General features: G+C 46.6%; 3 protein-coding genes and 1 non-coding gene across 5 annotated transcripts in view; 1 reads left to right on the top strand and 3 right to left on the bottom strand.

The window, feature by feature from the left end:
- Positions 1-943, bottom strand: part of GLYCTK (glycerate kinase) — a 6,239-nt gene extending 5,296 nt beyond the window's left edge. Inside the window, exons 1-2 of the mRNA XM_049777710.1 lie at positions 318-943; positions 1-144 (exon numbers count right to left, since the gene is read on the bottom strand). The exon at positions 1-144 is cut by the window's left edge and continues 8 nt beyond it. Of these exons, the coding sequence (XP_049633667.1) occupies positions 1-144; positions 318-694 (521 nt within the window). The 5' untranslated portion in view covers positions 695-943. The remainder of the gene's footprint in view (positions 145-317) is intronic.
- Positions 944-30,531: 29,588 nt separating this feature from the next.
- On the top strand, positions 30,532-57,682 carry WDR82 (WD repeat domain 82). Its single transcript, XM_049776702.1, has 9 exons — positions 30,532-30,705; positions 36,442-36,539; positions 43,004-43,070; positions 46,555-46,654; positions 47,470-47,586; positions 47,970-48,125; positions 49,561-49,630; positions 51,868-52,010; positions 56,189-57,682. Exons 1-9 carry the CDS (start codon positions 30,545-30,547, stop codon positions 56,216-56,218), a joined length of 942 nt encoding a protein of 313 aa, XP_049632659.1. The 5' UTR covers positions 30,532-30,544; the 3' UTR covers positions 56,219-57,682.
- Positions 39,551-39,687, bottom strand: LOC126014613 (small nucleolar RNA SNORA67). Its single transcript, XR_007497627.1, has one exon. It is a non-coding gene; the product is annotated as a small nucleolar RNA SNORA67 (small nucleolar RNA).
- A 4,251-nt stretch (positions 57,683-61,933) lies between the features above and the next one.
- PPM1M (protein phosphatase, Mg2+/Mn2+ dependent 1M) lies at positions 61,934-67,334 on the bottom strand. Of its 2 annotated transcripts, none has more exons than XM_049776691.1 (10): positions 67,081-67,160; positions 65,852-65,975; positions 65,476-65,730; positions 64,715-64,827; positions 64,096-64,180; positions 63,880-63,998; positions 63,646-63,709; positions 63,307-63,414; positions 63,069-63,217; positions 61,934-62,738 (listed from the first exon to the last, which is right to left on the bottom strand). In XM_049776691.1, exons 1-10 carry the CDS (start codon positions 67,089-67,091, stop codon positions 62,594-62,596), a joined length of 1,173 nt encoding a protein of 390 aa, XP_049632648.1. In that variant the 5' UTR covers positions 67,092-67,160; the 3' UTR covers positions 61,934-62,593. The 2 variants fall into 2 exon arrangements, with proteins under 2 accessions (XP_049632648.1, XP_049632646.1); XM_049776689.1 differs by having other exon boundaries at positions 61,939-62,738; positions 67,085-67,334.
- Positions 67,335-70,242: the final 2,908 nt, after the last annotated feature.

The raw sequence follows: 70,242 nt of genomic DNA, 5'->3' as shown, positions 1-70,242 counted from the left end.
AGCACGAGCAGCAGGTCATCGGCTGTGAGGCCTTCAGCTAGCTGCTGGATGGCCAGCGCGGCCCGCAGAGCATCACGGTCAGGCAGGTTGTCCTCCGCACCCTCAAATACCTGGATATGGCTGTTTGGCTTCAGCAACATGTCCCTGAGGGAGAGGATGGAGAGCAAGAAGTGGGGTGGGCCTCCTCCTAAAAGCCCCCTACATAGGTGAGGGCACATACCGAGAAGGAAAGGGATGCCAGTGAGAGAGACCCCCAATCTAGCAGCTTCCCCTCCATGCCGACCTCTATAGGGGGTACAGCCCCTGTGGCTCCTTACCACTTGCCAGCACTCTCCATGGCAGCTCGGATTCCCCTGGGCACACTGATCACACCCTGGACGAGATGCTGGCCCAGGAGGTCTTCGGCTGCGGCTGCCATACCCAGCACTGCCTTGCCAAAGCCCACCAGGTAGAGGTTTTGGCGCAGCTGGAAGCTCCGATCCCGCACTTTCAGCTGCCCGCTGGCAGGATCAAAGGACAGTGCCCGGTGCAGCATGGGACCTGGTAGCACGGCACCCACAGAACTAGCAAACAGTAGTCGTGCCTGCTCCGCCAGAGACATGCCACTGGCTAAGCGGACTGCTGGGGCCCTCCAGAACTGCCGGCGCAAGGGAGCTCGGGCCAAGCAGGGCAGGACCTGCAAGGCTGTAGCCATAATCTGCCACTTGCAGCACCTTCAGGCACCCATGGCTGTAAGGGGAGAAAGCACGAATAAGGCTAGGGCCAGGTTTCACACACGAGCCCCAACCTGCAGTCAATCCTTAAGGGTTCAGGACTGAGGGACCCCCCCAGCTGCTGTTGCAAGAACTGGCCATCTGCCGATCCCAACAGGCTTCTTGGGGCCTATAGCTGCCAGATGTGGCTCCCATCTTATCCTGCCCCCTGGCCATGTCCTCCTCTTCTGAAGACTCTACACGGGCTGCCTGACACTGGTCTCCAAAGTCCAAAGGTTCTGTTGGCTGAGCCCCTCCTCTTGGTCACCCTCTCTGGCTGAAAGCTAATCATTCACAGAAGGAACAATTCCTAGCAGACAGCCTCCAGCCCGCCCCCTTACACCACTGCACTTCTGAGCCCTTACCCAAGAGGAACTTTCTGGCACTCCTGCTTGGCCTTTCTTGGTAGGAAACCCCCCAAGGCTGCTGACTTCCAGTCCACTTAATGTCATTAGCTCCTGGCTCTGAACTGGGAGACCAAGAGGATTAGGTGCCTGTGGGACTGCAAGAGGCTCTCTGTAGGGCACACAGGGTAAGAGCACTCTGGACATAGCCTGAAGCGTTTCAGTGGGTCTAATCTACTCAGGTCTTGTCCTCAGGCAGTCAAGACTAAAAGCAGGGTCCAGGGTAATAGCACAGCAGGTAGGGCATTTGCCTTGCATTAGGCTGACCCGGGTTCGATCCCTGACATCCTGTATGGTCCCCTAAACCTACCAGGAGTAGGCTACCCTACCTGAGCACAGCCAGGATGGCCCCAAAACAAAAACAAACAAAACGGAAAGGCATTTGCCTCACATGCAGCCAACCCAGGATGGGCACAGGTTCGATCCCTGGCATCCCATATGGTCCCCTAAGCCTGCCAGAAGCCATTTCTGAGCACAGAGCCAGGAGTAAACTCTGAGCACTGCCAAGTATGGCCCAAAATAAAAAAAAATAAAAATAAAATTTAAAAAAGGAAAAACTAAAATCAGAGAATAATGATAAAAGATTTTCTAGTCAGTCGAAATTTTGAGGAAGGGAAGAAGGGCAGAAAAGCTAGGGCATAAGGGGTTTCTTAAATGCCTGAGAAAGGTGAAAAACCTTTTATATCTTCAGGTCTAGGGGGAAATGAGTGAGTACTTTGTATTGGCTTTCAAGCACGCGAAGTAGCAAAACAAAGGGTTGGGGGGAAGAACAGGATGTTTGGGGGGTTCAACTGCATATTCTCTAGATTTATGTGACACGGTAAGCCTGCTATTTTTCCCGAGGGCCATTCATATTTTACACTTTCCTTCCCTTCCCTTTATCACCCATAAACATGCAGCAAGAGGCTAGCCCCGTCAAGAACATGAGTTGGGAGGCCAAAGCAATAGCACAGCGGTAGGGCATTTGCCTTACATGTGGTCGACCCAAGACTGAACTGAGTTCAATCTCTAGGATCCCAAATGGGCCCCCAAGTTTGCCAGGAGCAATTTCTGAGCACAGAGCCAGGAGTAACCCAAGTACTGCCGGGTGTGGCCCACACACACACACACACACACACACACACACACACACACACACACACACGAATATGAGTTGGGCCACAGTGATAGCACAGCAAGAAGGGCATTTGCCCTGCATGTAGCCAACCCAGGTTCAATCCATAGCATCCCATATATTCGCCCGAGTCTGCCAGGAATAATTTCTGAGCGCAGAGCCAGAAATAACCCGAGTACTTCTGGGTGGGACCCAAAAACAAAAACAATAACAACAACAACAAACTAAAAGAACACGAGATTTGGCCATACAATCACCTCTGGGAGAGCCATGTGGCTGGTGGAGGAAAAGTCATGCTCCCACAGTTGAGCCCAAGTAACCATTTCTCCTAATGGGCAGAGGAAAAGCTAAAGAAACTGTGGATGAAGGTCAGCAGGCTATCGAGAAGATTAAGGACTATGGAGCCCCCAAAAAGTTCACCTTTCATGTGATGTTAGTCAAAAGGCCAAGAAGCAAAAGAGCTCATATCTCAGAAGCATCTTGCTTAACGATACCCACCACCTGCCTACAGCTGGCTGGCGACATCAGCAAGGCAAAGTTGTGAAAACCAGCTATGTCCCTCTATCTCATGTGCAAAGGAGAGGTGGTGGAGATGGCCTAGTAATCTTCCCTTGACCCTGGTGCTCCACATAAAAAAATGACTTGTTTATCTTGCACTCAGAAAACTGGCAGCCTCCAGCCTCAGTCCACTAGCCTGCATGTTTTTCCCAGAGACCAACCCTGCCCCACTCTGGTTGTGAAACGGTGAGAGAGCTTTTGAAATGCTGAAAATGGTCTTGCTTTTTGCCAGGGGGATCCTGGGACTGCTCTCAAGTCCCTCAGCATCTAGCAATAGCTTATTTGACAACCGGGGCGAACTTTATATCTGTTTATCTCCCAGGTGGACAAAACCCAAGAGGTGATTGTTACTCAAAATCTTGGGTTATAGCTGCTCAAATTTAAGGCTGCCGAGTATGATACAGGGCAGGACTTTCTGTAAAATCTCATTTAATAAATTTCCCAATTTTGATAGACGTACCAATATGCAGGTAAAAATTTGGAGGGTAGGGGTTGAGTGATAGAACACTCAAAGTGTTTGCCTTGCATGTGGCCGACTTGGAACGGACCTGGGTTTGATCCCAGGCATCCCATAAGGTCCCCCAAGCCTGCCAGGAGCATAATCAGAAGTAACCCCTGAGTGCTGCCAGGTGTGACCCAAAATCCAAGATAAAAAAACAACTGGAGGGTAGAGCTATAGAGATAGCACAGTGAGGAGGCCACTGGCTTTCTATGAGGCCAACCCAGGTTCTATCCTCGGCAGGCATTCCATATGGTTCCCCAAGCAGCACCAGGAGTGATTCCTGAGTGCAGAGCCAGAAGTAACCCCTGAGCACGGTCAGATGTGGAGAAGAAAATTCAGAATACTATACAAACTAATCTCACATAATATAATTTTATAACTCCTGAACTAAAAGAAACATTCTTTCAGGCCAAAATAATTTGGTAAATAACTCAGTAAAAGTTGAGAGGGCATATTCAAAATAATTCAAACGAGGGGACAGAGACATAGCACAGCAGGAGGGCGTTTGTTTGCCTTGCAAGTGGCTAACCTGGGACAGACCCATAGGGTTCCCCGAGCCTGCCAGGAGTGATTTCTAAGCGCAAAGCCAGGAGGAACCCCTGAACACGGCCAGGTGTGGGCCCAAAATCAAAAATCAAAAAACAAAAATAGGGGCCGGGAAGGTGGCGCTAGAGGTAAGGTGTCTGCCTTACAAGCGCTAGCCAAGGAATGGACCGCGGTTCGATCCCCCGGCGTCCCATATGGTCCCCCCAAGCCAGGGGCGATTTCTGAGCACATAGCCAGGAGTAACCCCTGAGCGTCAAACGGGTGTGGCCCAAAAACCAAAAAAAAAAAAAATAAATAAATAAATAAATAAATAAAAATAAAAAATTCAAAATATACAAAATAATTCAGTAAAACGTGGAAAGGAGCATGCTTCCAAACTGCTTAAGAGGCAAATCTACACTTAAAAAAAACTCCATTTATCATGCAAATTGAATTCTCTTTCTCTCTCTGTCTGCTTGCTAAATCCCGACCACAGGGCAAGGGAAGCGCCTCTCACTTTCCCGCGCGCTCCAGCGACCTCCCGCGGCCGCCGATCGAGGGGGACTGACGCCAACTTCCGGTCTCCGCCGGACCTCACCGGGCGGAAGTGACGTCACTTCAGAGGCGGGTTATCGGCCTCCGTATAACCAATGGGTGCCGCGCAACAGATGGTGGCCGCTGGAGACATATAAAAGCCCTCGGTGTCGCCCGGCCCAAGCAGCGTTTCCGGTTGACCCTCGCGGCACCGAGCACGGACCCACGTCGCAGACTTCCCCCGACGACGGTCGCCAGAAGCCCGGAAGTGCATTCTTCCGGGGCGGGACTTCCGGTGGGTGTGCCCCGGATGTGTCTGACCTCCGGAGCGGGACCCGGAAATGCGGGGAAGCAGGAGCGGAATCCGGAAGTTTGAGGGGCGTGGCCTTAAACCCGGAAGTAGTCCCTTTCTGGCCTTCATCTCTTTCTTTTTTGCTTTTGTTTGTTTGTTTTATCACACCCGACGGCGCTCAGGGGTTACTCCCGACTCTGTGCTCAGAAATCGCTCCTGGCAGGCTCGGGGGACCCCTATGGGGATACCAGGGATAGAACCCTAGTTTGTCCTCTTTCTCCCAAGTCCCTATTTCGAATGATTTTTGCGTAGGCCTTCCCAAGTTTTACTGAATTTTTTTAAAATAACTTTAAGTTTTAAACAGTTTTTAAGTTTTCCTGCATTATTTTGGCTTAAATGAATGTTTCTCTTTTAGTTTAATAAGATTTGTTTGTAGAGTGTTCTGATTTTTTTTTTTTTACCCCCACACCTGACCTTGCTCAAGGGTTACTTCTGGCTCTGCACTCAGGAATCCCTCCTGGTGGTACTCAGGAACCATATGGGATGCTCAGGATCGAACTTGGGTCAGATTCATACAAAGCCAGTGGCTTACCCATTCTATTATGTCTACAGCTCAATTCTTCGAATTTTGTTATTTATTTATGGGTTTGGGGCCACACCTGGCAGCATTCCTGGGTTAGTTCTGACTTTGTTCTCAGAAATCGCTCCTGGCAGGCTTGGGGGATCATATGGGATGATGGGAATCCAACTGGGGTAGATCCCAGGTTGGCTGCGAGCAAGGCAAATGCCCAACCCACTGTGCTATCCCTCCGGCCCCTCCATCTCTGTGTTGAACTGCCTAGTTGGATAGAGAGCTTACCTTGCACCCAGCCATCCTGCAAGTGTGAGGGGCTGCAGAGACTGTACAGCAGGTAAAGAAGAGCTTACCTTGACTGTGTAGGTCCAATGAACATAGTATCCAGACCAAGACCATGGTCATAATTGGCATTTCTTACAAGGATGCCTGCTAGTAATATCCAGAATTTTCTGGTGACATATAAAATTAATGCCTGTGGGCTGATTTAAATTCCAGGAAGTGTTTTTCTTTTTAAATACACTACCAAGGTCCCCTGCCTTTCCTTTGGGAGGAAGGGAAGGGAGTAAAAGAGAAAAGGAAGAAAAGAAGGAAGAGAGGAAGAAGTGTTACAGGCAGGTAAGTAGGCCAGACCAGGTAAATAAAACTTCTGGGAAATATTAAGCCTTAAGAAAAGAGTCAGCGGTCTGAGAGATAGCACAGCAGTAGGGTATTTGCTTTACATGCAGAAGGACGGTGGTTCAAATCCCAGATCCCATATGGTCCCCTGAGCCTCCCGGAGGCGATTTCTGAAGCGTAGAGCTGGGAGTAGCCCCCGAGTGCTGCCGGGTGTGACCCAAAGTCCAAAAAAAAAAAAAAAAAAAAAAAAGATAAAAAAGAAAGAAAGAAAAGAAAAGAAAGAAAAGAGGCAGCAAGTAAAAATACAGGTTGGGCACTGGCTTTGCACACCACTGACCTGGATTTGAGCCCTAGCACCCTATAATAGTCAGTCCCCTGAGCACCACCAGAAAGGAGTCCTGAGCAAGAAGCCTGGGTGTGTCCCACTGGGTGTGGCAAAAAGAAAAAAAATACTTAAGAAGAAATTGCAATTCTGAAGTAACCCAAAGTCAAGAAGACCACATCTATTTGAGATGCAAAATTTGAGCTCTCAACAAAAGAGAAGTTAAAAAGAATCTAAAGGTCATAAAAAAAAAAAAAAGAATCTAAAGGTCATGCTGAAATTGTGAAAAGACAATCACTAGTAGTGGACTTTCCCTGTGACAATGCTCAGTTTTACTTTTATGGATAGCAAAAACTCCAGACCAAGATAATTTGGAGAAATTGTATATAACCTTCTCCCAAAAGTCATTGGAAGCTTGCTCTTTCAAACCTTCGTTTACTCTTGAACACGTATTGTGGGGTCCTGGATTCCAAAACAAGGAGGGACACCATTTTGTAAAGGCCACATGGCAGGCTTCTTTTAGGTTCTGAACAAGGAGAGACGCCACTTTGTAAGGACTGTATTGTGTAAGCCACATGCTAGGTTTCCTCAAGCCTATTTCCATTAACACCACCCCAAGTTACCTGGCCATACCTGGTATCTTATGAGGGAAGGGCAAGAGAGAAGTAGGAAGGTACCCCCAGACAACAGCCAGTCATTTTGAAAATCATCAAAAGCTTGAATCTTCCTATATCCCTTCTCTATATAATCCTTTTCATGATCTAAAGATGATCCAGGGGCCGGGCGGTGGCACTAGAGGTAAGGTGCCTGCCTTGCTTGCGCTAGCCTTGGATGGACTGCGGTTCGATCCCCCGGTTTCCCATATGGTCCCCCAAGCCAGGAGCGACTTCTGAGCGCATAGCCAGGAGTAACCCCTGAGCGTAACCGGGTGTGGCCCAAAAACCAAAAAAATAAATAAATAAATAAATAAATAAATAAATAAAAATAAAAAAATAAAGATGATCCTAGCTGGTAGTTTGGGGGATGTTGGCAGATGGATTAAAGTATTTAGCTTGACTCCAGTTGTGTGGTCTCGTCCTTCGACTCTGGACTCTTAACAGTATCTCTATTTCTCTCAAAGGTTTTTTTTGTAGGGGGTAGGAGGAACCATTTGGTGTGCCAGGGATAGAAACTGAATTTGCCAAGTGCAAAGTAAGCATCACTTACTGTTTTACTACAAGAAGGTTTACTCAATGGTGGGCTAAGTCCAGACAGCAAGGTATCTATAAGCATCAGTGAGAGTAATATTCTCACTAGCTAGTTTATAGGACATTTCTCCAAGGTCATCCTTCTGATTCATGCTCAGAATTACATTTTAGCATTTGTGAGCACTCACACCATGGCATCAAGTACAGCAAGGACTTTGGGGCTCTAAATACAAAAGGGACATCTAAGATAAGGAGTAAGTACACCATGGTTACATCCAGGGCAGTTGGATACAACAAGGACATTGCTGGATACATGCACAAGATATCAGTATGGCTGTGGGGAATTTCCTAAAATCAGCACTTTCTGGGCCTGAGAGATAGTACTTACTTGACCTTGCACCCTGAGTTCTGTGAACCACAGTGGTGCCATTGTATGTCTTTGGGAGGGCAGGGCCCCAGATGCCAAAAAGCAAGCAGGGCTCAAGAACAAGATACATGGCATAATCTAACATCTACTTTGCTTAGGTAAGGATTAGAAATGTAGATATGTGCCTTAGATACACGGGCTGAAAATGTATACATTTTTTGCCTACCCCATGCTCTAGGCTCCAAAGCCCTTTGACTTGCAGGCACTAAATGTTGATTCTTACATCTATCTCTGTCCTCTTGACTCTCCTCTGTTTTGCTCAGCATCAACCTAACAGGTTTGATTCTTGGCTTCCCTGTACCCACCAGGAGTAATTCCTGAGCCAACCAGGAGGAGTAACCTCTGAGCATCAGTGGACATGGTTCCAAATCAAAACTTTTCATCTACAAGCAAAATCATCTCTTTAGAGCACATTATAAATCAATTATAAAATCAAAGATACTTATCAAATTTCCATCATAAGAATCCACTTCACGGGCCCGGAGAGATAGCACAGCGGTGTTTGCCTTGCAAGCAGCCGATCCAGGACCAAAGGTGGTTGGTTCGAATCCCGGTGTCCCATATGGTCCCCCGTGCCTGCCAGGAACTATTTCTGAGCAGACAGCCAGAAGTAACCCCTGAGCACCGCCGGGTGTGACCCAAAAACCAAAAACCAAAAAAAAAAAAAAAAAAAAAGAATCCACTTCACTATCTCTCTGACCCAATGTGTTTTCTCTTGAACATATTCAATCTCATTTAAGTATGAATTATCTCCCTTTCTTTCCCCACACCTTTTTTCTTTAATTAAAAAAAGGTTTTTGGATTTCTGGGCCAGACCCAGTAGTATTTAGGGATTACTCCTGGCTCTACACTCTACATTTTTTTTTTTATTTCCTTCTTTACACTCTAAATTTTTTTTTTTTTTTTTGGTTTTTGGGCCACACCCGGCGGTGCTCAGGGGTTACTCCTGGCTAACTGCTCAGAAATAGCTCCTGGCAGGCACGGGGGACCATATGGGACACCGGGATTCGAACCAACCACCTTTGGTCCTGGATCGGCTGCTTGCAAGGCAAACACCGCTGTGCTATCTCTCCGGGCCCTACACTCTAAATTTTTAACCCTTATCTAAGCAAAGCAGATGTGAGATTAAGCCATGCTTCTTGCTTATGAGCCATTTGCTTGTTGTCATCTGGGTCCCTGCCCTCCCAAAGACCCAGGGAATCATCCTACTCTCACTCTGGGCACTGTGAGGGTCTGGTCTCCATTTTGTTTTCCTAGGTTTGGGCCTGGTGTAGTGGCACTGCTCAGGTTCACACTTCCTATGTGAACCAGTCCTCCTTTATATTGTCTTTGGGTATTATTACCATACTATTTTATTTTAATATCTCAGAAATGAATGATATTGATGATGGAGAGATGACAGCATGTCTCTGTGGTCGTCCACAGTCCCCAGAGTCTTCAATATTCTCAAAAATAAAAATATTGGGGCTGGAGCAATAACAGCAGTAGGCATTTGCCTTGCATGCAGGCGATTCGGGACAGGCCCATGTTTGATCCCTGGCATCACACATGGTCTCCTAAGCCTGCCAGGAGCGATTTCTGAGCTCAGAGCCAGAAGTAACCCCCAAGAGCTGCCAGGTGTGGCCCAAAATCAAAAAATAAAAATAGTGAGTAGTAATGATGCTCAAATTCAGAGTTAAAATGTAGAAAACTTTATTGGAAAGTTTTGTGTGGGGAAGAACTTAGTATAGAACTAAGTTAAAGATGGATCGTTTTGTCTGGATTTTTATAGAAAACTGAAACTTTGTGCAGGCCTTAAAAGGTTCTTTGCAATGCTTATCAATTGATAAGAATGTTCCAAAGAATGCAGAGATCCTACAGAGTGGTCTGGCTGGTTTGAGTCCTTTGAATTTGGCCAATTGCTTTAGGCATTACCTCAGTCTTGAATTGAGTCTAAAATCTGAGGCCAAATTCTACGGTGCAGTTAGGAATGTGTAGTGTGAGTCAGCCCTTGGGGTGAAGTGTGTGTTAAATCAATGGGAAGAGATTAAACTGCTTGAAAAAATAAAGAAAAATAAAAACTGCTGGCAAGAAGAATTAGACTTTCTCTATCTTTTTTTATTTTTAAATAAACACAATTTATTCATTTATTTATTGATTTGGGGGGCCACATTAGTGGTTACTCCTGGCTCTATTGCTCCTGGCTTGGGGACTATATGGGATGCTGGGTACTGAACTTGGGTCTGTCCAGGGTTGGCTGCATGCAAGACAAATACCCTACCACTGGGCTATCTCTCAGGCCCTAAGCTTTCTCTTTCAAGATCATTTCAAGATTATTCTGTCTCACATCTCTAACTCATTTCACGTAGCATAATATTCTCCATGTCCATCCATGTATAAGCAAATTTCATGACTTAATTTTTTCCCCAATGGCTACACAGTATTCCATTGTGTAGATGTGCCACAGTATTTTTGTTTTATTTTTTTCTTTTTGGATTTTGGGTCACACCCGGCAGCACTCCTGACTACGCTCAGAAATTGCCCCCGGCAGGCTTGGGGGAACCATATGCAATGCTGGGATTTGAACCACCATCCTTTTGTATGCAAGGCAAATGCCCTACCTCCATGCTATCTCTCAGCCCCGGTGCCATGGTTTCTTTAGCCATTCGTGTGTTCTTGGACACTTGGGTTGTTTCCAGATTCTGTCTACTGTAAATAGTGCTGCATGAACATAGAAGTGCAGATGTCTTTTGTGCATTGTGTCTTTGGGTCACTGATGCTGGACCATGACAGAGAGTCTCTATGTTTGTCCATAATTCCAAGGTTTCTCAATATTAAAAGGAAGGAAAGAAGGAAGGAAGGAAGGAAGGGAGGGAGGGAGGGAGGGAGGGAGGGAGGGAGGCCCTAAACTTTCTGTTAAGATGTTAATCCCTCCTGGATGGTCAGACCGGTTCACACCTGGGATGGGGGAAAAGTTTGAATAAAGAATAATAGGGACCTGAGTGGTGGCACAGTGGTAGAGCATTTGCCTTGCACGTGGCTAGATGGACCAAGGTTCAATCCCACCACATGTGGCCCAAAAACCAAAAAAAAAAAAAAAAAAAAAAAAAGAAAAGAAAAGAAAAAGAATAATAGAATCTGGCTGAGGGTAAGTGGGGGGGGGGGGGGAGAAAAAGAGCCAGAGAGCCAGAGGAGAAAGAGCAAGAAGCTGCTTGACAAAAGCTTAGCATAGAAGCCATGTGAGGAAAAGCATATGGCAGACAGGGCCTTGGAATAAAAGCAAGCTGACTCCAATGAAACTTTAACTAACTGCTTGTGAATTATTCCTCCACCATTTTTTTGGGGGGGTGGGGGCACATCCAGCAATACTCAAGGGTTTCTCCTGGCTCTGCACTCAGAAATCACTCTTGGCAGGCTCGGGGGACCATACTTGATGCCTGGAATCTAACTCGTTCTGTTCTGAGTCAGCTGTGTGCAAGGCAAATGCCCTGCTGCTGTGCTATCTCTCTGGCCCCTATTCCTCCATCATTATCCTGTGTCTTTAGACCTACTAGCTGAAAGACCTAGAGGTGCCATGCCGTGCTAAGGGAGACCTCATCGAACACATCAACTTTATATTATATATTTAATACTTTTTATATATACTTAATAATTTAATCAACAGAAAAGTAGAGGAGACAAGTTAAAGAATGCCCCATGTGGGGAAGAAGTTAGTAGTATCCAACTAAGTTAAAAGAGGTCTTTTGTAGGCCCTTTCAAAGGGCCTCTCTATTTCATATCTATTGGCAAAAATGTTTAGAGTATATGGCTGTTTTGAGCTTTTTGGATCATCCTCTGATCATGTGCCTTAGGTATATATTGTCTATAATCTTAGTCACTGTGAGCCTAAGCTCTGAGGCAGAATTTTATGACCCTGGGGAATTATAAGAATATATCAAGTGAAAAAATAAAAAGAATATATCAAATGTAAGACAGGATCTTAGGGATAAGGTGGGTATTAGGTTGATGGGGCGAAATAGAAATGCTGACAAGGGGGATTGAGGTTTTCTCTTCACCCATAGGGTATATTTCAGGAGTAGTATTGCTGGGCTGAATGGAAGCTCAATTTCTGTTTTTTGAGAAATGTCCATATTATTTTCCAAAGCTGCTGTCTCAGTCTACATTCCCATCAACAGTGAGAGTTTATTCCTTTTGTTGTTGTTGTTGTTGTTGTTGTTTTTGGGTCACACCCAGCGGTGCTTAGGGGCTACTCCTGGCACTGCGCTCAGAAGTTGCTCCTGGCAGGTTTGGGGGACCATATGGGATACTGGGATTCAAACCACCATTTATCCCGGATCAGCTGTGTGCAAGACAAACGCCCTACTGTTGTGCTATCTCTATGGCCCGAATGAAAATATATTTCTTGGGCCCGGAGAGATAGCACAGCGGCGTTTGCCTTGCAAGCAGCCGATCCAGGACCAAAGGTGGTTGGTTCGAATCCCGGTGTCCCATATGGTCCCCCGTGCCTGCCAGGAGCTATTTCTGAGCAGACAGCCAGGAGTAACCCCTAAGCACCGCCGGGTGTGGCCCAAAACCAAAAAAAGAAAAAAAAAAAAAAAAAAAAAAAAAGAAAATATATTTCTTTTTGGGAGGGAGTGCTGAAACCCAGGACCCCCCCAAAAAAAGAAAGTATATTTCTCACCACATCTGTGCCAGCATTGACTGTTCTTGTTCTTTGTAGCTTGTGCCAGTTTCTGTGATGTGAAATGAAATCTGATTGTCTTATTTATTTATTTATTTTGGTTATTTATTTGGCAGAGTTCAGGGGTTACTCCTGGCTATAAGCTCAGAAATCATTCCTGGCAGGTTGGGGGACCATATGGGATGCTGGGATTCAAGCCACTGTCCTTATGCATGCAAGGCAAATGCCTTACCTCCATGCTATCTCTCCGGCCCCATTATTTATTTATTTATTTATTGTTTTTTTTGGGTCACACCCGGAGACACTCAGGGTTTACTCTTGGCTCTGCCCTCAGAAATCTCTCCTGGCAGGTACAAGGGGCCATATGGGATGCCGGGAATCGAACCAGGGTCCATCCTGGGTTGGCCGCGTATAAGGCAAACACCCTACCACTGTGCTATCGCTCTGGCCCTTGTCCTTTTTATTTTATTTATTTTTTTGGCCACACCCGGCGGTGCTCAGGGGTTACACCTGGCTATCTTCTCAGAAATAGCTCCTGGCAGGCACGGGGGACCATATGGGATGCCAGGATTCGAACCAACCACCTTAGGTCCTGGATCGGCTGCTTGCAAGGCAAGCACCACTGTGCTATCTATCCAGCCCCATCCTTTTTATTTTTAATCTCCCTGATGATTAGTGATGTGGAGCATTTTACATGTGGCTTTGGCCATTACTGTTTCTTTTTTGTGGAAGTTTCTGTTCATCTGTTCTGGAGGCATTTGAAGGCAGAGTGTCAAACATTAAATAGAAATTTTTCTTAGAAAGGAGAAGAATGCCGCGGATGTGTTGCATTCACAGGCAAAACCTTAGTGGGTCAGATAAAACTCTCACTGGGAATAAGCGGAAACACGAAGCGGACGAATATGAAATATGAAATAATGATACCACACACAGTATGTGTGGGGTCAACACATCTCTGGCAAGAGTGCGACAAATTTTAATCTTAGGCAAGGGAGTATATAAAGGGAGAAAGAGGCAGTCATAACAGAAAAGAATGCAATGTACATTGTTTGATTTCAGAACAAATACACATAGCTTAGGGTGTTTAGTAGCCTTTGAATAGAATAGGTTTCAGTTAGGAGTTAGACGATAAAAGGAAGACTGAATTCTTTTTTTTTTTTGTTTTTTTTGTTTTGTTTTTGGGCCACACCCGTTTGATGCTCAGGGGTTACTCCTGGCTATGTGCTCAGAAATCGCCCCTGGCTTGGGGGGACCATATGGGACGCCGGGGGATCGAACCTCGGTCCTTCCTTGGCTAGCACTTGCAAGGCAGACACCTTACCTCCAGCGCCACCTACCCGGCCCCGGAAGACTGAATTCTTACATATCAAAGAAGTTTTCTGGTCCTAGGTGTCATTACTGATGTAAATTAAGGGATAGCAGGAATCCTGGTTTACTCCTGATAACAAATATTCTTTTTTTTTTTTTTCTTTTCCCCCCCCCAATAACAAATATTCTTTTTTTTTTTTTTTTTTTTTTTTTTTTTTTTTTTTTTTTTTTTTTTTTGTTTTTGGGCCACACCCAGTAACGCTCAGGGGTTACTCCTGGCTATGTGCTCAGAAGTTGCTCCTGGCTTGGGGGACCATATGGGACACCGGGGGATCGAACCGCGGTCCGTCCAAGGCTAGCGCAGGCAAGGCAGGCACCTTACCTTTAGCGCCACCGCCCGGCCCCTAATAACAAATATTCTTAACCTGAGGGAAATAGTATTCTAGCTAGGGGCTAAGACCCACTTCCTATTATCTGGTAATAGAAAGAGAATAACACTAGAGAAAAGGATACAATAATTATACCTAGTGAAATAATCTAATTCTACACTGACCAAACCTGTTTGCAAGCAGGTATTCAAAGTGACAGGGAGAGTTCCCAAGACAGAAATCGTTCTGCTTTGAAGCTCAAAAGCAGGGAGAGAAGACCATTGTCTTGAAGATGTTATGTTTTGACTTGGCCTTTGGAAGTGAGAAGGCTGACAGAAAGAGGGAGCTGGCTGGACTTGAAGTTGCAAATATGCTAAGCCAGCAGGAAACTTTTAACAGCTTGTTTTGGTACTGAAATTCCTTTAATGACTAATGACTAATAGCTAAGGCCGAATTTCTGTAGTGGTAAAAGAGACAAAATTCAAATAAATAATAGTAAAGAAAAAATGTAATGTCACAGCCGTGTTAGAATTATAGCCAATAATCCACGCAAAGGGTCAATAATTGACTTCTCTAAACGGACCTTTTGGCAGATAATTCTTGAGAGGAAAATTAGACACTGCACCAGGAAGGCAAAAGCCACATTTGGTGCGTGTTTCCTTATGTGGGGTGTAACAGAAGAATATAAACAACTCGGATGTAACTAGCTCAGCTCTGCTTAGTGAATACAGAGGATGAGAGTCTGCAAACAGGTTGATCAAAGGGTCTTTGAGTCCTTTGAGATAGCTCCACAGTTTTAGAACCAAGTAGGGTCTATTAAATTCTTCCTGATTCAGGGCAATGCAGGTGCCTCTGAGGAGACAATCCCTGGTCCCTGAAGCAGAAGGCATTGTTGACCAACAATGGACTTTGTAAAGTGTAAATGTTACCTGCCCTTTGCACTGGAAACAGAGCTGGAGCTTTCCAGGCCAGAAACCTGGTGGAGGCAGGGACTGACTGATTTTTAACTCCTGCAAGTCTTACAATACTAAAAAAAAAAAAAAATGACACCTCAAATTCCCCAATAACTAATACTGAAAGTTGGCCAAAGAGGAAAAAAAGTGGGGGAGTTGCTTGGTTTGCCGAAGCTAAAGGCATTTTTATAAAGTCTTCATAAAATCATAGCTTAAAAAAGTTGGATTGAAGGGCCGGAACAGTGGCACAAGCAAGCAGTAGGGTGTTTGCCTTACATGTGGCAAACCTAGGACGAACTGCAGCTTGACCCCCCAAGCCAGGAGTGATTTCTGAGCACAGAGCCAGGAGTAACCCCTGAGCATCACCGGGTGTGGCCCAAAAACAAAACAAAACAAAAGCTGGGGTGAGGGCCGTTGGGTGTTTGCCCTGCATGCAGTGGATCCTGGATAGACCAGGTTCAATCCTCAGCATCCCATATGGTCCCCTAAGCCTGCCAGGAGCAATTTCTAGCACAGAGCTAGAAGTAACCCCTGAGCACCCTCAGGTGTGGCCTCCCAAAAATAAATAAAAGCTGGGGTGAGCAGAGACATCATCTCCCAATATCCTGGAGAAGGGAGGTCTGGCTAAGTGGGGGATGCTCCAGATCAGCTCAGCTTGGCTCCCTGGGGACCAAAATGTTGGCCAAATCCTACTCCAGGTAGACCAGGGAGCCCTGCAGGAGGTCGGGGGCTTCTTCTCCTGCACACTGATATCTTCTGGCATGCACTGCCAATGCAGCAGCTTTGTAAAGTGCTTCTGGACTAGGGCATCCTTCCACTGCAGCTCAAGCTCACTCCTCAGTTCTGACACGTCCTCTTGAATGACTTGCTCGAGTTTCTGCATAGAGAGCTGCATCTCTTCTGTAGGAAAAAGGATTCTGCCTGTCCAGCAATATCCAAAAACTTCTGTGTTTTTTGTTTTCGTCACACCTAGTGGCGTTCAGGGGTTACTCCTGGCTCTACACTCAGAAATCGCTCCTGGCAGGCTCAGGAGGCTATATGAGATGCCAGGAATCAAACCAGGGGCTGTCCTGTGTTGGCCGCATGCAAGGCAAATGCCCTACCACTGTGCTATTGCCCGGGCCCCATCCAAAAACTCCTGGATATACTGATCAACATGTGTGTGAATTTCTTTGTGATCAGTGACAGTGTGAAAAAGAGACGCCTGGCTAGGGAGCCTGGTGGTGGATGCAAGGCACCAGACGGCTACCCTGAGAACATACTGCCTAGCACAGCAATCATTGCTGAAAGTTCATTCGTGTAAATCTTTTTTTTTTTTTTTTTTTTTTTGATTTTTGGTTTTTGGACCACACCCGGGGATGTTCAGGGGTTTCTCCTGGCTCGGTGTTCAGAAATTGTCCCAAGCAGGTTGGGGACCCTATGGGATGCAAGGAATCAACCGGGTCTCTCCTGGGTCAGCCGCATGCAAGGCATATGCCCTACTGCTGTGCTATCTCTCTGGCTCCAAGGCAATTGTTTTGACTGCAATCCTGTTTCAAAATCTGGTACCACATCTGGTCCCCTGAGCACCACCAGGAAGGATTCCTGAGTACTACTGAATGTAGCCAAATAAGAAAGAGAAGTGGAGGCTGGAGCAATAGCACAGCGGTAGGGCATTTGCCTTGAATGCAGACAACCCAGGATGGATGATAGTTCAATTCCCGTCATCCCATATAGCAGGGGTCTCAAACTCAATTTACCTGGGGGCCACAGGAGGCAAAGTCAAGGTGAGGCAGGGCCGCATAAGGGATTTCACAAAAAAAGTCCTCAAACGTCATTATTAACAGTTTTAATTATTTCTTCTGAACATGAATAGAACATTAAGTGAAGATCATGAACAGTTCTTCTGAACTTGGCATCTTTTGCCTATTTCTTGCTGCCAGAGACTTGACAGCGCTTCTCACAAATCTGAACCACATTTGGCTTTAGAGAGGAAGCAGTTGAGACCCTCAGTATGGCTTGAAGATGATCATCATTAAGTCAAGACCCGTACTTTGACTTATTTGACTTATGTGGAGAATAACTTTTCACACAAATATGTGCTCCCAAAAAGGCACATGGTGCGCTTGAACATTCGGGAAAGCTCAGGGAAGCTGGGGGGCAATTCTCTCAAAAATTGCCCATGCATGTCTGCTTTTCCACTAATCTCCCTGAACTTGGCTTTGAGATCAGAATTGCATTGCAGGTCAATGAGCTCCATTTGAAGCACAGGAGGGGCATTTTGCACATCAAAGGAAAAGGAGTCCACAAAAATTTGGAAAGTGGCTCTGTGCTTTTTGAAGTCTGCAAATCTGTGATCAAATTCCTTCTCTAGCTTAAAAATAGCATCAACATATTTCTCACCACTGAATGGTATGCCTGCATCCACAAGTTCCTTGCATGCTGGGAAATGGCAAAGGTTTGTCTGAGAGTGCTGGGATTTCCATAACACAAGTTTTGTGGAGAATGCTCTCACGTTGTCATAGGCAGCACTGATAAGCTGCCCCAGGCCTTGTAACATCTTGTTTAGTACATTCAGCTTATGTGTGATGTCAACAAGAAAAGCTAAGTCCATGAGCCATTTGTGATCACTCAACTCAAAAACAGCTTTCCCATCCTTCTCCATGAAGGCTTTCACTTCTTCTCTCAACTCAAAAAATCTTTTCAGGACATTTCCCCTGCTGAGCCAACGTACCTCGGTGAAATAGAGCACATCTCCATATTCTGACTCCATTTCCTCTAAAAAGCACGGAACCTCCTGTGCTTTAAGCCCCTGGATCTGATTTGGTTGATGCATTTCACAACAACAGACATCACGTTGTCACATGGCAGGCATTTACTGCCAAGGGCCTGCTGATGGATAAGGCAGTGAAGAAAAATGGCCTTCTCTACACCCTCCTCTTCAAGTTTTTTTTGAACAAGTGCCACCAGTCCATTTTTCTTCCCTGTCATCGATGGTGCTCTATCGGTTATTATTCCAACAAACCTCTTCCATGGCAAACCTACATTCTCAATGGCAACACACAGATGCCGAAATATCTCATTAGCGGTGGTCTGGCCATGCATTGGAATTATTGTGAGCAGCTCCTCTGTCAATTCAAAATTGCAATCAACACCATGGACATAAATTGTGAGCTGCACAGTGTCTGTTATATCTGTGCCCTCGTCAAGAGCAACTGAGTATGCATCAAAATATTTGGCTTTCTCACACAGTTGCTGATAAATGTCACTTGACATGTCAGAAATGCACTCTGCCACAGTGTTGGCAGAATGGCTGATTTTGCTAAACTGACCTTTCTTTTCTGGACAGATAATACTTGCAGCCTATAACATGCATTTTTTTTTTAACAAACTCTCCTTCTGTGAATGGTTTCCCTGCCTTAGCAATCATCTCACTAACCATGTAACTAGCTTCGACTGATGCAACATTCTCTCTAGTTGCTTTCTTGAAGAAATCTTGTTGCCTCATTAGACATGCTTTAAGACTGGCAACCCACTGACTCTCTCATTTCCTTGATATTTTGCACATTCCTCAGCATGTTTAGTTGAATAATGGCGTTTCAAGTTGTGCACAGCAACTTTCTCTGAGCAAATAAAACATGTGGGGATGCGCCTGTGCTCAACAAAGAAATACTGCATCTCCCACTTTTCCTGAAATTGTCTGTGCTTGTCATCAATCTTTCTCTTCACTGCAGGCTTTGATGAAGTCATGATAAAGGTATGACAAAATCTAATTCTGTAATAAACTTCTCTCCCTTCTCTCCTTTAGGCCTCTGATAATGCAAGGGACAGCAGGCAGGAGCAGCAGAAATGACGTCTGCGCTAGGCACAAAGTATTCACAATTATTCGCTTACTGAATATTCGCAATAAAAATTGCATTAGTAAGAAAAAAATTGCATTAAACATTTGCATACCCTGAACAGAACTGCTCGGGGTATGCAAATGTTTAATGTGTTTTTTTTCTTACTAATGCGATTTTTATTGCAATTATTCGGTAAGCAAATAATCGCGAATACTGCAATATTTGAAGGCCGGCTGCGGGCCACAAAATGTTGTACAGAGGGCCGCAAGTTTGAGACTCCTGCCATATGGTCCCCTGAGCCTTCCAGGAGCGATTTCTGAGTGCAGAGCCAGGAGTAACCCCTGAGTGTCGCTGGGTGTGACCCAAAACCTACAACAAAAAAGAAATAGTTATATGTGAATTATTTGACAGTTGAATCATCCTTTTTTTGTTTTGTTTTGTTTTTGTTTTGGGGCCATACCAAGCCACACTCAGGGGTTACTCCAGGCTCTGCTCTCAGAAGTTGCTCCTGGAAGGCTCAGGGGACCATGTGGGATGCCCAGGATCAAACCCAGGTTGGCCACGTGCAAGGCAAATGCCCTACCACTGTGCTATCACTCTGCCCCCCGACACATCCTTTGTGAGAATTTAATTCGCATTGTTAAGGGTCTGTGAAAGCCCACCGCCTCAAATAAAGACCACGAATCTTCAGAGAATGCAAAAGCAAACAGGTTTATTGATTCCACCTAGCTCTGCTATGCAGACTGAAACCAGACTGATCATTTGAGTTATTATAATCATCTAACATCTATTTTCATAAATTTTTCCCTAACAACACATGAAAACATACACAGAGATCATACTTCCCAAAATAGTTATCCAATTAGTTATTATAAAATCCTATGTAATTAATCAAAGTCTAGGGAGATCCCACTAGTTTCTCTAGCTCAGATATTTTTGTTTTTGTTTTTGTTTTTTGTTTTTGGGTCACACCCGGCAGTTCTCAGGGGTTACACGTGGCTGTCTGCTCAGAAATAGCTCCTGGCAGGCATGGGGGACCATATGGGACACCGGGATTCGAACCAACCACCTTTGGTCCTGGATTGGCTGCTTGCAAGCCAAACGTCGCTGTGCTATCTCTCCAGGCCCTAGCTCAAATATTTTAAAAATAAAATTAGGGGCTAGAGAGATTGCACAGCTGGTAAGATGTTTGCCTTGCACATGGCCAACCTGGGTTTGATCCTCCACATCCCATATGGTCCCCTAATCTGTCAAGAGTATAATTCCTGAGTGTAAAGCCAGGAGTAACCCCTGAGCACTGCCAGGTGTGGTTTAAACACAATCCCCCTCAATATATTTTTGATCCTCAGCACCCATGGTCCTTGGGGCACTGCCTCGAAGAACTTCCAGGTGTGACCCTTCAAAACTGGACTTACATAAGATATTCTGTGTTTTGGAAAAAAGATATATTGCTTAGAACAGATTACACTTTGGGCTGGAGAGGTAACACAGTGGTAGGGTGCTTGCCTTGCACACAGCTGATCCAAAACAGATGGTGGTTCGAATCTGGCATCTCATAGGGCCCCTCCACCCATGCCTGCCAAGAGTGATTTTTTTTCCTTTTCTTTTCTTGGTTTTGGGTCATACTCAGGGGTTACTCCTGGCTCCACACTCAGAAATCGCTGCTGGCAGGCTCGGGGGACCACATGGGAGGCCGGGATTCGAACGAATGACCTTCTACATGAAAGGCAAATGCCCTACCTCCATGCTATCTCTTCAGCTCCCCAGGAGTGATTTCTGAGCTCAGATCCAGGAGTAATTTCTGAAGCCACTGGGTGTGGCACAAAAACCTTATATATATATATATATGACTAGATTCCACTTTAAACTGTGTAGCGTGGAGCTAGATAGATAGTACATTGGGTAGGGTGATTGACTTGCATTGGTAGATCCAGGTATCCTGCCTTCCGTCCTTCTTTCCACTTACTTTCTTCCACTTCCTTCCTTTCACTTCCTTCCTTCCTCCCTCTCTGCCTCTCCTTCCTTCCCTTCCTCCCCTTCCTTCAGTCCTTCCTCCCTTCCTCTTTCCCTCCGTCCCTCCCTCCCTCCTTCCATGGTTTAGTAGGAGAGCAAGGCTGGTAGACTCTAGAAAAGAGTGCTTCCACCTATCTGCTTGACTAACCTCAGCCAGTAGCACTCAGGGAAATGTGTGGCATGGGCAGGACTAGCAGTGTGTTCTTTTTTTTTTTTTTTTTTTTGGTTTTTGGGTCACACCCAGCGACGCTCAGGAGTTACTCCTGGTTCTGTGCTCCAGAAATCACTCCTGTCAGACTCAGGGGACCATATGGGATGCCGGGATTTAAACCTGGGTCTGACCTGTATTGGCCGCCTGCAAGGCAAACGCCTTACCTCTGTGCTATCACTCCAGCCCCTAGCAGTGTGTTCTAACCTTAGCACCGGCAGTCTGGCACTTTTGCCTTTTCTTCACAGAAAATAATTTTCCAGGAGGAGGAGGAATAATAAAGCAAGATTTTTTATTTTTGAGGGTTACATCCTGTGATGCTCAGGGATTACTCCTAGCTCTGCACTCAGAAATCGCTCTTGGCTCAGGGTGTTAGGTCCATTTCTGGCAGCCAGGAGATAAGACAATGAGTTAATAGGACAAAGTAAAACAAGTGAGGTTTACAAAGCCAGCATGCTGGGAACCACCTTCTTCTGACCAGCAGGATAGCAGGATGTAGGTTAGGCCCCAGCTTGGGGTCCATAGAGTTCTTGTGGTCCCTGACACCATGCACTTTGTTCAGTTAGCTTCAGGACACAGATAGCAAAGGATATACATTTTGCATCTCACAAGTAACATAATTCAAATGGATCAAGGCCGCCCTAGACAAGGCACATCCACCAGGCCCGGATGTGGGAGAGCAGACATAGATAAGTGTTTATGGGGGCACCATAGGCATCCATCAGTATCAGTTTCTCTGCCTCCCTGGTGCCTCTTTTCTTCTGGGAAGATTGGTAGACTCTATTTCCCCACATCAACCGACCTCCGGACCTCTGGCAATGTATATAAGCATTAAGACATAGGACATAAAGCATAGCGTAGGTATTGGTCAGTGTCTGTGACTATGAGGTTGGCATGTGCGCACCTTTCCTTACAGGGGGACCATATGGGATGCTAGGGATTGGACCAAGGTCTGTCCTGGATTGGCCGCATGCGAGGCAAATGCCCTACCACTAAGCTATGGTTCTGCAGCAAGAGAGTTTTGTTTTTGTTTTGTTTGTTTATTTGGGCAGGGTATTCTTGGCTCTACACTCAAGAATCACACCTTTGGTGCTTGGGGGACCATAAGTGACCATAAGGGACCACAAGGGTGTTTGGGGGACCTGGGTTGACAAAGGGCAAGTGTCCTATCTCTGTGCTATCACTCTGGCCCCAACATGGTTTTATTGAAAGATATGAGAAGAAAGAGGCTTCTCCAGAGAGGAAATAAGCGAGACAAGTTTTTAAGAAAGTTCAATGGCTTGCAGAACAAGGCCCAAATGGCTTTCAGGGGGAGCTTTTATACAGTTCTTTCAAATGGATATTTTTCTGAAGTTTGCATACATAAAAATTAATCTGGGTGTTGTTATAGATATGTCTTGCTCATTTAAAAATCTCTACATAATCTCTGATTCTTCTGTGGCTTCTCTTTTTCTGGGGTGGGGGGGAGTCCACCCTTTTTTGCCTGGGGCTTTGGTTTTCTACTTCTGAGTGGTGTCTGTTTCTTCTCTTCAAAAAAGCTCAGGATTTGTATTTCAAAGGGATGTGGCCTTCATGCCCTCCAGTTACATCAAGGCTTGGAAATCTGGGGCCAAATCCTCAATACTCAGGGGTTACTTCTGGCTGTGTGCTGACAAAGTACTCCAGGCAGTGCAAGAGGATCAAATGGGATGCCAAGGATTGAACCTGGGCCAGCTGTTTGCAAGGCAAAAGCCTTACAGATATATCTCACATCCCTTCAAAAATCACATCTGGTAGTGCTCTAGTCCAAAGTGGTGCTGGAATGCAAAGCAAACGTCTTACCAATTTATATTAATCTATTCAGCCCTCCTGTTATATTTTTTATTTTTGTGGGCTTCTTTTGCGGGGGAGAGCTGGGTATACACAGCCATGTTCAGTGGATTTTTTTTCTGCTCTGCACTCAGGAATTACTCATGGCAGTGCTCAGGGAACTATATGTGATGTGCAGAATTGAACCAAGGTTGACCTCCTGCGAGGCAAAAACCCTACCCTTGCTGTACTATTTCTTTAGGCCCTTTGTATCTCTTTTAGAAAACAAGACCTTCCCAAGACTTCCTTCCCACAGGGGAACTTTCTCTCCTTTTTCACTGACCAAAATTTCCTCAGGATTACAGCTAGCACTGACAGTGGAGAGAGATCCAGACCTCAAGCCCAAAGTGTGTGTATGCCCATTCCTCAGGACATCTGGAAAGTGCACATAAGACCTATCCTCCTATTGTTCTGGCCCCCAAAGTCTGATAATTTTATTAACTTTTTGTTTGTTTGTTTTTTGGGTCACACCCGGTAGTGCTCAGGGGTTACTCCTGACTCTGCTCAGAAATCACTCCTGGCAGGCTCGGGGACCATATAGGATGCCAGGAATCGAACCACCATCCTTCTGCATGCAAGGCAAATGCCCTACCACCGTGCTATCTCTCCGGCCCTAATTTAATTAACTCTTTTTTGGGTCCAAAAAATAAATCCAGGGCCTTATTTTACAAAATACATACTTGTCCAAAATAAAGCAAAATCTGAATAGAAAAGAGGGAGGTGTGTGTGTGTGTGTGTGTGTGTGTGTGTGTGTGTGTGTGTGTGTTATTGGAGGCATAACTAATGGTACTTAGAGACTATTCCCAGTTGGGTAGGAAAGAGAAATCTTTGGGTTTCCCCCTGCCAGTTACCAGCTTCATGTCTTCCCAGTTAGTCAGGAGAGGTTCACATCTTAGTTGCTGTCCTTGTTTGTTTGTTTGTTTGTTTTGGGGCCATACTAGGTGGTGCTCAGGGGCCCAAGTGGGATGCCAGGGATCAAACCTGGGTTCGTTGCTGATTGGCCACATGCAAGGCAAATGCCCTACCCATTTTAAGCACATTCTTTTTTTTTTTTTTTTTTTTTTTTTTTTTTTTTTTTTTTTTTTGGTTTTTGGGCCACACCCGGTGGTGCTCAGGGGTTACTCCTGGCTATCTGCTCAGAAATAGCTCCTGGCAGGCACGGGGGACCATATGGGACACCGGGATTCGAACCAACCACCTTTGGTCCTGGATCGGCTGCTTGCAAGGCAAACACCGCTGTGCTATCTCTCCGGGCCCTTAAGCACATTCTTAAACCTTATCCAAAGATGCCAGCGTGCTCTTATATAATGAGACATCAACGTAGAAACAGATAATGCTATGGTAAAAAGCAGCAGACCTCTTTACCTAGGAACTTCTAGAACAAAAGCCTCATTCGAATATTTTCTCTTTCAAATGCCACTCTCAATTTGGGAGCTTTTCTTTCTCTTAGTAAACCTTGGCTACTTGCTAAAATTTGCATCCAGTCCTCATTCCTCAGTGATTTGGATGACCCAGGACAACCTGTCCCTGCAGACACGCACCTGTAACATTCCTGCATCAGTGGTGATGCTCAGGGTACCAAGGGGCCAGAAATCAAAGCTGGATCTCTCCACATGTGTTCTAACCACTAAGCCATTCCTTTAACCCAAGGAATCCAATTACCTCAGAGAGAACCTGGCTAACCAGGAAGCATAACTAAATAGGAAGCCTGGCGAACAGCAAAGGTCACAGAGTAAGCTTCAAAGAGAGGAATGGAGGGGGGGGCGGGATGGGGGTGGAGTATAAAAATAAATAAAAGAAAGAGAAATGGCAGGACATTTTATGTCGGGCAGAGTTAGGGTGATGTCACAGTCTGCACATATTTAGTAATTTTCCAGAAAACGTATACATATTTATGAGGCGGAAGTGGGCACACACAGCAGATATGCATCACATGCAGAGAAAATATAGCACAGACATTTCAGGAAGTTTTTAGTACAGGAACGAAGACAAAAATACCTGCAGGTCAAGGACAATTGCACTGAGCAATCTCTACAGCCCAGAACTATCCAACCCAGGGCCAGGGACCTTATCAATGCATAAGTAGAAGGTTCTGTCTTCAAAGCTAGAGCAACAAGGTGACAAAGAGAGGACTTGTCACTCTCTCCAAACAGTAGGTCTGGGCCAGACTATTGTTTTCTTAAACCTAGACAATTCTTTTAAAGTGTTCTATTGTTGGGGGAAGGTACAAAATTGTAAGACATTTTGCTTAATTATATACTGGGCTACATATGTATCCCTGAACACTGAGAATTCGATTTATTTGTTTGTTTGTTTGTTTTTGGGCCCACTCCCATCGGTGCTCAGGGGTTACTCCTGGCTCTGCTCTCAGAAATCTCTCCTGGCAGACTCAGGACTATATGGGATGCCAGGGATCAAACCCAGGTCGTCCAGGATCGGCCGCGTGCAAGGCAAAAGCCCTACTGCTGTGTATCACTCTGAACCCCCTGAGAACTTTATTTTTCAGTGGAGTAAAATCGGTTTATTTTCAGGGAGGGAAGATGGAAATGCTAATTCTTCTTTGTTGTTTTCATGCCACACCCAGCAATGCTTAGGGGTTACTCCTGGCTCAACTATACTAAGGAATTACATCTAGCCATACTTGGTACTTGGGGGACCATCTGGGATGTTGGGGATTGAACCCACCCACATCAGTTGCATACAAGGCAACTGCCCTACCCATTATACTATTGTTCTGGGCACCACTGATTCATTTTTGATGCAGTTTTCAGGTCTGTCCATGCCAACCCCAATGGAGTCCACGTATTTCTGGGCACCATTGAATTGGAAGCCAGGAGAGATCCACTATAACAATCAAGGTGCCAATTTAGAAATGTGAATCTGGGGCCAGAGCGAATCTACAGCAGGTAGCAGGTTTGCTTGTACTCTGCTGACCCAGGTTTGATTGCTGGCATCCCATATGGTCCCCTGAGCCTTCCAGGAGTAATTTCTTTGTTTTGTTTGGGGACCACACCTAGCAACACTTGGAAGTTACTCCTGGATCTATGCTCAGAAATCGCTTCTGGCAGGCTCAGGAGACCAGAGGGAATGCCGGGAATTCAACCCAGGTCCATCCAGGGTCAGCCATGCACAAGGCAAACACCCTACTCCTATGCTATCTCTCCTGTCCCCTACCTGCTGTGTTATCACTCTGGCCCTGTGCTACTTTAGGACATTATTAAAATATGAAAAACAAAACAAACCTACTTTTTGTCTGTTTGTTTGTTTGTTTGTTTTTGGGTCACACCCGGCAGCACTCAGGGTTTCTCCTGGTTACTCAGAAATCGCTCCTGGCAGGCTCGGTGGGGACTATCGGGGATACAAATCAACGGCCTTCTGTATGCAAGGCAAATGCCCTACCTCCATGCTATGTCTCCGGCCCCAACAAACCTACTTTTTCCAATCCAAAAATAATTTGGGGGCCCGGAGAGATAGCACAGCGGCGTTTGCCTTGCAAGCAGCCAATCCAGGACCAAAGGTGGTTGGTTCGAATCCCGGTGTCCCATATGGTCCCCCGTGCCTGCCAGGAGCTATTTCTGAGCAGACAGCCAGGAGTAACCCCTGAGCACTGCCGGGTGTGGCCCCAAAACCAAAAAAACAAAAATAATTTGGGAAGTCTTATGAGAAGATTCAGTTATAACTGAAGTGAAATTTGGAAAAGGTACGGGAAATCCAAAATGTGAAAGTATCACGCAAAACATTTCTTTTGACTGACAACCTCAGTAAATTATGGCTTTCTCTGGTTGCTTTTGCAGGTTTATCTGCCCTCAAATGGTCTCTTTCTGGGTGGATCCCCTTCTCGACTATCCAGGACATGTCTTCAGCACTCTCCTTCTTGTCTTTTAGTTATATTCAAAGAGGAACCCACATTAGCCTGTCTAGCCTGTGCAAGAAGCAAAAATAGCAGGGGAATGAGTGCTCTGGGGCACGGGGGCTTTTCTTCTCCTGCTTTGCAGTTTGGAAAGCTGCCATCCATGCGGATTGCCCTCAGCCTTTTTCCAGACCCCACAACAAATCCCAGCCAACAGCTCTGTTTTTGTCAGAAGCAACTGCAGCCAAGTCTTAGCTAGTGTCTTGCTCTGGCAGTGCCTTTCTGAGTCTTTGCTTTTATTTTGTTTTTTCTTTTTCTTTTTGTTTCTTTTTTTTGAGTCACACCTGGCAGTGCTCAGGGATTATCCCTGGCTCCTCACTCAAAAATCACTTCTGGCAGGCACGGGGGACCATACGGGATGCCGGGATTTGAACCACCAGCCGTCCTGGATCAGCTGCTTGCAAGGCAAATGCCCTACCACTGTGCTCTCTCTCCAGCCCCTGCTCTTCTTGTTTTGATTTAGTTTTGTGGGGAGGGCACACCTGGTGGTGTTCAGGACTTACTCTAGGTTCTATGCTCAGGGGTCACTCCTGGGGGTACTCAGGAGAGGAGCTGGAGTGCCAGGGAATGAATCTGGGTCAACCTGGTTCAAGGCAAGCCCCTTACCTGCTGCACTACCTCTCTGCTCTCCGAGATGGACTTCTGAGAGGTTTTGAGTTGAATCATACTATTTCTCTGACCCTGGCCATTCCTGCCTCTTTTACTTAGGGAATAGGACAGAACCCCTATCTTTTCTAGAAAAACTAAAATTCTATTTTTAAAGTTATTTTGGGGGGGGCACACCTGGCAATAAGAGTGGACAATTTTGTACCTGTGCTGGACTTAGGAGCCTGAAGCTCCAGCACACAAAGCATGTGACCAGCTCATTGTGAAATTTTTTTTGCCCCTCCCATTTTTCTTTTTCTCTCTTTTTTTTTTGTGGGGGCCACACCCAACAGCACTCAGGGTTACTCCTGGCTCTGTGCTCAGAAATTGCTTCTGGCAAGCGTGGTGACTATATGGGGTGCCAGAGATCTAACCCAAGTCGGTCCTGGTCCTGGGTCAGACCTGGGTTGGTCATAACCCAAGGAAAATGCCCTAGCTGCTTTGCTATCACTCTGGTACCCCAATTCTTTGTTAAACAATGTTCTGTTATCTCTGGATCTCTACTCAGGGGTTACTCTTGGCTCTGCACTAAGGAATTATACCTAGTGGTGCCTGGGGGACCATCCTGGGTATTGGGGGTTCAACCTAGTTTGCCTGGCAAGGCCAAGCACCCTACCTGCTGTACTATTGCTCCAACCCTTCTTGGTTTTGTTTTTGCAGAGCTGAACATTGAATTTAGTCTCATGCAAGCAAAGCATGACTTTTTTTTTGGGGTGGGGGCGGGTAAGTGGCTGCACACTATTGGTTGTCAGAGCTTACTCCTGGCACTATGCTCAGGAATGACTTTTGGTGGGACTTGAACAACCCATATAGGTCGGTCAAATCTTGGTCAGCGATATGTTAATGCAAGCACCCTACCCACTGTACTCTGGTCCCAAGACATGAATTAAAAAAAAAACTGTATCTTGGGAGAGATGCTCAGTGGGCTGAGCACATGCTTTGCAAGTAGGAGGTTTGAGATCCCAGTAACACATAATGGTTCACTGAGCACTACCAGGACTTCTCAAACACAAAGTAGTCTCGGATTAGGGTATGGCCCAACCATCCGAAATGAAGGGAAAAAAACACGCAAAAAATCCCACATTTGAGTCACTAGATTTGATTCTAAATACGAAATCATTTTATTTATTTTTGTTTTTTGGGTCACAACCGGCAGCGCTCAGGGGTTCCTCCTGGTTCTACACTCAGAAATTGCTCCTGGGGCCGGAGAGATAGCACAGCAGTAAGGCGTTTGCCTTAGACGCAGAAGGACGGTGGTTTGAATCCTGGCATCCCATATGGTCCCCTGAGCCTGCTGGGAGCGATTTCTAAGCATAGAGCCAGGAGTAACCCCTGAGCACCAAACCAAAAAACAAAACAAAACAGAAATCGGTCCTGGCAGGCTCAGGGGACCGAATGGGATGCTGAGATTCGAACCACTGTCCTTCTGCATGCAAGGCAAATGCCTTACCTCCCTGATATCTCTCCGGCTCCATTTTATTATTTTTAAAATTATTTTTGAGTGGATGGGGGTCCATACATCAGCAGTGTTCTGAACTTATTCCTGGCTCAGTGCTCAAGGGGACTATATAGGGTGTTGAGGATAGATTAGTTCAGCAAGATGAAAGGCAAGTGCTTTACCCTGCTTGTACTATCTCTCTGACTGTCTATTCATTTTTGATGGGGAAGGCCCCACCCCAAAATACTCAGGGCTATCCTTCTGGCTCTGAACTCAGGGATCACTGCTGGTAGGACATGTAGGACCACATAGAATACTGGGGACAAAACATGGGTCTGCAAGTAGTGCCAGACTAGCATCCTGCCTGCTGTACTCTCTTATCAGGGCCCAGTAGGTTGCAAAAAACAACTTCAAGGGCTGGAGAGATAAGCATGGAGGTAAGGCTCTTGCCTTTCATGCAGAAGGACGGTGGTTCGAATCCTGGCATCCCACATGGTCCCCCGAGCCTTCCAGGAGTGATTTCTGGGCATGGAGCCAGGAGTAACCCCTGAGCACTGCTGGGTGTGACCCAAAAACCAAAAACCAAAATAAAAACCGAATTTAAGCCACAAATAACTTTGCCTTGCCCCAAACTTTCAAGGCCTGGATGGAACTCCCCAACCAGGTTCAGTGCACCACAATGGGCGTTTAGAAAGTCCCTAAAATTAGTGAAATCTATGGTGGTCATGTCAAGAGGGTTTGTGAAATCCAATCATCCTGCATGCTTGGGCTTCCCCAGACAATGGGGCTGATATTAGAAGTGGGAAAAAAAATGTGCAAAACATTGCAGAGTGCAGCAGCTCTTGGCAAAGTGCTCTGATGGGTGGATGGACGATTAGCCAGAAGTAAATAAGAATTCCTTGACTCAACCCCACCTTGGGACCATCAGTCAGTTTTGGGAGGGGGGACACAGAGACTATATATCTCCTATCTCCACACCTCCGTGGCCTGCAGAGGATGGTGAAATAAGGGGGGGGGGGATTGCTATGACTATTTTCCACAGAAGCCCTCCGCTTCCCGCCCACCTTAGGCCGAACCCCAATGAATAACGGGGGGGGGCCTATAAGGCGGATGGATGGGGATAATTTAATAATGCCTCCCTGAAGCAGACGTTTCCCACCCAGCCAAAGCCACGGGGCGGGCAGGCGGGCGGAAAGGCGGGAAGAGCGACGCGATGACGTCACCACGCACGCACGCGCACACGCACGCAGACGCAGTCCCGCCGCGCGCGCGCCCCGCCACGCCCCCTGTCCCGGCGTGCCCCGCGCGCCGAGGCTCCGCCCCCGCCGCCCGCTCCGGCTTTTCCTCAGTCGCCCCAAGATGGCGGACACAATGAGCCGTCGGCGCGCCCGTTGGCCCTGAGGGCGGGTTGTGAGGAGGAAAGCCAGTCCACCGGGGCCTGGACGCCGTCGGGGGAGAATCAGAGGAAGCGGGAAGGCGCGTTGGGCTGCGACGCCTCAGCTGCTCCTCAGCGTCGCCTCAGCGTCGCCTCAGCTTCTCCTCAGCGTCTCCCCAGCCGCCGCCATGAAGCTGACGGACAGCGTGCTGCGGAGCTTCCGCGTGGCCAAGGTGTTCCGCGAGAACTCGGACAAGATCAACTGCTTCGACTTCAGCCCCAACGGCGAGACGGTCATCTCGAGCAGCGACGACGACTCCATCGTGCTCTACGACTGCCAGGAGGGCAAGTGAGTGGAGGCGGCCAGTGCGACCTGGAGAGGCAGACATGGAGAGGCGACAGCAAGAGGCCCCGCTGCGGGGCCCCCAGATCCTGATGGTGCTGCTACGGCGAAGGAGGAGGAGGAGGAGGAGGAGGAGAACAAGGAAGATGAGGCGCCCTCGTCTGGTCTTGACCTTGACCTTTACACTCCCCATCCCACCTCCCCCCTGCCTGCCTTCCTGCCTGCCTGGCATGGGCGCCCCAGGGGGGCTTAGGCACACCCCGCAGGCCTTGACCCGCTTCCTCATTCAATTCAGGGGGTCCCTGGTCATGCTGTGTTTGTCCCCCCTCACTCACTCACTCATCATCACCACCACCCCCCTGGAATGAATGCAAGGCCGCCCCCTTTTGAGTTGCAAAAGGGGGTGATGCATGCAGGATCCCTTGGTTGTTGGGCCTCCCCCCCCCCCCAACAACAACCCCTGTTCTGGCCCCTGCTGGGGTCCTTCTCTTCCTCCTCCTCCTCCTCCTCTTCCTTCGCCGGGCTCCATGACTTTATAACGTTCCCAAGTCAACTTTTCCTTCACCACGGTTGGATTGGAAACTTCTTGGTCAAAAGCTAGACAGGACCCCTACCCCACCCCTTCCTCCTGATGGACAGTGAATACTCCTATTCTTCCATAGGACAGGGACACCATCACCACCCCACTTTAACGTCCTAGCCCGCAGGCACCCTGTAGGACAGTGTGATGCCCCTCTCGCACCTCTTCGCAGAATTAAGTCCACTTGATGATGGTCCACTTGGGGTGGTCGAGTTTTTGGACTCTGGTGTGGAGTTTGTCAGGCCCTGCTGACCGCCACACCTGACTCTGAAATCTCTTGAACCCATTTTCCCTCTCCCCACTTTCTTTCCCCCTGTAGTCACCCTCCCAAGGCAGCCCCAGGGGCCTCGTGGCCCTCCTGAATTCCTTCAGAGCAGAGTTTGGTCTCCAAGTTGCTTCCCAAGCAACTTAAATTTTTTTCCCCCTCAAGCCCTTGGGTTTTTCTTGAGCTGTTCACTTTGCAAAACTAATAATGTCTTCTGCGATCCTTTTGGAGATCCTGAAGTTGATGTCTGGTTGTCTGTAAAGTGATGGCATTTTTTGTTCTGAGCTCTAATAATGCTTCCCAGTTTTTCCAGTGGGAATGTGAAAGTGGGTTATGTAACTGACTGGGTTGCACACAGTAAGTGGAAGAGTCTACTCTAATGATGGTCTGAAAGGGAAATAATTGCTAGCTGGGTGAAACTGAGTTAATTTAAGTCATTGTTATTCGTTTAGTAAAATGCAGTCCAGATCTGTCCACTTGAATAAGTTGGAAGAAAAAGTAACTGAAACTGCCTGTGTTGGTGGTCCCAAGGCTTGGTCCTAGGTTGTAGGGTCCCAGTTGAAACTGGCCTTGAAATACTTGGTGCTTGTACACAGATCAGACCCTCTCTGGAACCCAAGAATGGAGATGTGTAAATATTACCTGTTCAAAGCAAATGAATGTTGTGATAGAGTATACAAGTCTGTTGAAAGGGGACATGATTTTGACTGTTGGAAGAGGGATGTCAAAATGTCTTCCCCCTAGCCCTCAACTCAGCATGCTAGGTACAGGTTGAATGTGGCCTGTGCAAGACAAGTGCCCTACAACAGCACCCCCAAATGTGAATGACAGTGATTTAAAATTAAGTGCTGAGACTGGCATGATAGTGCAGTAGGGCACTTGGCTTTGCACATGGCTGACCACTGGGTATCCAGTCCTTTGTGGCTTTTTTGTTTGTTTTTGGGCCACAGCCAGCAGTGCTCTGTACACTGGGATGACTTCTGGTGGTGCTCAGGCATCTGACCAGGTTTGGCCACATGCAAGACAAACTTAGAAAAACTTCCAAAACCATCTTTCAAAACTCACGTAGGATCTAAGAACTGGTTATATTTGCTAGCTTGCATTTTCATTCAGCTTGTTTTAGTTCTGAGTTTGGAGTTGTCAAGAATTTTTCTCGGGCCGGGCGGTGGCGCTAGAGGTAAGGTGTCTGCCTTGCCAGCGCTAGCCTAGGACGGACCGTGGTTCGATCCCCTGGTGTCCCATATGGTCCCCCAAGCCAGGAGCGACTTCTGAGCGCATAGCCAGGAGTAACCCCTGAGCATCACTGGGTGTGGCCCAAAAACCAAAAAAAAAAAAAAAAAATTTTTTTTTCTTTTAAATTCTTATTTGTAGATTTTTTCAAAGCAATAACTTTTGTAACCATATGTAGGATCAAACCCTGGCCATTTGCCACTGGGGAGTCTCAGGTTCTTGCTGACTTTTGCTCATGACCCCGCTGGCTGTATTTGGGGGAATCACATGTGCTGGGAATTCAAACTAGGGTCAACTGTATTTCAAAACTTAATTCTCTGTCACCAAGGATATTCCCTTGATTAGAGCACAATGGTCCAAATTATGGTATTAATACCAGGACATACTCTATTTCTCTTTAAATCTTATCAGTTTTGATTTTGATTTGTTATGGAAGAACAGCATGGTAGTAAGGAGACCTGGCTTCTGTTTTGCCAGTGTAACCCGTTACTGTGACTTGGCTAAATCACTTCTAGATTTTAGCCTCTAGTAATCTGTGATTCAGAGTTTGTAATATAAAAGATACATTGCCTGTGTGGATGAAACATTGGGGGAAAAGTAATGCTTATTTGAAAAGCACCAGATCTTTATTAACTCCCTATATTTGGGGTCAGAGTGATAGCATAGCACAGCAGGTAGGGCTTTTGCCTTGCACGCGGCTGAACCTGATCCCTCTGCTGCACTATTGCTCTGAACCACTGAAAATAGTCTTTGTACTAACCATTAGCTAATTTCTCAGTAAGTGTGGAAAGATCACCATATATGGGAGGCCAGAGCAGGTAGCACAGCAGATAGGGCATTTGTCTTGCATGTGGCTGACCCAGGTTCAATCCCTGGCATCCCAAATGGTCCCCCAGCCTGCCAGGGGTGATTTCTGAGCCCAGAGTTGCCAGGTGTGGAACAAAAAACAAAAAGCATAATTTAAAAGTTTAGGACCGGAGTGGTGGTACAGCAGTAGGGTGTTTGCCTTGCACATGCCAGCCTAGGACGGACCTCGTTAGATTCCCTCCGAGTCCCATATGGTCCCCCAAGCCAGGAGCAATTTCTGAGCGCATAGGCAGGAGTAGCCCCCTCACTGGGTGTCGCCCTAAAAACAAACTAAAACAAACAAAAAAACATCTTGATAGCAAGGAAAACACTTGACTGATATTGTCAAAGATTGGAAGTACCAATGATCTTTCTTTTTTTATTTTGGTTTGGGGACACAGTGGTGCTGAGGCTCTCTGCTCAATCCTCAGATTTTCTGGAGGTGCTGGAGTGGAACCCAGGTCTTCAGCATGCAAAGCATGGATTCAGCGTATTGAGTTATCTCTTGTAGCCCATTAAACTTAGTGGTCTGGTGATCCAGTGAAAATTCCTGAGGATCTGCTGATGCTCAGGTTCTCTGGTGTTGGAGACTTAACTCTGTCAGCCTAGCATTGCTTCAGGGCCTTCAGGACTACGCCTGATGATGCATTTGGTGCCAAAGACTGAAACTGAGTTAGGTGTATGCTAGACATGCCCTAATCTGCACCCATGTTGGCCTCTTATAGCTGCCCAACATATGTGATTGTTTAGCATCGAGATTCTAAAAGAATTCTACATGGAGAGGGTGAACTTTTGCATCAATTGTTTATGGTTAAAGTTTTTTTTTTTTGGGGGGGGGGTCACACCGGCAGCGCTCAGGGATTACTCCTGGTTCCATGCTCCAACAGAAATCACTCCTCGCAGACTCGGGGGACCATATGGGATGCCGGGATTTGAACCAATGACCTTCTGCATGAAAGGCAAACGCCTTAGCCTTACCTCCATGCTATCTCTCCGGCCCCTATGGTTAAAGATATTTGTTTGTGCTTTTGGGTCACACCCATTGACATTCAGGGGTTATTCCTTGCTCTGAGCTCAGAAATCACTCCTGGCAGGTTTGGGAGGACCAAGTAGGATGCTGGGATCAAATAGGGTGGCTGTGTGCAAGACAAATGCCCTACCCCACCTGCTGTGCTATAGCTCCTGGCTCAATGATTCAAGATTTTATGGAAATCAATTTCAGATATCCAAGGTAGAGGAAGATACTTATGGAACTTAAGCCACTAGCTTGGAAATATATAAAAGCATACATTAAAGTTGAGAGAAGGGCCATTTTATTAGATGGTTCTAGTCTTGTTTTCGAAGATTTACAGCATATGTCTTGGACGTATAGGCTAGAGAGGATTCTTAGTCAAACATAAGTAGCATTTAAAAGTCAGGAAGAAAAACTATCATTAAAAAAATTAGAAAGGGGCTGAAGCAATAGTACAGTGGCTAAGGTGTTTGCGTTACACAGGCCTGACCCAGGTTTGATTCTTGGCATTCCATATGAACCTCTGAGCCTGCCTGAACTGATTCCTAAATGCAGAGCCAAAAATAAAAGAAAAAAAAGAAGGGAAGAAGTTAGGACTAATTCAGTAAAACAGTGAATGGGGTGAAGGGTTTTTGCGTTGCACATTGCTGGCTTCGGTTTGATCCAAGAATGATTCCTGAATGATCCAAGAGTAAACTTTCTGAGCACTGCTGGGTGTGGGCCAAAATCAAAAAGTTGTAGTATAAAGTAATTTCATGGGACTGGAGAGATAGTACAAAGTAAGAAGTACAAAAGTAAAAAGCTTACTTTGTACATGGTTTTGTCTTGCATCCCATATGATCTCTGGAGTAACTGAGAGTGATTCCTAAAACCAGAACTAGGTATAACCCCTGAGCATTGTCAGGTGTGGCCCCTCAAAAAAAGAAAACAGAATAAAGTGATTTTTAGTTCTCATATTTACTTTTCTAAATTTGACATTGTTTAGAGGTGAAAGACTTCTTAGTTGCTGTACTTGAATGATTTGTTTGGGGTTTTTTGTCCTTTCTTTTTTTTTTTTTTTCCGTTTTGAAAGATGTTTTTCATTATTCTAGTTTACCAAGAACTCCCTCTCTAGGTTGGGGGTATAGGAAAGGAATGAAGGTCCAACTAAAGCTGACCGCAGGACAGTGGTGGCGGGTCATAGCACTTGGATGGTCGTGGGTGCAGTAACATGATACATGATTGATATCGTATAAACTTTAAAAAAGTGCTAAAAGTACTATTGTGGGGCCGGCGAGGTGGCGCTAGAGGTAAGGTGTCTGCCTTGCAAGCGCTAGCCAAGGAAGGACCATGGTTCGATCCCCGGGTGTCCCATATGCCCCCCCTCCAGCCAGGGGCAGTTTCTGAGCGCTTAGCCAGGAGTAACCCTTGAGCATCAAACAGGTGTGGCCCGAAAAACCAAAAAAAAAAAAAAAAAAAAGTACTATTGTAACCATAGTACCTAAAACATGATTTAGAAATAAAAAAGAATATCACGGGGCTGGAGAGATAGCATGGAGGTAAGGCGTTTGCCTTTCATGCAGGAGGTCATCGGTTCAAATCCCGGCGTCCCATATGGTCCCCCATGCCTGCCAGGAACAATTTCTGAGCCTGGAGCCAGGAATCACCCCTGAGCACTGCTGAGTGTGATCCAAAAACCACACACACACACAAAAAAAAAAAGAATATCACTCTACCACATCATTTAAATTCTTTATGTGAAGATTCCAAACTTTGGTTATGATGATTTTAATATATTTTTCTGTTGTTGGTGGTCCTTTTCCTTATCAGACCAAAGAGAACCCTGTACAGTAAGAAATATGGTGTGGATCTCATCAGATATACCCATGCAGCAAACACCGTTGTTTACAGCTCTAACAAAATAGATGGTAAGTATGCCTTTTACATTTTTATTATGTTCTGAAGCACTGGGACAGTGGGTAAGGTGTTTGCCTTGCATATAGCCAACCTGGGTTCAATCTCGGGCGCCCATATGGTCTCCTTAGCCTGCTAGAAGTGATCCCTGTGTACAAGGCCTTGAGGACAACCATATGTGGCCCAACACCCCCTCAAAATTAAATTCAGTAGTGCGTTGATTGAATCCATGTCTCCTGCGTGCTGGGCATTCGCCTGATCATTGAGCCATATCCCTGGCCTTAGCAACGGCCTTCTTAAGATTTTATGGTCATGGTTTATTTTGTTAAATAATTCATTGAATATTTTGAGTACTGCTTTGGTCATGGTTAATTTAAATATTTTCCTATGTTTTTAGCAACGCTCGTTACATCAGATGACTAGAAATGTTGAATATGAACTAATACTTTAAAGGTTATCTTAATGCCGAGTATAAAAGATATCCAGTGGAGATTAGGAATAAGAAGCAACAAGTTTTATTTATGGTTTGTACTTCTTAAAACTTGAAAGGAAAGCATACTTGACACAGCAAGTGATAAACAATGGTTCTGTCCTATTCAAAACATAGATTTGAGAAAAGTTTTCATAAATATTTAAGTTCTTATAATTCAGGGAAATAGAGAAGAGTTTTTGGTGTGTGCTGAACTCTGTGTGTGTGTGTGTGTGTGTGTGTGTGTGTGCGCGTGTGTGCGCGCTGAACTTTTTATTATGATCTATGTCATAAGTATACTGTTCTTAATTGAGTCAAGGAATGTTTCATAAATCAGGGGCCAGAGTGATAGCACAGCAAGTAGGGCTTTTGCTTTGCCACGTGGCTGACCTGGGTTCGATTCCAAGTATTTATATGTTCCTCTGACCTGCCTAGAGCGATTTCTGAGCCCAGAACCAGGACTAACCCCTGAACACTGCCGGGAATGGCCCAACCGCCCCCCTCCCCAAGAAGTGTTTCATAAAACTGTTTTTATGGGCCAAAGAAATAGCATAGTGGGTAAGGGGCTTGCATTGCATGTGTCTTACACAGGTTTGATCCCTGGCACTCTATATGGTCTTAAGTCCCTCCAGGAGTAATCGCTGATAAGCTGGTGTGGCCCAAAACCTAGAAAATAAATTTGAATATTATTCCTTCTTTTACTTTTTTTTTGGCCGGGGGTGGGGGGTATAGGAGCTGCAACCAATGGCGCTCAGGAGTTACTTCTGGTTCTGTGTTCAGAAATCTCTGAGGGGCCAGAGTGACAGATAGCACAGTAGGTAGGGTGTTTACCTTGCATGCGGCCCACTTGGGTGAGGTCCTTAGCATCCCATACAGTTTCCATGTCTGGCTGCAGTGATATCTGAGCACAGCCAGAGCACTGCCAGCTATGGTCCAAAAACAAAATCTCTGAAAGATTGTTCAGAAATTGCTCCTGGCAGGTTCAGGGATCATATAGGATGCGGGGATCGAACCTGGGTCGGCCGCATGCAAAGCAAACGCCCTGTCGCTGTGCTGTCACTCTGGCCCCTAATGATCTATTTTTAACTTGCATTCTTCCTGAGATAATTTTTTTCATTTTATGGTCTTAGTAATTGAGCTTGCATGTTAGGACTCTATATACCTATTGCACTTTTTTGCAACAAGGTTTTTCTAATAATCAACAAGCAATTCTTTTGATTATGCCTATGTCAAAACAGATGAGTAAAAGTATTGGATGAATGAGATTTCTCCTTGTATGTAATTTTTAGTAAGCTTATCATTTCTACTTTTAATACGTCTATTTCCGAAATGGTTTTCTAAGTAAGTGCAGCTGATGCTTTTGGACAAAATTATAAAATATTAAAATTCTGAGGAAACACAGCAATGATTATACTATTGATATATTGTGTTGGACTGTTTTACTGGAAAATTAAGAGATCCCTCCTATTTCGAGGATGGATTGTTGCAAAATAAGACATGCAAAATAAAGACATGTGGCATTTGCAGCTTTGCTGCCATGCCCTGCTGTGAGGTTGTTTCCTTTCCTGTCTCGAGTGCATCCTGAAGAGTTCCTCAACGCTCCGTTTCCTTTTGCCTGATTCCAGGCTGAGGTAGTAGTTTGTACAGTTTGAGGGTCTGCGATACCACCCGGTACAGGAGATAACTGTACAGGCCACTGCCTTGCCAGGAACAGCGCGCCAGCCACCAAGTGGGGCGGAGAGGATGGTGAATCTCTGCTCATCGCTGGGAACCAGGTAATGGGGAGGAAATTTTTCTGCTTAGGGCAGGTAAGTACTGGCAATGAACAAGAAAACTTTGTATATGTCATGTGATAAATATGATGATGTTTTCAAAGAAAACCATGTAGAATTCACTTCCTTTTATGTAGAACACAAAGGGTGCCTTTTTCCTTTTTCAAGTTAAATGCCCACCTTTTAGAAGTTACCTCAGTAGGGTCTGGAGTGATAATAAAGGGGATATTGCACTTGCCTGGTAAGCTACTGACCCAGGATCAATTAATGGCATTTCATAACATCCATTGAGCACCACCGGGAATGAGTCTGAATGCAGAGCAAGGAATAAGTCCCTGACCTCGGAATATGGGCTCACCCCCAGAAAAAGGAAGGAAAATACTTTTGTGAACCTCTATGCTTTGTTGTAAGAATGTTCTTTCTGGGTTTTGGCAGTATTTCTTGTTGCCTCTTTCTCAGTCGTCATTTCAATTTTGACTATTTTAGGGTAACAGTACATTTAAATTTTTTTTTTTTTATTTTGGGGTCACACCCGTTTGGTGCTCAGGGGTTATTCCTGGCTAAGCGCTCAGAAATTGCCCCTGGCTTGGGGGGACCATATGGGACACCGGGGGATCGAACCGTGGTCCTGATCCTTGGCTAGCGCTTGCAAGGCAGACATCTTACTTCTAGCGCCACCTCGCCGGCCCCCATTTAAATTTTTTTTATGGTAAAAAAAAAAAGAGAGAACTTTAATATGTTGAGATGTTAATCCTAGCCATGAGACACATTTGTATAGGCATGTGCATGTAGGCAGCCTCAGGCAAGCAGAGAAATGAAGACATCTCTCCTGCTGAGGCCCGAGGCATGCACATCTTCTTCCAAGTTGCTACGTTCCTGAGGAGCACTGGCAGGCCCCTTGGAGAGGGAATCACCTTGGGGTTTTTTTTTTTTTTAGTTTTTGGGCCACACCTGGTGACACTCAGGGGTTACTCCTGGCTCTGCTCAGAAATCGCTCCTGGCTTGGGGGACCATATGGGACGCAGAGGGATCAAACAGCAGTCAGATCTATGTTAGCATGTGCAAGGCAAATGCCCTTCCGCTTGCGCCACCGCTCTTTCAGCCCCACATTTAAAAATTTTTTCACCATACCTGGTGGTTCCCAGGGCTATTATCATGATGCTTAGGAGTTGCTTCCAGTGATGAGGGGACCATGCTTTGCCAGCAATTAAAACTATGCTGCCTGCCTTTTGTGTTATTTCCTAGCTGCTCTTTGTTACTTCCTTTCACCTTTGTTGTTGTTGTTGTTGTTGTTTAATTATCATTTTCAGATAGAATAGTTTGTTTTCAGGGGGTGATTTTAGGCCCCCTGTTGGCTACTCCCAGTTCAGTGCTCAAGAGTCATTTTGGAGGTGCTCAAGGAATAGCGGTGCTGCGAATAACACTTCCATCTGAGTTCTCTTTCAGGGCCAGAATAATTTTAGGCATGTTTGCTTATTTCTCCCAAACATAAATGTGAGTGTTCCTTTCTTTAATAATTGTCTAAATTTTACTGTCAGAATTTATTGGTATAGTTTAAGTTAAGGGTTAAGTCTCAAGAGCTTTATAATTGAAATTTTCTCACTTATTTTAGCCTAATGTATATGGTTCTGGTGAATAGTTTGGCTGATTACAAAAGCTAGTAGTAGGGCCTAGAGCAATAGTCAGTCCAGCAGATGGGTGAATACCTTGCACATGGCTGACCTGAGTTCAATTGCCTGAACCCTACATGGCCTTCTGAGCACCTCCAGAATGCAGAGCCAGAAGTAACTCCTAAGCATTGCTAAGTATGACCCCAAAACAAACAGACAAAAGATAAAGTGGTAGTAGATCACTTCTATTTCCATTTTGTTCAGTTTTTGTTTTTTTTTTTTAATTTGGAAGGTAGAGTGTGATCCTTATTAGTGTTACAATCCCTCCCTAGAGGCACTTTCAGTGATTCTGGTCCAATAAACTGCTACAGTCCTGGGGACCACGTGATTTTGAGGTTTTAGGGTGTCTCACTTGGCAGTGCTCAGGACTTCTGGCTCTGTGCTCAGGGATCATTGATTGTGAGGTTTGGGAGCCTGTGTGGAGTGTTGGGTAGTGTACATGCAAGGCAAGCACCCTCACAGATGTACTATCACTCCTGTCCCACACTTTGTTTAGTTTGGATTTAAACCATCTAACATTTCAGATGAGATCAAAATTAGATTTGGTATGTGCAGGAGCGTGAGCACAGTGGGGAGGGTGTTTGCCTTGCATGCTGTTGACCCAGGTTTAATCCCCGGCATCCTATATGCCTATAAGGCTCTTCGAACCCTCCAGGAGTGATTCCTGAGAGCAAAGCCAGAAGTAACTTCTGAGTACTGCCAGGTCTGCCCCCCCCCCCCCAAAAATTGGATTGGCATGCTACTGAAATACCATAGACCAGGGGTCTCAAACTCAATTTACCTGGGGGCCGCATAAGGGATTTCGCTTACCGAATATTCGCAATAAAAAATCGCGAAAAATAGCATTAAACATTTGCATACCCCGAACAGAACCGCTTGGGGTATGTGAATGTTTAATGTGATTTTTTTCTTACTAATGCGATTTTTATTGCGATTATTTGGTAAGCAAATAATCGTGAATACTGCAATATTTGAAGTTCTGGCCTCGGGCCACAAAATGTTATACGGAGGGCCACAAACGGCCCGAAGGCCGAGAGTTTGAGACCCCTGCCATAGACAAATGTTTGTGCCAGAGCCCAGCCCAGCCTAATCCTTATATTCTTTGGACTTTATTCTACTGCAGTCAACTCTTTCTTCAAAGCTTTTTATTCTGTGGACACTAAAACAATTATAGGATGTCTTTTTTGATAGGTTTGGTTTTTTGGCCTGGGTGTATTTGCAGGACAAGGTACATTATAACTGAAGGAACAGGAACTGGAACGTTAGCACAGCAAGTAGGGCATTTACCTTGTATGCAGCTGACCCTGTATCTATCCCTGGCATCTCATATGGTCCTTTGTGCCTGCCAGGAGTAACTTTTTTTTTTTTTTTGGTTTTTGGTTTTTGGGTCACACCGGCAGTGCTAAGGGGTTACTCCTGGCTCTATTCTCAGAAGTCGCCCCTGGCAGGCACAGGGGACCATATGGGACGCCAGGATTCGAACCACGGACCTTCTGCTTGAAAGGCAAATGCCTTACCTCCATGCTATTTCTCCACCCACCCACCCCCCCATGCTATTTCTCCACCCACCCACCCCCCCTTTTTTTTTTAAGGCTGACGGTGCTCAGGGGTTACTTAGAAATTGCTCCTGGTGGAGTTTGAGAGATAGCACAGCGCACTACGCACGCACGCACGCACACACACACACACACACACACACACACACAGTGGAGTTCGAGATATAGCACAGCGCGCGCGCGCACACACACACACACACACACACACACACACACACACACACACACACACACACACACACACACACACACACACACACACACACACACCAGCATGTCAGGAGCAATTTGAGTGCAGAGCCAGGAGTAACTCCTGAGCACCGCTGGGTGTGATTTTCCCTCTACTCCCCCAATCACTCCTGGCAGGCTCAGAGGACCATATAGGATGCCCGGAATCAAACCCAGGTTCGTCCTGGGCATGCTGTGCTACCTCTCTGGCCTGAGGAGTAATCCTTGATCCCTCAAACAATTATAACTATGAAGAATCCAAAGATTCTGACATTATAAGACAGTCTACATCAGGCTGTAGTATGGTAATAGGGTACTTGCCTTTGCTGTGGCCAACCTGGATTTGATCACTGGCATTCCATTATGGGTCCCCAAGCCTGCCGGGACTGATTCCTGAGTGCAGAGCCAGTAATAACTCCTGAGTACCACTGTGTGTGGTCCCACAAAAAGTAAACCAAACAACCCCCCAAAAAAGATACTTTATCTCCTGTCAGTTTTAGGAATTCCACTTTTATATTTAATGAATCCTGTGTGTACTAGCTCTTCACCATTGTTTGTTCACTCCTTGCTCATGGAAACATGAATTCTTTGACCTTGTATTTTCTAGATGAAAATGTAAGATCTTTTTTTGTTTGTTTGTTTTTGGGTCACACCCGGCGACGTTCAGGTTACTCCTGGCTTTTCGCTCAGGAATTGCTCCTGGCAGGTGCAGGGGACCATATGGGATACTGGAATCCCAGTAAAAACCCAGGATGCCTTCATGCCTTATTTTTCTTCTTGCAGATACTATTCGTTACCTGTCCTTACATGACAACAAATATATTCGATATTTTCCTGGACATAGCAAAAGGTAAGAATCATTGTATAGAGGTAGTTTTTTGTTTTTGTTATACTCGAGGTTATCCATAGAAGAATGGAGATAATTTATTAGCGAACCAGTACTAGTATCTCCCTGCTTTGTTATTTAGCATTCCTTTATTCTGTGTATAACTTTTTTTGTTGTGGGGCCACCTAGTTGTGTTTTTGGGGAGTCATACATTATGGTGTGAGTGGTTGCAACTAGGACTTTGTGCTAGGCACATAGCCTTCACCCTCCTTTTTAACTTCCTCCAGTTAACTCTTGATTAACTGACATTGTGGAGGCAGTGTTGGGATGGTACGAAATTTCAGTTAAAGCATAATTAGGGTAAAAAAAAAAAACAGATTAAATATACTCAGTGAGGGGTTAGAGAGATAGCATAGAGTTAGGGTGCATGCCTTGCATGCAGAAGGATGGTGGTTCGAATCTTGGCATCTCATATGCTCACCTGTGCCTGCCAGGAGCGATTTCTGAGCATGGAGCCAGGAGGAACCCCTGAGTGCCGCCAGTGTGACCCAAAAACCAAAACCAAAAACAAACGAACAAACCTACGTAGCACCTCTCGATGAGTATCTCAGAATTTCAGATTCTTGAACCTAGGTTGGCCAGTGCAGGGCAAATCCCCTACCCACCGTGCTATTGTTTTGGCCCCAGGGGACAAGGACTTTAAATATTCTTTGTAACCACTGTCTTATTCCTCAACTTTCCTTTACCCACTGTACAGTCTCCTGAGTCCCTAAATCAGTGTGTCTAGCCTGTATTTGTCATTTATATACATCTCTGAAGATGTTTCTCTCTGCCCCACCAGATAGGTCCAATACTAGCATTCAATTCCTTGGACAAGTTCTTCACAATACGCATCTTTCTTCATCTCTGTCCCGTCCCTTTCCTTAGATTCGAAGTCTCTGTTTTCTGTTAGCTAACTTTCCCCTGTGGTCACATCTAATGGGTTGTCAAGTTTTAGTGATTCCACCTGAATCTAACGTGTATCACTTTTCTCCATAGTCATTCTTCTTTGATTCTGTCTTCTCTCTAAGTGAATTATTATATTCTAATTAAACATCCTGCTTTATTTAGCACCCTGTATTATAGTTCTACTCACTTCACTCCCTCAGAAAACTCTTATCTAACTGCCTGTTCCATCTCCATGGACTTTGACTCTGACCCATTTCCCTAATGTTATCAGTCCGTTGAGCTGATCTGTGGACTTGATGAACATGGACTTCATACTTTCCCATTTGATCTGGCACCTTCCAGAAAGGCATCTTCCATTAAAACCATCAAATACCTCTGACCCTCTCTTGAAGTTGGACTAGATTCTAAAGTATCCTTTGGCTAAAAAAAAAACAAAAAAAACAGTATTCTTTGGCTTTTCTCTTATTTGGGGCCAAACCTGGCGGTGCTCAGTTGTTAAATCCTGTCTCTGTGCTCAGGAATCACTCCTGGCAGGCACAGGGGACCATATGAGATGCTGGGATTGAACCCGAGTTGGCCACATGCAAGGCAGATGCCCTACCCCAGTGTCCTTGTACTCTGACTCCTTGTAAACATCCTTAAGAGTTGAGGCCTGGGGCCGGGAAGGTGGCGCTAGAGGTAAGGTGTCTGCCTTACAAGCGCGGACCTCGGTTCGATCCCCTGGCGTCCCATATGGTCCCACCAAGCCAGGGGCGATTTCTGAGCGCATTGCCAGGAGTAACCCCTGAGCGTCAAACGGGTGTGGCCCAAAAAGAGTTGAGGCCTATCTTCTCTATATAATTTCTGTTTGTTTTTTTGTTTTGTTTTGTTTTTCGGACACACCCGTTTGATGCTCAGGGGTTACTCCTGGCTAAGCGCTCAGAAATTGCCCCTGGCTTGGGGGACCATATGGGATGCCGGGGGAATCGAACCACAGTCCTTCCTTGGCTAGCGCTTGCAAGGCAGACATCTTACCTCTAGTGCCACCTCACCGGCCCCCTCTATATAATTTCTACCTGTCAGCATTAACCTTTGCACAAGTCCAAGATAAAGTTATTTGGGGGGGGGTGGTTTGGGCCACACTGGCAGCGCTCAGGGGTTACTCCTGGCTCTACACTCAGAAATTGCTCCCGGCAGGCTTGGGAGACCATGTGGGATGCTGGGATTTGAACCACCATCAGTCCTGGATTGGCTGCATGCAAGACACCCTACTACTGTGCTGTCTCTCTGGCCCCTCTTCTTTTTTTTTTTTTCCCCTGTTTATTTGGGCAACACCTGGTGGTGCTCTGGGATTATTCCTGGCAGACTCTGGGGATCACATGAAGATGCCAGAGATTGAACCCTGGTCTGCTGCATACAAGGCAAATTCTCTACCCTTTGTACTATTGCTCTGGTCCAAGATAAATTTCTTTTTTGTTGTTAGTTTTGGGGCCAGTGATGCTCAGGAGTACTCCTGGCTATGCACTCAGAAATCACTCCCAGTTTGGGGGATCTTATGGGACATGGAGGAATCGAACTGTGGTCTGTCCTAGGTCAGTGCATGCAAGACAAACGCCCTACCACTTGCACCACCGCTCTGGCCAAGATAAATTTCTTTTGGGGATTGTGGGGATTTGTTTTGTTGGGGCCACACACGACAATGCTCAGAGCTTACTCTTTGTTATGCATTCAGGGATCACTCCTGGCAGGCTCTAGAGATCATATAAGGTGTCAGGAATTGAAACATGGTAGTTTGCGTGTTGGCAAGCACCCTGCCCTCAGTACTATTTCTTCTCTGGTCCTCTGGAAACTTCTTTTAGAGGGGAGAGCCCACATCTTCAATGCTCATGGCTCTGCACCCAGGAATCACTCACTTTCTAGTGGGTTCAGGGAAACATGGGATGCCAGGTATAAAATCCAGTCAGCTACTTGCAGTGCCAACAACCTCCCTTCCCACTATATTGTCTCTATGGCCCTAGAAACTCTTTTTCTTTCTTTTATTTTTTGCTTTTAGGCCTCACCTTGTGTCCAGGTGCTACTCCTGGCTCACTGCTGGTAAACATTCCTGGCAGTGTTTAGTGGATCTTGTGGTGCCAGGAACTGACTCAGCTTTCCTGTGTGCAAAGAAAGCATGCACTTCAGCCTGTTGAGCAGCTCTCTGGTCCCTGAAAGCATTTTGATTGGGTTACTTTTTCCTCACATTGGTTGTGATTATTTCCAATTGTTTAAGATTTTTTTTGTGTTTGTGTGTGTGTGTGTGTGTGTGGTTTTTTTGGGTCACACCCGACAGTGCTCAGGGGATACTCCTGGCTCCATGCTCAGAAATTGCTCCTGGCAGGCATTAGGACGCGGGGATTCGAACTGATGACCTTCTGCATGAAAGGCAAACGCCTTACCTCCATACTATCTCTCCGGCCCCCTGTTTACGACTCTTTATTAAAATAAGAATTTTAAAAGAGTAGCAGGAGGAATGGCTTGGCATTTAATCTCTAAATTTTATAAACACTTTGCTTCCATTCTAACTTATCTTGATGCATTGCAGAGTGGTGGCCTTGTCCATGTCACCGGTGGATGACACTTTCATTTCTGGGTCTCTTGATAAGACCATTCGGCTCTGGGATCTCCGATCTCCTAACTGCCAGGTAATGACATCTCACAGTTATACTTTGACTGCTTCCTGTGGTAATCACTGTCATCAACTCACACTTTCTCAAAGAAGACAAAAAACAGCGATTCTATTATGGGATCCCAGTCTTTATTTTTAGACTTGGAAGGGAGATACATACCTGGTTGATAATTTAACAAATACTATTATATATTGCATCCTGTTTTGGGGTTGGCTTTAAAAACCATTTTTACAGGGCCGGAGCAATAGCACAGCAAGTAGGGTATTTTCCTTGCACGCAGCCAACCTGAACTGACCTGGGTTCAATCTCCAGCTTCCCATATGGTCCCGTGAGCCTGCCAGGAGTGATTTCTAAGCTCATCCAGGAGAACCCCTGAGCACTGGTGGGTGTGGCCCAAAACAAACAAACAAAAAGACCATTTTATTTTACTTGATTATTTTGGCCAAAAGGAATGTGTTTGTTTCAAATAAATGCTCATAAAATTTTATTTTGTAAAGTCACTTTGTACCGTAATCTGATTTGGGGGAGCAATACCCGACTGTTCATGGACGGATTACTTTTGTCTCTGCACTCAGAAATCATTCCTGGTTGTGCGTGGGGATTATATGGGAGGGATGCTGGGGATAGGACAAGCATCCTATCCATTGGACTATTACTGTAGCCCAGTGATCTGATTTTTAAAAGCCTCTTTTTGTTATATTTCCCTTTTTGTTGTAGGTATATTATCTACAATTACAAAATAATTATTCTTACCCTTTCTTAGATTTTATTGGGAGAAGCAAATTATATAGCTGCTCATTAATTTTTTTGTCTGAATTCTTTTTTTTTAGGGCCTCATGCATCTACAGGGCAAGCCAGTTTGTTCTTTTGATCCAGAAGGGCTAATTTTTGCTGCGGGCGTCAATTCTGAAATGGTCAAACTTTATGATCTTCGCTCTTTTGATAAGGTAAATCTTTGAGTTATCTTGATCATTTTGGAAGATTTGAAGGGTGAGATGAGCAGTTAAAAGCCTTATCTATAGGGGCTGGAGTGATAACAAGTGGGAGTGATGGTAGCACAGCTATAGCACAGTGGTAAGACATTTGCTTTGCACGCAGCTGATCCAGGATGCACAATGTTTCAACTCCCGGCATTCCATATGGTTCCCTGAGCCTGCCAATCTATGATAGAATTCTTTGTTAAAGTACAGACTGAAGACCACAAGAATCCAGAAGATGGATTCTGGTTTTCCTAGTCAAAAATACAGAATTTAAAAGGATACTTAGCGTGACCCTGGCAAAATGGCTTCTTTGCTTTGAATTGAGGCTGCAATTCTTCATCTTTTGGCAGGGGCCATTTGCGACCTTTAAGATGCAGTATGATCGGACCTGTGAGTGGACAGGACTTAAGTTCAGCAATGATGGCAAACTCATCCTCATCTCTACCAACGGCAGCTTTATCCGGCTTATCGATGCTTTCAAGGGAGTAGTGATGCACACATTTGGGGTGAGTTGACAACTTTTGAGTATTAGTGTTTCCATACCTAGGCTGAGAATTGTAGCTAGTTGGTAGCGATCAAGCAGTTAAACTTGACCAAATCATTTGTGTTTTCTTCCTGGCCATGAACTTTTTTCAAATCTGTAACCCTTAAATTCTGGTAGATTTTTCTTCTAGTGTTTGGCGTTTGGAATAAAACTTTTTTTTGGGGGGGGGCCACACCCGGCATTGCTCAGGGGTTACTCCTGGCTGTCTGCTCAGAAATAGCTCCTGGCAGGCACGGGGGACCATATGGGACACCGGGATTAGAACCAACCACCTTTGGTCCTGGATAGGCTGCTTGCAAGGCAAACGCTGCTGTGCCATCTCCTCGGGCCCTACTATTTTTTTTTTTTTAATATATTTACTTTTGGGGTCTTTGGGGGCTACATACAGCTAGCATTGCTGAGGAGCTATTACTGGCTCTGCTCTCAGTGCTTGTCCTAGAACCATATTGCAGTGCCTAGGCTCATATAGGTCAAATATATATGCAAAGCAAGTTGCCTAAACTTACCCTGTACCACCTCTCTGGCCCTCGATAGGAAAGAAAAAGGAAGTAAAAGCAGATTTTATTTGGAGGATCTGAGGAGGAGAGGAAAGGAAAGGATAAGAAGGAGTAATGATAAACGGGCTCAAGAGAGAATGCGGGTTTCTCCAGAGATAGAAAGAACCCTTGAGAACCCTTGCAAACAGCCCAGCATGAAAGTAGGAAGGAAAGCCCGGAGAGATAGCACAGCAGCGTTTGCCTTGCAAGCAGCCGATCCAGGACCAAAGGTGGTTGGTTCGAATCCCGGTGTCCCATATGGTCCCCCGTGCCTGCCAGGAGCTATTTCTGAGCAGACAGCCAGGAGTAACCCCTGAGCACTGCCGGGTATGGCCCAAAAACAAAAACAAAACAAAAAAAAAAGTAGGAAGGAAGTACGGACCTCAAGAGAGGTGAACCACATGTGCTCAGGTGTCATGTACCCAAGCAGCATAAGTGCACCTCCATACAAAATTCTTTTTTTTTTTTTTTTTTTTTGGGCCACACCCAGTGACGCTCAGGGGTTACTCCTGGCTATGCGCTCAGAAGTCGCTCCTGGCTTGGGGGACCATATGGGACGCCGGGGGATCGAACCGAGGTCCGTCCTAGGCTAGCGCAGGCAAGGCAGGCACCTTACCTCTAGCGCCACCGCCCGGCCCCTATACAAAATTCTTAACCATAAGCATTTCCATGTCCCCTTGAATGTGGACTCTGCAACAAAGGGATGCATTTTTAAAGAATGGTGACTGAATTAGCAACTGTGGTGACACTGTGGCAGATGATATTTTTGTGAAAGAGAAGATGCTATATATGCTGGGATGGTGTTCTTCTGGGCACTTATTTTCTGTTAATGACTCTAACAAATATCTTCTTTCTTGTTAGGGTTATGCCAACAGTAAAGCTGTCACCCTGGAGGCCTCCTTTACTCCAGACTCCCAGTTTATTATGATTGGTAAGCTTCCATTATTGTCATGAGAAGGTATTTATTTCACTGGCACTGTACATTTATTTGAATTACTTAAAATTATTTTTCTTCTAATTTTATTTTATTTATTTATTTTTGTGGTTTTTGGGTCACACCCAGCAGTGCTCAGGGGTTATTCCTGGCTCCATGCTCAGAAATTGCTCCTGGCAGGCACGGGGGACCATATGGGACGCCGGGATTCGAACCCATGACCTTCTGCATGAAAGGCAAACGCCTTACCTCCATGCTATCTCTCCGGCCCCCTAATTTTAAATTTTATAAGCATTTTATTTTTCCTTTAAAATTTCCCCCTTTCTTTTTGGTAGTTGTCCCACACATTGCTGTGATACCAGGGATCACACAATGGCAACCCTGTCAGGAATTTTCTTTTTGTTTTGTTTTGGTTTTTTTTGGTTGGTTTTTGGGCCACACCCAGTGACACTTGGGTTCCTCCTGGCTATATGCTCAGAAATCACTCCAGGCTTGGGGGACTATATGGAACGCCTAGGGATTGATCCGAGGTCTGTCCTAGGCTAGCGCGCATACAAGGCAGACACCTTACCGCTTGCGGAATTGCTCCGGCCCCATCGAATTTTCTTGGTATGTGGGGTGGTACTAGTGATGAGGCTTTTGGGACCTCATACTCACTAAGCAGGTAGTTTAGCTCTGAGCCATAACCTTGAGTCTTTATTATTATTTTGGTGGGTGTTCTCAGTTTTTTGTTACTGTTGTTTTTGTTTGGTTTGGGGGCCACACCCAGCGGTGCTCAGGGGTTACACCTGGCTCTATACTCAGAAATCGCTCCTGGCTTGGGGGACTATATGGAATGCTGGGAATCAAATCCAGATCTGTCCTGAGTCTGCCAGTGCAAGGCAAATACCCTACCACTGTGCTAGCATGCCGGGCCCTCTCAATTTTTGTTAGAGAACATTATGCCGAGGGCCAGCCAGCAGTGTAGCTCATTAGTAGAGCACTTAACTTTGCATATAAGGACTTGCCAGTATGGGGCCGGAGTGGTGGCACAAGCGGTAAGGCCTTGCCCGCATTAGCCTAGGATGGACCACAGTTTGATCCCCTGGTGTCCCATATGGTCCCCCCAAGCCAGGAGTGATTTCTGAGTGTATAGCCAGGAGAATAACCCCCTGATTTTTTATAGTGCTTTATTGGGAAATGTTCATTACATTGGTGGTTTTCTTGGACCAGAGCAACAATAAAAGTTACATTGTATATTTACAGGGCCAGAGAGCTAGCACAGTCATAGGGCATTTGCCTTGCACACAGCCGACCCAGCACTGGCCTGGGTTATCTTATTAGGAATACTAATATAATAGTATATTCAGTTATCTTTTTTTTTTTTTTTGGTTTTTGGGCCACACCCGGCGGTGCTCAGCGGTTACTCCTGGCTGTCTGCTCAGAAATAGCTCCTGGCAGGCACGGGGGACCATATGGGACACCGGGATTCGAACCAACCACCTTTGGTCCTGGATCGGCTGCTTGCGAGGCAAACGCCGCTGTGCTATCTCTCCAGGCCCATATTCAGTTATCTAATGGCAAACTGTTGGCAGGGTAATTGTAGTAATCCTCATACCCTTTATATTTTTGTTGGTTTTTTTGGTTTTGGACCATACTTGGTAGTGCTCAGGGGTTACTCCTCATTCTGCGCTCAGCAATCACTCCTGGTGGTGGGCTCAGGGGACCATATGTGATGCTGGGGATTGGACTGAGGTGGGCCATATGCGGGGGTAAGTAAGTGCCCTTCCAGCTATGCTATCACTCCGGCCCAACCCTAGTCCTCTTCTTTTTTTTTTTTTTTGGTTTTTCGGGCCACACCCATTAGATGCTCAGGGGTTACTCCTGGCTACGCGCTCAGAAATTGCCCCTGGCTTGAGGGACCATATGGGACACCCGGGGATCGAACCGTGGTCCTTTCCTTGGCTAGCGCTTGTAAGGCAGACACCTTACCTCTAGTGCCACCTCGCCGGCCCCTCCCTAGTCCTCTTCTTAAATGGCAAAACTAAATAACTAAAGCTAAGGAGGAAGTGACTTACTCAAGAACAAATAACAAGATCAACTCCCATAGTGGTTTTTCTTCACTTGTATTTCTTCCTCAGTTTTCGCTGAGAGCAGAGCACTGGTTTGGGGTCTCGCAATAAGTCAATCCATGTCTTTCCTGCCTGTTTTTTGTCCCATGCCTTGAGTTGTGTTTTCCTTGACTGTTTCCTCAGGTTCAGAGGATGGCAAGATCCATGTCTGGAATGGAGAGAGTGGCATAAAAGTTGCTGTGTTAGATGGCAAACACACAGGCCCCATTACCTGTTTGCAGTTTAACCCCAAGTTCATGACCTTTGCCAGCGCATGTTCCAACATGGTATGTGAACAGTGAGCATTGTTCTCCACCTAGAGATCCTTTCCTTTTGGGGTGGTGGTTTCCATAAGAACAGCAGGCTAGTTTTTTATTTTATTTGTTTTTTGGGGGTCATACCTGGTGATGATAAGGGGTTACTCCTGGCTCTATACTCAGGAATTAACTCTTGGTAGGCTTGGGACCATATGGGATGCTTGGAATCTAACCCTGTTCAGCTGCATGCTAGACAAGCACCCTAACCATTGTACCGCTGCAGCCCCAGCAAGCTTGTTTTTGGTTTTGGGATCATACCCTGCGGTGCTCAAGAGTTACTTCTAGCTCTGGCTCAGAAACCATTCCTGGCAGGCTCGTGCGACCATATGGGATGCCAGTTGAATCTGGGTCTGCCTTGTACAAGGCAAATGCCCTACTGCTGTGCTCTCACTCCAGCCCCAGCATAATGTACCTTTTTTTTTTTTTTTTTTTGGTTTTTTTTTTTTGGGCCACACCCGGTAACGCTCAGGGGTTACTCCTGGCTATGCGCTCAGAAGTCGCTCCTGGCTTGGGGGACCATATGGGACGCCGGGGGATCGAACCGCGGTCCGTCTCCTAGGCTAGCGCAGGTAAGGCAGGCACCTTACCTCCAGCGCCACCGCCCGGCCCCTTGGTTTTAGTTTTTGGGCCATAACGGTGACACTCGGGTTACTCCTGGCTCTGCACTCAGTATTCACCCCTGGCAACCTGGGGGACTATATGGGATGCCAGGAATCAAACCTGGTCCTTCCAAGGACAGCCACATGCAAGGCAAACGCCCCATCACTGTGCTATCTCTCTGGAACCCATCCACTTTTTTTTTTGTTTGTTTTTTTGGGCCACACCCAGTGACGCCCAGGGGTTACTCTTTGCTATGTATTCAGAAATACCTCCTGGCTTGGGGGACCATATGGGACACCTGGGGATCGAACCGAGGTCTGTCTTAGACTAGGGCGCGCAAGGCAGATGTCTTACTGCTTGCACCACTGCTTCGGCCCAGTATACCTTATTTTTTTAAGGTACGTTACGAAGAACCAAATAAATATTTCCCATCTGGTAGTGGCTTCCCTTGTTTCACCACCTATATCTCTGATTAAACTAGTTATTTATTGTACTGACCTTCCCATTGCTTGATCCCTGGGAGATCTCAGGCCAGTATTTTCCTCTGGCTACTACTAGTTTGTGAAGATTTTGTTCTGTCTGGGGTGAACCATGCTCAGCAATACTCAGGAGTTAACTGACACCTAGTTTTATGCCCATATTATTGGAACCCATGTTGGATGGTCTTTTTGGGGGGGCAGGAGGGCCACATCTGGCAGTATTCAGGTTACTCCTGGCTCAGCACTTAATATTGGCAGGTTAGTGGAACCATATAGTATGCTGGGGATCGAACCTGGGTCAGCCACTTGCAAGGCAAATGTTTTACATTCTGTACTGTTGCTATGGCCCTTGCTTTTTGTTTGACTCTTAAAATACTCAAAATCTTTACTACTACCCACTGTAGGTTCCCCTTTATTGTCTCTTAAAATAATTTGGATCTAGGCTACAAAGATACATGGCACAGGTTAAGATACTTGTATGTGACTGACTCTACATAGGTCTCCAAAACATCTAGCATTAACTCTTAAGTACAGAACTGTTGTGTTAAATAATTAACAATGGTGCTGGATGGAGGTGGGTGGATGGAGGGATTTTTCTCTGCCATCCCAGGCCACGTGGCTCCACGATCCCCGGTCCCAGGTTTAGGTGAACGGCGGAATCAGACTCATCCAGAGACAGGCATCAGGAAGCATCAGCTTTATTCATACCCTATCCACCACATTTGTGGCCTCTATCATAACCTTTCAATCATTCAGTCATTCTTAGTTAGCCCTGCATCTTAACTCCTTTTGGCCATCTTCCCTTTGACCTTCATGCTGGCCAAAGACCAAAAGGGCAAAAAAGCCTAATCCCCTCAGTCAAAGGCTTTATCTACCTTTTCCAAGACCCCTCCCAGAAATGGGCAGGGTCTTGCAGGTAAGGTCAAGTTACCTAGGAAGAAAGGAGGGATGAGGCTTCACAGAACTAAAATATTCCCTGAACACTGAACACTATCATGTGTGATCCCAGCAGTGCTCAAGTTAACTGAATGAAACCTAGTTTTCTGTCCATATTACTTAGGACCATGTCGGACTGCTCTTTGGGGAGATGTGTTGGGCCCCTGAGCAAAGTTTCAAATAAAGTGTTTATTTGTAGAGACAAACCTGATGATGCACAGCTTTACTCCTAGCACTGTGTTTGATGATGTTGATCATTATTCTCGGCTGACAGGGACTTTCTGGTGCCAGGGATTGAACCAGGGCATTTCACGTACAAAGGATTTACATACCGTGATGTCTTTATTACCCCCCCCCCCCTTGGAAAAACTAACAAGGAGTAATATCAAGGGAAATGTAGCAAAACATCTAATCCTAGGGATCTGAGCGATAGCACAGCACGCAGGGCGTTTGCCTTGCACACCTGACCCGGGTTCGATCTCTAGCATCCCATATGGTTCCCTGAACTTGCCAGAAAAAAAGTGACTTTTGAGTGCAGACCTATGAGTAACCCCTGCCCGAGTGCTGCTGGGTGTGGCCCAAAAAAAACAAAAAAAAAAACAAGCAAAAAAATTCTATGCTGGGCCAAAGCTAGCTCAGTAAGCAGTGTGCATGCTTTGCACTTGGACGATCCCAGTTTGATTCCTGGCACCAGATGATATCCTTAACACTGCTGGGATCACTTGATTTACCAGTTACTTGTTCATTTTTGGGTCAGATGCAGCAATGCCTCACTGGTTAGTCCTGGCTCTGTATTCAGGAATTATTTCTGGTAGTAGGTGTTTGATGGACCATGTGGGATGCTGGGTATCTAACTCTGGTCAGTATGCAAGGCAAACACCCAATTTGCTGTACTATTGCTCTGCACTGCTGTCTTCCCCCTCAAAGTGTGAGGAAAGTCTTAACTTTTTTTGTTGTTGTTGTTCTTGGGCCATCCCCAGCAGTGCTGGCTCTTCACTCAGAAGTTGCTCCTAGCAGGTTCAGAGAATCAAACCCGGGTTGGCCTCGTGCAAGACAAATACCTGCTGTGCAATTTGCTTTGGCCCCAAGTCACTCATTTTTATTAACTCAGGAAGGAAGGCTACTTGTCTGAGATTACCTGATTTTGTTGTTGCTTGTTCATTTGTTTTTGATTACACCCAGCATATTCTGGGGTTAATCCTGACTGCATTCAGGAATCAGTTCTGGTCAGCTCAGGTCCATATGGGATGTGTAATGGAAAGACCCAGCCCACAAGGTTACCTGGTTGATTAGCAGTGAGATTATATTACCTTGGTACTGGACTGAGCACCCATTCCTTATCACTGGATCATTGTAGTTGAAGGCAGATCTGTTGGAGAGAAATAGTTGCTTTCACAGGATGGAGCATGTTTACTCTCTAAATAGGCAGTAATTTGGGTTTTGAAAGGTGGTCTCCAGCATTAAAAATGCCACTTTTAAAGCTGAAAATCTTTATTTTGTGGTGTGAAAGGTAAATAATAGTTAGCAATGAGGAAAGAGACTAAGCCTTTTGTTTAGTTTGTTTTGGAGCCCTCCCTGGTAGCTCTCAGGTTTATTCCTGGCTCTATACTCAGGAGTTACCCCTGACAGTACTCAGGGGATCATATGGGATGCAGGTATCAAACCCAGGTCAGCCTTGTACAAGACAAAACGCCTTACCCGCTGTACTGTTGCTAGCCTTTTATAGACTAGCCTTTTGGGGGGAGGGGAGTCACACCCAGCAGCTCTCAGGGGTTATTCCTGGTTCTGCACTCAGATATCACTCCTGGCAGGCTCAGGACCATATGGAATGCCGGGAATCGAACTGGGGGTCTTCCAGGGTTGGCTGAATGCAAGGCAAACACCTTGCCATGTGCTATCACTCTGGCCCTAAACTAAGCCCTTTTTGTTTTTGTTTTGTTTTGTTTTTGGGTCACACCCGGCAGCGCTCAGTGGTTACTCCTGGCTCTATGCTCAGAAATCGCTCCTGGCAGGCTCTGGGGACTCCGGGACATGAACCACCATCCTTTTGCGCCTAAGGGAAATGCCTTACCGCTGTGCTATCTCTCCGGCTCCTAGACTAAGCTGTTTAATGTTGATTTTCTGTTTTTCCAGGCCTTCTGGTTGCCCACTATTGATGACTGACCTTGATGCTACCCAGCTGTGAGGGTGGCCAGCAGGGAAAGACTCAGAGAGAACTGAGATATTAAAAGTGGGACAAATCATTTGACTGGGCTGGAGAGCATCCTTCCACATGAACTTCCTATGGATATGCTGGACATCTACTCCGAAGAAAAGTACTTATTTTGCCGGGCTACTTCAGAAGGACTCTTGGTGCAGCACACTCAATCGGGACACAGATTTTCAGCTGCCGTTACACCAAGTTCTCCAGAGAAGTGACCAGGTTCATGCTTAGGCTGTAGTGGGGCCCTCAAGATGCCTTTCATTTTGAATGTATTTGCTGCTGAGGAGCTGGTTAATTCTGCACATCTTTTCCCCACCCCCATAAATGCATGGGAAGCCTCAGTTCTGATTTTGAGATTCTAGGGCTGTTCAGCACCCCTTGCCCTCACTTTGCATGTCTTGTTACTGGGTTTTCTTATTGTTCCACAATCATCTACAATGTTGTTTAGGTGCCAAACATTTATAGAAAATAAGTTTTTATATATCCTGGGGTCATAGAAGGAGACACAAGAGGATCTTACCAAAAAGCCTTTCAAATCAAGTCCTAAGAATGGTGATCTGGGCATGCCTTGGACTCTGGGTGTTCAGTGGGAAAAGGCCCACAACCCTGAGGGAGGGAGGGAGAACAAATAAGATCCTAAGATTAAAGGGTAGCAGCAGCCTGATATGGTCCCCCATTATCAAGACAAACCCACAGTCCTTCTGGTATCTACCAAGCTTGGTCATGTATGAAGGCGAGGTGGGAATATATTTTGTACAAGAGAAACATCATGCTTTTCTGTGGGCCAGTATTGTGAAGTGAGTCTTGAGTTTACACTGATGCTTTCCATGCTCACCACGAAATGTGTACATAGACTCCGGGTGATACCAATCTTTCCTCCAGCTCTCAACTGAGAGCTGGCTCTAGGCCTGTGTTATATGTTATATTTAGTCTTTTTATATATGACCTGAGATATCTGTTTGTAATTTAGCAGTGTGTAGACCTCCATTTAAATCTTATCAGTGTATGTGCGTGCACACATGGGTGTATGCATACATATATAGATTTATATATATAAAATACTTGTTTTGAAAATTCAGCCGGAGAAGATAGGGGAAAGACTTGCATTCTTGCTGATAGTGTTTGCCACCAGTGTTAGTCTTCCCTGTGACCTTTGTTCCCTTCGGGAGACTGGATGAAGCAAAGCTTCAAGTGTTTGCTGTTCCTGTAGCAGCTGGTTGAGGGTCCGAAGAATATTCTTCAAGCCGCACTTTGGGGCACTCTCTGCAGTATTACCCCCTTTCTGTCCAATGATGCTCACTCTGCTCTTCTCCTCCATGTGTGGCAGTTATTTTTGCATGCATTTTGTGTCTGAGTTGCAGCATTTGGAGACAGAATGCTAGATCCAAGCATTTTCACTTTGCCAATTACAGTTTATTCTGCCCACCTGGTATATCAGCTTTCTTCTTTTTCTTGCTGCCTTTTAGGAGAGGGAGTGTTTCTGATTAGATTTATTTGATCTGCTCCTGGTCCATGGCCTTTTTTTGAGCAGGGTAAGTGGCCTGTTACTCCATAAGTTCCAAACATTTAAGCAGTTAATATTTCTTGAAGCTCCTCAAAACAGGCTGTACATGGTTAGGAATTGCATAGAGTATGCTTAGCTACCAGGGAAAGTAAGCTGACTGCCACTCCTCAGCTACTGGGATATAAACTGAATTGCTTGCAGTTAATTTTTGGTTTCATTTTGGATTTTTGGCCACTCCTTTGACTTCCTCAGACTTATAGAGCAGAGGCATTTATCTTTCCCAAACAGACTGGAATCTGCTGCTTCTGAAATACCATCCACAAGCTGGTTGATTCTGCTTTATCGGAGTGGAGGGAATTTAAGGAACCAAAGACTATAAATATAAAATACCCGGGGCTGGAGCAATAGTATGGTGGGCAAGGCACTTCCCTTGCTCATGGCCGACTCAGGTTCAGTCCTGGGCATCTTACGGTCCCCTGAGTCCTCCAGGAGTAACCCCTGTGCACTGCACTGCTGGGTGTGGCTTAAAATATGTCAAGTTCCTGAAAGGAGCTTAAAACTTAAGAGAGAATGCTTAGAAACAGTGGGCTAACAGAAAGGATGCTTAGTAACTTACCTGCAACCAGATCAGCCACCAATCATGACTTGCCTGTTAACAAAAATGATTTAATTGGATTTTCCTATATGTTCAAAGCTGAGGCTATGTCCTCAGAAAATACATGCTGCCTCGGTTTTATTTGTGGGCCCTGTGGCTGCATGCATAGCTGACTCCTGAGCTGGAAGTCGCTTTCCGTAAGAGAGAAACTAGAAGTGACCAAAAATGATGTGATGTAACTAAGGTACAATTAAGTGAGAAGAGAGGCTGCAGGAGACTGGTGGGGAGCCAGGGGTGCTCAACCTTTCCTCATCGAGAATGGGCTGCTTGCCTCCCTCTAGTCAGGACAAAGCCACTGATGGGTCTGTGACCGTGACATGATCACTCAACCACCAGCCAGTTGAGTATTCAAAACAAAATGAACTTCTGACTGTAATTATAAGGAAATTTTAGAGGTTTTAAGAATAATTGATTTGCTATTCAAATGCTTCTACCACTGTTAATCTTTTGTTGTTAAATGTATCTAGACCTTTCTGTGCATAGATTTTTGCTGTTTACATAGTTGTTATTCTGTATATACTATTTTGTCCTTTTTGTACTTAACATATAAACATTTTTTCCATGTTGCCAATCTTAATTTTTAGGCTATCACCTCTTCCATTGAGTTTATATAGCTTTGTTTCCTTGGTTCTTGAAATTGAAGGAAGGGATAGAATCGTCTCCTTTTAGTCCTCCTCACTCTCCCTGGTGCCGGCTGTAATGTTGAGGGGTAGTAGACTGTTGGGTTCCGATGCACAGCCTCTGGTCTTAGTCAGGACTGGGCTGGTGGGTGGAAGGAAACCTGAATCCAGCTCTCAGCTGACAGCTCTGGACTCAACTGTGGGTTCTAATAAGCATTCATAGGGCCAGAAATGAGTGACTGGACTTCAAATCTTTAATCAGTACTTCAGTACTTTAATCCTTGGTACTTCTACCCTTGATCAGATCAGTAGCCTATAGCAGAATAAGGTTTATTGCCCCAGGTAGCTGGGCAAAGATAATGGTGCCTCTTCTTTGAGACTTGCACCAGATTTGAAGAAGGCGTGGCCATTTAGAGATGCAGATTGTTTTTTTTATTTTAATTGGGCAGTACCTGACATTGTTTTGGGGGTTGTTTGCTTGTGGTATACAGGTACCAAACCTGGACTTCCTAGGGCCAGAACCATAGTGTAGCTGATAAGGTACTTTGCCTTATATTTGGCTAACTTGGCTCCAATCTCGGCATCCCAGGTGGTCCCCCGAACCCACCAGGAATGCCGTGAGTGCAGAACCAGGATCTTCTGAGCATTTCCAGATATGGCCCCAAAACAAAACAAAAAAAGATGGGTTTCCTTCATACAACAGCTCTTTGAGTTGTCTCTTCAGCTTGTTTCTACCATTTTGCTCCACTTGTTGGAGATTTGCCAAGGGCTCTCTTTTCTCTGCACAGTAAATGGGAAAACCCAGCTCATGAGTAGCAAGCTATTCATCCTATTCATCTGCTCTTCTGACAGACTGCTAGGGGAGAGAAGAAATCACTTCACCTCACCACATGGTAGGAGCTCCTGCTGCAACATTGGCTCAGATTTGCTGGAACATGTCAGCCCATATCCCTGCTATGCAGCTCCTATTACGGTTTGCTTGCAGTTAACAGACCCACTGTGCCCACTCCCAGTCCTCTGACGTGTATGAGGAACAAACAATGGGCCGGATCAGAAGTAAAGCATGTGTTCTATGGTGGCAAGCTGGTTTAGCAGTTGCTGGGGGAGTGTGAAGACAGGCACAGAATGCTGCTGCACAAAATGTGCCCACACTTCACTGAGGGGAGGAGAAAAGAGGAAGTAAAGCGCCTGTAGGCTACAAGGCACCTGCATTGAGAAGCTGCCCAGCCCCCTGGGCCAGTTTGTTAGAATCTACCTATGAAGAGCCACAATTGCTGACAGGATTATGATTCTAAAGTAAGAAATTTTAGGGGCTGGGGAGGGCAGCAGGCTAGGGTGCTTGCCTTCAGTCCCTACCCTAGCACTGCATATTGCGTCTCAAGCACCGCTAGGAGTGGTTCCAGATTGCAAAGCCAGGAGTGACACTTGGAACATCACTGAATGTGGTCCAAAAATCATAAAAGTACGTTTTTTAGTTTCCCTCTCTTCCCTTGTGAATATAGCAAATGGGAATCTAAAATAGGTTGGAGGGGCAGGAATATGCTTGGTGTGGCTTATCATTCGCTTTGCATGTTTGAGCTGAGTTCAATCATAACCACTTGGGAGCTTAGCCCAACCTCCTCTGGGGATAACTCTGGTGATCTACCACTATGAAGCTCAAGCACTGTCAAGACCACACTATCAGGCAGGCAACATCACCAGGAGTGACCCCTATAAAAACTTAAGTGGGCAGGGCCGTGACAGTGGAACACAGTCCTTGCATGTGGCTGACCCCAGCATCCCGAGCCTCCCTACCCGCCAACACCATCATAATAGTTCGAAATTAAAAACAAAAACAAAAACAGCTCTCTGAGCAGACTTAAATAGTAGATAAAAGCACTAACTGATTTATTTCCAGCTTGGTCTATGGTCTAACCAGGGGTCTCAAACTCAATTTACCTGGGGGCCGCAGGAGGCAAAGTTGGGGTGATTCTTGAGTGCAAAGTCAGTAGTAAGCTTTGAACATTGGGGGTGTGTGTGTGTGACCCAAACAACTAAAACAAAACAAAAAAAGACTCCTCTAGAACAGGGCCACAAAATGTACGGAGGGCCATTTTTGGGCCGCGAGTTTGAGACTCCTGACTCTAATAGAAATGGGTTCAGTGAGTTCAGTGTATGTGAGCCAGGTTGATCCCTGGCCTCAGTCTGATCACTGCTGGGATTGAACCCTTCCACTTCCCAAAACAAACTAAATTAAGTCAGCCCTTCTGGTATCCACAGCTTATGTGGTGGGAACCTCCACTTTGTTCCCTGAACAAAGGATCTTACTGGAGCTCATCCCATGCTGGGAACTTAGGCCACAGAGAAAATAGTACTGTGAGCTTGCCTACTGATCTTGGAAGATAAGGACAAAAAGAATTATAGGGACCAAAGGGATACTATGGGGAAAAGGCATGTTATCTTGCATCCCACTGACTGACCTTAGCTGAATCCTGGTACAACATAGGGTCTCCTATCAGGGTTGCTTGCTCCTGAGCACAGAGCAGGAATAACCCCTGAACACAGTGTGGACCCCAACCAAACCAGTGTATTGTGACAGTAAACTAAAGCAATTCAAGATTCACAGAACTTGGTGAGGTTCAGCAGATAGGGTGCAAGCCTTGCGCACAGCCGACCCAGGTTTGATTCATACAACCTAGAGACTCCCCTAAGCCCGCCTGTCCAGAGCCAGGAAGAAGCCTAGAGCCCTGCTGGGTGTGGCCTTCACCCCACTCCCTCAAGAGACAGTTCACAAGGGCTCTTCTGCACACAGACATTTAATAGGGAGACATTTAATAGGGAGATGTTGAGGAAGCAAAACAAAGGTATAGTTTGGGGACCAGAGTGATAGCACAGTGGGTAAGGTGTTTGCTTTGCACACGATCTCCGGCATCCCATATGGTCCCCAGAGCCTGCCAGGAGTGATTTCTGAGCACAGAGCCAGGAGTGTGGCCCAAAAATAAAACAAAATTTGGGTATCACCCTAAAGCAGGGCAAAGACCATGAAGCAACAACTGGAACCCCCATTCTGTCCATTCTTCCTGCCCCATTTTGTTTTCTGCCACTTGAGCCTCACAGTGATTCTCTCTTCTGGAGGTGGAGGGAGTGGAGCAGAAGCTGGTCCAGATCAGCTGGTGGTGGTCTCAGCAGGCGGGAAGCTCCCACAGCTTTCTAAGGCACTTTGTATGACTTCCAGGCCTGATAATTCACTGTAGACTTTCAAATACTTGCACCTCTCTTTAGTCAATATTCTTAGCCCTGGGGACTGTTGAGGCTCCTGAGCTGCCTTAGAATCAGGATGATTTCATCCTTGGCATTATCACTCTCCCTGCCCACTGAAGGTAGGAGCTGGGAACTGGGCTCTCTCTCTCTTCCTGCTCATAGGTTCCAGGAATGGTTTGGCAGTGGGTTGTAACATAAGAACCCTATACTGTTTGGGATAGGGCCAGCAGTGGGGGTGGTCCTTCTGTTGGTGAGGTAGAGGAATGCCTACACACTGCACCTGGCTTTGGGGTGCCACTGGGAAGCATTTGAATCTTCATTGGCCATGAATCCCATGGCCCTGGCTGTGCAAGGGAATCACAAACACAGAGACGTCATCGTAGGACACTTGCCCTTCCCCTGTGGAACCGTCGTCCTTCCCCTGTGTGCTATGTATCAGCAGTTGGGCCAGCTCTGAGAACCTGTTGAGATAGATACCCCTCAGATGCACTTAGGGGACATTGCAGAGGCATGACCAGCTGTTAAGAACTTAATGCATAGGGTTGAGCATCTAAGGGAATAAGCAATGCAATCTATGACATCAGATGAGCCACAGTGGCCTGGAAGGGCCGTTTTTGGACCACTGGAGTCCAAATCCAGAAACTTTGGATCACTCCAAGAAGTCTTGAGCCCACCCAGATTCTGGCCACCTGCCCTGAGCCAAACTAAATCCCATCTTCTCCGCCCTAACTACTACTTGGTGTTTTTTGTACGCCAGCATAGGCCCAGGCAAGTTCCTGGGAGCAAAGTACCTATGTGGATCCTCCTGGTTGCCAGGGAGGAAGCCCCTCACCAACTGTGCCACTTGCTCATTGGACAGGACATCCCAAAGTCCATCGGTTGCCATGACGACCACATCCTCCTCCTGCAGCTTCAGCTTGTCCACATCCAGCACAGTCACCTGCAAATCAAAACTGAGGCCCTCAGTGATCCCATCAGTCTCATTGCCCTTCTGGGCAGAAGAAGCCGAGTAAGCTCAGACCCTCTTACCTGTGGGACAGAGAGCAAGAAGGGCTTGAGTTGAATGTTCGTGTCCAAGACTCGGAGCTGATGGTCTCCCAGGCCTCGGGAGACGGCCAGTGTTCCCAGTAACCGAGACTGGGGACAAAGAGGTATGAGGTGACCGTTAACTGCTCCAGTAAATGCATAAGCAAAAGGAACTTAGGTGGGCTGTGAACTTGGGTGCCCTGGGGCTAAGGAAGAATCAATCATCCTTTGGTCTTGGAGAAAATTCTGGGCCTCACCAGACCCCCAACAAGGAAACAAAGGGATTCCCACCTCTCCCAAGGGACAAGGGTGAGGGGATTCTTGGAGGAGCCATTTACTGACCTGCCTACCCTGTCCTTGGATCAGTGGGTACTTGAGATCCGACTTCTCCACGCACTTGTAGCTCCTGCCAGGAGCAGATTCCACATTAACTCAGGCTCTATTTCCCGATATAGGAACACTCCCCTGACAGACTGCCCGCACTGCCCACACAGTTGGGCTGGATCTTGGGGTTCTCCCTGCCATATACACACTGGAATGCCACACTTCACCCCACACACACCCCACCATGCTCACCAACCACTCATGTGGTGATCCCGGAACAAAACCTTCTGCCCTAAGTCATCTGCCTTCAGCCTCCGAGGAAACTCAAGTCTAGTGAACTCGCCAGCCAGAAGTTCGGGGTACATAAAGGCCTGGTATGGAGAGATTCTACTCAGCTCAGGCACCCTCTGGTAGCTCGAGAAGCCAGGAGTTGGAGTTCCATATCATTCCTCTGCCCGGAGTGCCTACCAGCTGCTGGATTCGCTGTCGTTCAGTCTCAGGGGTAAACTCTGAGCTCAGGGGTCGTACTTCATCTCTCCGAACCAAGATGGCCCTGGATGAAGTTAGTGGGGAAGGAGAGGTCTGTCAGGAAGCCTCCACTCTCACTCTTGGACTCTTGGTCTTTAATTGGCAGCCCCTCCAAACATGAAGAATGAGCTTTGCCCAAGCCCATCTTAAGTCCAAAGCTTCCTGTAGCTGCTTCAGGCTAGCAGTCATGGGCCTCCCCAGCTCAGCCCTTCCTGGTATTTAATGTCTACATCTTTTTTTTTTGTTTTTGTTTTTTGTGTCACACCCGGTGGTGCTCAGGGGTTACTCCTGGACCTGCACTCAGAAATCACTCCTGGCAGGCTCGGGGGACCATCTGGGAATCCGGGGATCAAACCTTGGTTCGTCAAGGGTTGGCCATGTGCAAAGCAAACAACCTATCACTATGTTTTCACTCCAGCCCCTGATGTCTACATTTAGACTTCAAACACTGACTCAGCCAGTCAGTCCTGCACTGTTTCCACTGCCTCTGGTGCCTGCCTGCCTGCCAGCACTGCCCACCCTCACCCCACCCAACTCTCTTCTAACAGGGTTCACTCACCTGCTATCGCCAGCATTGGCCACGTAGAGCTTTCCCTCCAGGAACACAGCCACCAGGGCTGTGCAGCCGCCCGTCTGGCCCGAGGCTTCCAGTTCCCGCCCGATCACCTCATCCTGGGGTAAACCGAGGCTGATTGAGCTCCTACTTTCTGTTACCCTCTCACTATGCCTCCATCCCCACCTACAGTCCACTGGCCACCGGCAAACCTGGAAGTCCTGGTTTAGTCCAAGTCTAGTATGACCCTGTGGTCAGGAGATCTACATCGGTATTTTTGTTTTGAGGCCACACCTCGAAGTGCTCAGGGGTTATTCCTGGCTCTGCGCTCAGAAATCGCTCCTGGCAGACTTGGGGGATCATATGGGATGCTAGGGATGCTAGGGATCCTGTCCTGGATCTGCTGCGTGTAAGGCAAACACCCTATCGCTGTACTATTGCTCCACCCTACATAGTATTTCTTGTGAGGAAGGGAAGTTCTCCCCAAAACAGTGAGGAAGTGAGGAGAATCCTAGCTCATTGGATCCTGGAAAACAGAAGTGCTAAGTAAATGGTGATGTTGTGGGGACATTAGTACTGGTATTACTATTATTAGTGGTATTGTTAGTACTGTAAAGGCTGGTAGTATCACATTAAATCTTGTCCCCTCTCTCAGATCACAGATCCAGAGAGATCACCACTGTGTACAGGGACACCCCATCTCCTAGAACTCTCTCTGGTCCCTGGGCATACCCTTCCCCTCTGCCCCAGCTGAAAGCCACACTCACACACTCCTGGAAGGCACTCTCCAGAGCCCCGATCACCACGTCTTCTGCCCTAATCCCCTTTTCCTCCACAAACTGGGGGTCACTGGGGCAGACGCAGCGGCCACTGAGGTGCATGGGGGGGTGAGCAGCAATCACACCTTCTATTACGGCTTCCAGCTGCCGCCGCAGACAGGAGTGCAGGGTGTTGGCAGCCATAATGGCTGCGGCTGGACCTCCATGCCCATCAAACAGGGCCCAGTAATAGCCGCTGAGGAACTGGATCGGAAGGAAAAACAGAACATCAGGCTCTGCCCAGCTTTCCCTGCATGGAGCGGGGGCAGAAGGCGAGACCTTCTAGCTTGGCTCCAGCATCGAGCTCGGTCCTGGCGACACTCACCTCCTGTGGGCACAGGGTCAGCCACTCCTGGTCCCCTTCTGTCCCAAATTCGCATCTCTGTACGCACAGCTTCCCGCAGGAGGCCTGGTCCTCGTTGAATTCGGATTTCTCTGCATTGATGATCCTGAGGAGAGAGAAAGGAGGTCTGGGTTCCCCACGTCATCCCTGACACCTCCTAGAAGACACTGGGAGGGGACCGGGGCGATAGCACAGTGGAAGGGAGTTTGCCTTGCACGCAGCTAATGCAGGATGGACCTAGTTTGATTCCCAGTGTCTCATAAGATCCCTTGAGCCAGGAGCGATTTCTTTTTTTTTTTTTTTTTTTTTTTTTGGTTTTTGGGTCACACCCGACAGTACTCATGGACTACTCCTGGCTCTACGCTCAGAAATCACTCCTGGCAGGCTCGGGGGACCCTATGGGATGCCGGGATTCAAAAAAACCGTCCTTCTGTATGCAAGGCAAATGCCTTACCTCCATGCTATCTCTCTGGCCCCAGGAGCGATTTCTGAGCACAGAGCCAAGAGTAACCCCTGAGAGCTGCTGGGTGTTACTCCAAAACCAAAAATAAATAAATAAATAAATAAATAAATAAAAGACACCGAGAGGCACCTGCAACCCAGTGCCCTATGGAAAGATGTTGGAAACAGTAAGAAAAGGCTAAGGGAAGGAGAAGGGTGGGATGTTACTGAGGGCAACTAGCTCCTGAGTGACAATACAGGGGGGTACATCTCTTTACATCGCAAGTGGCCGACCTAGGTTCAAATCCCCTCTACCCTCAACTGTGGCACCCTATGAAGTACCCCCAAACACTGACAAAAGTGCTTCCTGGGGGGCTGGAGCGATAGCACAGCGGGGAGGACATTTGCCTTGCACACTGCCAACCCAGGAGAGAGATGGTGGCTCGATCCCCAGCATCCCATTTGGTCCCCTGAGCCTGCCAGGTGTGATTTCTGAGTGCAGAGCCAGGAGTCACCTCTGAGAACCCCTGCAGTGGCCCCAAAACCTAACTAGATAAAGTAAGTGCTTCCTCAGCTCAGAGCCAGGAGCAAACCCTGGGTGTGTCCCCAAAACAACCCCCAGAAAGGAGGGTCCTGAGCAGTCTAGTGGCCCCCAAAGCTTGGAGGGGTTTGGGGAGCAGCACAGCCCAGGGCCCGGGGTGGCCACTCACTCACTCACTCACTCACTCACTCACTCACTCACTCACTCACTCACTCACTCACTCACTCACTCACTCGGCATAACCGGCGTTCCAGGGCAGCGTGCGCCCTCGCGCTGGGCTGTGCACAGGCCGGTTGCCCGGGCGGCGGGTGGCGTCAGCGGCGGGGCCAGGGCTCGAACCCGAGCCGCGGAGGAAGCGGGGTCGCCGGTAGGGCACGGGGCTGGCACGCGGCCGAGCGGGGCGCGGCGATGGCACCGGACCCCCGGGCAGAAAGCGGCGCCGGAACCAGCCCGTGGACATGGCGCAGGGCCCGGGCCGGGCCGGACCAGCACTCGCCTGCCCGGGCCGGGAGGAGGAGGAGGAGGAAGAAGAGGAGGAGGAGGAAAGGGCTGGGGTTGGGCTGGGCCTGGGCGGGGCTGTGATGCTGCAAAGCGCCACCCCCAAACCCCTGGGCACTTCGTGGCCTGTGTGTGTGCCTTTGCCACCCACTTGACAGCTGCAACAGGCCGGCCTGGCCATCACCCCCACTTTGCGGGCAAGAATATGGAGTTTGAGGCCCAAGTGGACGCGGGTTCGATTCCTGTCACTTCATATGATTCCCCCCACCCCCCACCCCTAGCCTGCTAGGAGCAATTTCTGAGCACAGAGCCCGGAGGAGGAACCCCTGAGTGCCAAAGGGTGTGGCCCCAAAACAAACAAACAAAAGGAATCTTGAGGCTATTCCCTCATCAGAAGACTGACTAGAGCCTAAAGTGGCCTAAAGTTGCTGGCCCGTGGCCTGAGCAGGCCACATTAGCATACTGGTGGGCAATGCTAGCCTTTGAAAGGGAAATTGGGTTCCCCACCCTAAATTGTTCCCAACTAGAGTTGTTTCCAGGCTTTTCCTGGGCCTTGGGCCTCCTGCAGGGACAGACGTTCCAATAGGGACAGTGCTGCCTCTGACAGTTCTTACTCTCAGTAGATTCCCTCTGTCCCCCACCCCAGACGTCCCTTAGGTTCTTGTTTGATCTTCCTCCTCCCTTTTGAAAAGCTGCTTCTGCCCTCTGGCCCGACTCCACCCACAAAGGAAGTGAAAGACTTGAATCTGGGCCACACACACACACACACACACACACACACACACACACACACACACACACACACACACAAAAGGCAGCAAAAACAATGCAAAAGAGTCTAGAGTGGGATTGCTGGAATGATAGCACAGCAATAGAGCATTTGCCTTGCACGCAGCCAATCTGGGATGGACCCAGGTTCAATCCCCAGCATCCCATATGGTCCCCTGACCCTGCCAGGAGTGATTTCTGAGCGCAGAGCCAGGAGTAATGCCTGAGCAACACCACCAGGTGTGGCCCAAAAAACAAACCAAAATAAAAAGAGTACAGAGTCAGTGGTGGTTCCCCCACCCCTCCCACTTGCACTTCAGCAGAGAACTTTGTCATCTCTGTTTAACTTCAAGTTCAACTCCCCGCCTCAGATTTTGTTCCCTCCACTTCTGGAGGCTTCTGGCCTGCTGTTCCCTCCACTCTGCAGAAAACTTGGAGTCCAAAGGGAGAAGGGAAGTGTCTCTTGGTGTGCTGTTTCCATTCTGATGGTGCAGCTGACTCAGATCTCACTGCCAAAGGTTTTCTCTTCCCCTTTTCATCTCCCAGGAGGGACTCAGCGGCCTCTTAGCTTCTGCTTGAGGTCCTCCAGCTCTTGCTCTTTGGGGGTTCCCCCTCGCCCCGAGAGGAAGGTTTGAGTCAGGGAGCTGTGCCTAACACCTCCTCCCACGGAAAGTCTGCTTCAGAGTGGGGACCAGTCTCCTGCACCCACTGCCTGTGTGGGGGCTGTGCAGTGCCCAAAGTGAGGGAGGAGACAGACACCCACTGAGGAAGCAGTGCCTAACAGAAAAATAGTCCAGCAGAGGTTTCCAGAAGGCACCTGAGCTGTGACTTATCACTGGGGCAGAATGGCTCACTGGGTATGGGAGGGAGGCAGGCAGATAGAGAAGGCCTTCTCCATCCTCTTCGGCAACTAATTTGAATATATATTTTAACTTTTTTGTTTTCGTTTTTGGGTCACACCCGGCAGTGCTCAGAGGTTACTCCTGGCTCTATGCTCAGAAATTGCCCCTGGCAGGCACAGGGGACCATATGGGATGCCAGGATTCAAACCACTGACCTTCTGCATGAAAGGCCTTACCTCCATGCTATCTCTCAGCCCCCATAAATATATATTTTAATTTTAATGAATTAATTTTTTGTATTGGGGCCATACCCAGCAGTGCTCATGGTTTCTCCTAGCTTTGGGTTTTTTGGATTTTTTGGGTTTCATTTTGTTGCTTTGTATTTGGGCCACACCCAGTGGTGCTCAGGGGTTATTCCTGGCTCTATGCTCAGAAATTGATCCTGGCAGGCACAGGGGACCATATGGGACGCCAGGATTTGAACCACCATCTGTCCTGATCAGCTGTGTGCAAGGCACATGCCCTACTGCTGTGCTATCTCTCCGGCCCCCAGGCCATTTGTCCTCTAAAGTGTACCTTCTTCTCTGGCCCAGCTCAGTTGTGCTGAGTGTTCTGGCACTTTGCAGCCCTGTGGCAATGCCCTCTTCTCCATTCCTAGTTAGCTTAAAAGTCCTTCAGGACTTCCAGCTGTTCTGTCCGGACACCTGTCCTCAGTCTGGATTGAATTCCTCACCCTTCACATCTTTTTTTTTTTGTTTTGATTTGTTTTGTTTTGGGGCCACACCTGGTGACGCTCAGGGGTTACTCCTGGCTCTGCACTCTGAAATCACTCCTGGCTTGAGGGACCATATGGAATGCTGGGGGACGGAACCCAGGTCTTCCCTACTGCTGTGCTATTGCTCCCCTCACCCTCTCATCTTCCCATTCCAAGGAGTTCATTTCCTGGGTCCTAGCCTGGCTAACAGTGTACATTCTGCCTTTTCTGTTCATATTCTAAATGGCCCGTGTTGTGTCTTTTTCTCTGTCCAGAAGCTTCAAGGCTCTCATCTCTGGTGTCTGGTGCTGTAGTTGGAGTTCTTGGGGTGGAACAGAGCTCTCCTGGGACAACTCCTTACTCCCCAGGGACACTCTCTGACACTCTGCTTCTTACTGCTGGAAAGAGGCCAAGCTTGCCCCCTCCTGGCCAGAGGCCTGTCATAGATAACACGGCCTGAATTGAGGGATAGAGCCCTGAAAAGCAAGCTTAGAGAAAGAGAAAAAAAGCGACTTTTTTTTTTTTTTTT

Source organism: Suncus etruscus, chromosome 7 (genome assembly GCF_024139225.1).
Source record: "Suncus etruscus isolate mSunEtr1 chromosome 7, mSunEtr1.pri.cur, whole genome shotgun sequence".
Lineage (NCBI taxonomy): Eukaryota > Metazoa > Chordata > Mammalia > Eulipotyphla > Soricidae > Suncus > Suncus etruscus.
This window is presented reverse-complemented; position numbering and strand designations above follow the sequence as displayed.

What these genes read in the sequence shown, in the direction of transcription:
- WDR82 (XM_049776702.1), top strand. Translation starts at nt 30,545, where the DNA reads ATGAAGCTGACGGACAGCGTGCTGCGGAGCTTCCGCGTGGCCAAGGTG. An exon ending in ATCTTCGCTCTTTTGATAAG is followed by an intron (nt 47,587 to 47,969) that starts GTAAATCTTTGA and finishes ATCTTTTGGCAG; the next exon opens with GGGCCATTTGCGACCTTTAA. An exon ending in CTCCCAGTTTATTATGATTG is followed by an intron (nt 49,631 to 51,867) that starts GTAAGCTTCCAT and finishes CTGTTTCCTCAG; the next exon opens with GTTCAGAGGATGGCAAGATC.
- PPM1M (XM_049776689.1), bottom strand. Translation starts at nt 67,311, where the DNA reads ATGTCCACGGGCTGGTTCCGGCGCCGCTTTCTGCCCGGGGGTCCGGTG. An exon ending in GCCAATGCTGGCGATAGCAG is followed by an intron (nt 64,181 to 64,714) that starts GTGAGTGAACCC and finishes AACTTCATCCAG; the next exon opens with GGCCATCTTGGTTCGGAGAG. An exon ending in TCTTGCTCTCTGTCCCACAG is followed by an intron (nt 63,218 to 63,306) that starts GTAAGAGGGTCT and finishes TTTGATTTGCAG; the next exon opens with GTGACTGTGCTGGATGTGGA.